This window comes from Tasmannia lanceolata, unplaced genomic scaffold, assembly GCF_043159265.1.
Source record: "Tasmannia lanceolata isolate RefF3 unplaced genomic scaffold, GAP_Taslan_0.1 ptg000008l, whole genome shotgun sequence".
NCBI lineage: Eukaryota > Viridiplantae > Streptophyta > Magnoliopsida > Canellales > Winteraceae > Tasmannia > Tasmannia lanceolata.
The window spans coordinates 2,566,733-2,618,680 of NW_027518685.1; the positions used below are offsets into that span (position 1 = coordinate 2,566,733).

Sequence of the window (51,948 nt, forward strand, 5' to 3'; positions counted from 1 at the left end):
CAACGTTCCTCGCCTTCGTTGCCAACCTACCGTAACCTAAAACTAAGAACAACAACGTTATAAATTCGTGGACATCATCTCCACTTTTTTCAAGATTATACCGGGATATCTCGTAAGCTCAGTTAGCCTCTTAGTTCTACCAGCAACGTTCCTCGTCATCGTTGCCAGTCAGTAGAAACCCTAAAACTAAGAACGACAATGTTATTAGGTATATCGGTATTGTCTCTTCCACTTGATCCAAGTTGATTAAGATAGATAGTCAATCAGTAGATCAGAAACGACAACATTATTAAATATACCGATAGTGTTTTTCCCACACTCAAACTATTAGATCCACCGATCGAGCGATCATTGATTAATTGATCGCCCTAATCAGAAACGGCAACATTGTTAAATATACCGCCAACATTTTTCCTACGCGAACCGTTATATCCACTAATCGAACTATTGTTAATTAAGGTGGTCGATCAGTCCAATCAGAAACGACAATATTATTAAATATACCACTAGCATTTTTCCCACTCCAACTGGTGTATCCACTAATCGAGCCATTGTTGATTAAGGCGGTCGATCACCCCATTAAGAAACGACAACGTTATTAAGTATACCGCCAGTGTTTTTCTCACTCGGACCTTTATCTAATCGAACCATCGTTTATTGAGGTAGTCGAACCAACATTTTTCCCACTCTCATAGAGGCAAGTTATATGTTGTGGTGTACTATCGTGCAACAAATCCGAGTAAGCTATCTGGGCTCTGATGATGCCAGGAAGGGCAATAGGGTCTTTTTTCCTTCATCTTTTCAAAATAGGTGCATGTTTTAAAGTGAAGTCACCTGTATCGGGTAGTAGTTTGGAATGTATATCCGCCTGTGGTATTTTACTCGTTTTTTTATAATGCCACCAAATCAGATATTTCTCATTGGTTACCCGGAACTTTTTGAAAAGGGAGATGATTTTTTCACCCAAGTGTAGGATTATGCGCCCCTTTTAACTTGATTTGACATAAAAATGTGTTAAAAGTCTGCAACAATTGACGTTACATGAGGGCGCATAATCCTAAAAATCATCTCCCTTTTGAAAACTGTAACATGCTTTGACATCTGGCTTAAAAAAACATTCCGGTAGGGTCTACTAATAAAGAAATTGCTTATAAATAAATATACATATAGGCCAAAGAAACACAATAATCTCAGATTCATTTAGATGAGGAAACACTTATTTGTTTTCTTTATGTGCTGCTTCTCCATACTACCTTGCAGCAACTCGGCTGCGGCACATACCCTCACTACAAATCAATCCATAACATATGGGGATATCCTTGTCTCTGCAGGCTACGTCTTTCAGTTGGGATTCTTCAGTCCGCACCAGTCCGGTGTTTGGTATGTGGGAATACGGCAGTACAATGATCCTTTAGATGGTGAGATTGATTTGTCTATCTATTGGATTGCCAATAGAGAAAAGTTAATGGGTTATAACGGAACTTTCTCCCTCCAAAGTGACGGAAATCTTGTGGTTTTGGATGAAACCAATGCCAAGATTTGGTCTACAAATGTGTCAGTTGCATCAAGTAGATACAGGAATGCACTACTATTGGATTCTGGAAATCTAGTCATAAGAGAAGGAAACTCAAGTGGGTCTGAAAGAATTGTATGGCAGAGCTTCGATCATCCATCCCATGCAATGCTCCCTGGTATGAAAATTGGGAAGAACCTACGAACTGGAGAAATAAAAAAGCTTATATCGTGAAGAACTGACTATGATCCGGCTCCCGGAAGATTTGAATTTGGCGTGGATCCTCAAGAATCGAACCAGTTTTTCATCTGGCGGGGGTCAATTCCAATCTTGAAAGCCGAAATATCGAACAGGACTATATTTGAAGTCAATCTTACCACAGACTCTATCCCGATGATATACAATGGCAGCGTTGTCAGCAACAGCGATGGGATTTATTTCACTTACTCCACCAATACGACTGTCCCGGTGATCCTATTGTCAAATACAGGATACATTTATTATCGTGACAACGAGATGTACATCGAAGACTTGGCAGTAGAGATGGACCCATGCAAAAACAATATTTGCGGTGAGTTTGGGAGCTGTAACGAGAATAACTCGCCGGTGTGCAAGTGCTTGCCGGGGTATGAGCCGGCACGGCCTAAGTTTTGGGATTCGGGTGATTGGAGTGGCGGGTGCACCATAAAGACACCGTTCCAGTGCAACGAGGGAGATGGCTTCTTGGCTTTGAGGAGGGTGAACGGTCTCAATCTGAATCAATTTGTATACACTGGTGAAGATGATCTTTGCAGAAAACAATGTCTCAAAACTTGCGGTTGTACGGCGTTTGCTCTTGATGCGACGAATGCCTGTACAACTATCACGGAGGAGTTGAAAGGTCTTAGGGAGGAGGCTGAGCTAAAAGAGGCGTATGACCTCTACATACGGGTTGCTAGATCCGAAATACTACGACGTAACTTCTACCTTTTATTGCTTTTTTATATGGGCGATTAGGGCTGCAACAGGGTCAGGTTCAGGTTGGGTCGGGTTTTTCAAAACCCTAGCCCAGCCCTGGATCCCATTATCTCAGCCCTGACCCACGCTGACCTTGAGTCAGGGCTGAAAAATCTCAAGCCATTGCCCACCCTACAAGCTCAGCACAGCCCAGGCCAGCCCTAATTGGGCCGGGCTGGCCCTGGTTGACCCAAATGAAAATAGCTATTAAGAGTGCCAAAAAATAAAGCAACCACATATCATATAGAACAAAATGATCAATAAATAGAGAAAGGGAACAAAATAAGACAATATGAATTCAACAACATGACTGGCAGCAGAGACGATAAATAATAATAATCTAAAAAAACATCAATACAAGATAATAGAAAACATTAGCAAAAGACACAAGCACAGATGATTCAATTATATAATAGAAAAAACTTAGGGTCGGACTGAAGGTATTAACCCTGAACCCGAACGGACCCTGAGTCAGGGCCTAAAATATGAACCCTGACCCGCCCCTAGGGTTGGAAAATCCAGCCCAGACCCTGTTTCAGGCTCAGGGCCAAACTTGCACCACTATGAGCGATGATATATTCAACACCCCCTTACACCCCCCCCCCCCCCCCCCCCCCACCCACACACAAACACAACATGCTTTGACGTCAAAAACCGTTAAAGTTGCCACTGTTCACGTTATCATGGGGGCAAATGAGTACGGCAGAGGGGGTGAAAATAAAATATCATCCCCCTTTTTATATTTGCAACTGTCTTTCCAACATATTTATGAACAGAAGTTAACTCGTCGAATTTAAAACGTCAAAGGAAAATAAGACGAGTTTTTATACAGTGAGCGTCAAGTCCCTTGTAGGCAGTACCACCAACAAGGGACTAAACAGTCGGGCACCATATAATTTCTCAAATGAAACGATTCCCGAAAAGAAAAAAGTACTTTTTGAGAAAACTATGAAAGGGAAAAATGTGATAATGAATTTATAAAAACAAAAAAAAAAAAAAAAACATATCAATTTGGTTACAAGAACCAATGGAGAACAAAATATGGAAGGAAAAGAAACAAAAAGTACCAGTAAATTATCTATATTCTCCAATTGGTGTTTTACTCTGTTGTAACTAAACAATTACAATTCGCCCAAACCAAAACATCAGTTTACACATCAAGGATCTGTTTGGGTACATGGATTTTATAAGTTAAAAACCTGGATTTCAAAAGCTAAGAAAACCTAGATTTTAGCTTATGAAATTGGAGTTTTAACTTATAAAATCCAGGTTTCAATTTAAAAAAGTCCAGGATTTAGCTTGTAAAATCTTTAAAACCTAAATTTTAGCTTATGAAATCCAGGTTTTAATTTATAAAATCCATGTTTTAGCTTGTAAAATCCAAGATTTTACAACCCTGGATTATAAATCCATGTAAAAAAAAAACGGCCAATGAAACCAACAAAATTGGCCTTACTTACAAATAAATCTTAAGTTAAAACATAATTACGTAGGTGACATTAAGGCGTCTTTCTAAGTCATTGAAAAAATGGGCAGATCTGTGGAGAAACAATATTTGTCCATTTTCCCTCCACTTTTGGACGGGTGAGGATGATACTATGGACCTGATTTTTTGTAGGCAACCTATCCATGTAATGGCCTTTCAAATAAATGCTTTGGATCACCCCCAAAATGTGGGCCCACATGAGGTTTTGACGCTCAAACTCAGATAAGCTATTTGAGCTCGAGCTCAGAAACACTTTACTCTAATTTGCAAATCCCATATAGATGTCATGTGCACACAATGAAAAGAATCAGTTGTATAATTTGTGGGTTTAATTCAAACTATTCTTCTCTGTGTAGAACTATAGTTTTCTAATAAACCAAAAGAATAAATTTTAATCACATAATTCCCTTTAGATCAATTCTGAAAAATTCTATTTCTCTAATATCCTTAAAATTAACCACTCTTGCAGAGAATGCAACAAGGCAATGCCAAAATTGTGCCAAAATTGTGGAACCAATATCATCCGTTATCCTTTAAGCACAGGACCTAATTGTGGGGATCCTACCTACCGCAGCTTCCAATGTGATATCAACACTGGCAAGCTTCGCTTCAATGAGCTCGATGGTTCTTCTTATGCAGTTACCGGCATCAACCCAGAAACCCGGAGATTCGTTATCCAACTGAATAACACAAGTATTTGCTGGAAACCAGGTTTCCAACGTAGCGATGTAAATTTGAATGATAGCCTACCATTTAACCTGACCAATAGTAACACTGTTTTGTTGCTCAATTGTTCCACATCACCATCCTCTACAACATTCAATTGCTCTTCCTCTATTGTGTGCCAGAAGTACATAGAGAAAGCAATTTGTTTTGATTTGGGAAGGTGTTGCAGTTATGTCGCTGGAGGTTCATCGACAACATCACATGTATTGGGAATTTCAAGTAATAACTGCATTACTTACACAAGCATCGTTAAAGTGAATTTATCCCAACCTGTAAGAAGTTGGCAGGTAGGGGTCGAGATCGAATGGGTGCCTCCACCAGAGCCACTATGTAATACTTCAAAGGACTGCATAGATTGGCCACATTCATATTGTTCGCATGATAAGGCTGGAAGGAGAATGTGCATATGCAATCCAAACTTTCAGTGGGATCCATTTGCTGTAAATTGTAGACCAGGTAAGTACATACCAATATGAAAAATAATCATTCAATGATTAGCCAGTTTTACCCTTTGTGAAAAACCTAGATGGCCCACTGTACACATGTCACTTTATAGTGATCCTAAGCCTTCAATGAACATATCGAGTTTACCCAAAAAGGTTAACCCGGGAAGTTCTTCCTACCATAACTTTAATATTAATGTAGGGAGAGTCATATCCTATATTAATCTTGATCCCCTTATCATGAGCTAACCTTTTACACCAACGAAACAAATAAATAGCTCCATGTATGCCCCAATAAGCCCCATATGATCTCGATTAGATGGTACAACTATTGGGCATGATTCAGAATCATATATTTCTGATAGTGATTAGAATTTGGAAACCATCATTTACACCCATCATCGGATCATCTTCTTTTAAACGATAACTTGATGAAACATGTTTTTTTTGCTGTGCAGAAGGTAGTGATAATATGAAGACACCATTGGCAAAAGGTAGTGCTAATAAGAAGACACCATTGGCAATGATAATAGCAACACCGGTTGTTATAGGTATTCTTCTCTTGATGATATTCGCCTATTGTTTGTGGAGGATGATCAATAGAAAAGGTATTCGATAAAATTATGAGATGAGTAAACACTTCAGACATGTATACCTCAAGACTTCTAACATCATGTTCTTAAACAGGAGACAGGGGAACATTTTTTGAAACGCCATTATTTCCACGTGACGAAGACAACTTACATCAGAAGAACGGTATAGAAATACCATCCTTTGACTTTGAAAGCATAGCAGCTGCTACAGATAACTTCTCATGTGAAAATAAGCTTGGACAAGGAGGGTTTGGTCCTGTATACAAGGTAACCATGCATTTCTTGAACCACATGATTTCCATAAACCCCTCTCCTTTAGGGCTTGACTGGATTGCAGGAATTTTCATGAAAAGTTTGGAAAGGAAAAAAATTTCAAAACTTTTCAACTTAATCTTACGGAAAGATGACTTGAACCAACGCAACGCAATTTTTTTAGCGGGACCTTAGTTATGTTTATCTTCATGAAAATTTTCTGAAGGATTCATCAGCCGACCACAACTAGTTTGGGACAAAATTGAGTTGACTTGACTTGAATGTTTTTCTTGTAATACAAACAGGGCCTTAGGAACTGATCCAAACCTTGTTAACTAGCATAGACATATGGTAACGGGTGAAAATTCAGCCGGTGGTTAGGCTTATGACCATGATTTTTCCTTGGACAACTTTGGGTTTTTCCCTGATTCTTTTTTTATTTTGGCCAAAAAATGGCTTGGACAGACTCAACAACTTCAGCCCTTGTGTATTTTTATTGGATTTGTGGAGCCTGGTTTACAACCGTTTCCAACATGATCAGATAGTCAAAACACCTTAATCTATTTTCCTACACTTGATGAAATGATTTATACCTTTACAGGGTAAGCTTCCCGGAGGACAAGAAATAGCTGTGAAAAGACTTTCTAGGAGTTCTGGACAAGGCCTAGAGGAGTTCAAGAATGAGGTTACATTAATTGCCAAACTTCAGCACAAAAATCTCGTTAAGCTTATAGGCTATTGCGTTGCAGAAGATGAAAAGATGCTACTATATGAATACTTGCCTAACAAAAGCTTGAATTACTTTCTCTTTGGTGTGTTCCTTTACCTGGAAAAGTTTGCATTATTACTAGATGCTTATATATATATATATATATATATTTAATAAGACTCCTGACTTTCTGAATTTCAATGGGAATATTTGGCAGATACAAATAGACGTGGATTGTTGGATTGGGACAAACGATTCATCATCATTATGGGAATTGCTCGAGGAATTCTTTATCTTCATCAAGATTCCAGGTTGAGAGTTATTCATAGAGATCTGAAAACCAGCAACATTCTTCTAGATGAGGAGATGAACCCCAAAATTTCAGACTTCGGGATGGCAAGGATCTTTGGAACAAATCAGACTGAAGAAAATACGAATAGAGTGGTCGGAACATAGTAAGCATCAGTTACATAATCTTGCCTTCCATCATATAAGATATCTAGGATACATTGATTGCATAACACTCGCAGCTAATCCAATATCCAAGTGCTTAAGTTTTTATCGCATGTTGGAATGCAGTGGTTATATGTCTCCCGAATACGCCTCGCATGGGCTTTTCTCAGTGAAATCCGATGTCTTTAGCTTCGGGGTGATTTTACTTGAGATTATCAGCGGAATGAAGAACACTAGTTTTTGTCATTCCGAGAACATGTTGACCCTTCTTGGGCATGTAAGTATCAAACTAGTATATACAACTTCTCTTGTGATTTTATCATCTCTCTTGTTATATATCAACAAAGTTGAAGATGATTTCAGGCATGGCAACTCTGGAAGGAAGACAAGCTTTTGGATATGGTGGATACATCATTAAGAGAAGCATGCAATATAAGTGAGGTGATGAAGTGCATTCATGTCGGTCTTTTGTGTGTGCAAGAAGACGCAGGAGATAGGCCAATCATGTCTTCGGCTGTTCACTGGCTTACTAGTGAATATGCAAATTTTCCAATACCCAAAAAACCAGCTTTCTTCATAAGAAGTGTCTCTGATGCAACTTCTACGAAGCAAGAAGCATGTTCTCAAAACGTGGTAACAATGTCTGCATTAGAAGGTCGGTAGTGATTAGGTGTTCAATAGCATCAGACCTCCAATGTTAATCTTCCTCCTTCCCCACAATATCAAGGAAAATGAAACTAGGGGTGGGGAAGATATGAAACTACCACTTAGACCCAACTACTAGAATTCTGATACACTAGACATCTTTGATGGTTTCAAACATTGTGAATTATATGACAAAAGACCCAGGTTTCAATTTTGGGTTCAATTTGGGCCCTTTCAGATGGCATGTGATCTTGATCATTCTATTCTTGAAATATTTGTATATGAGTTTGATGTATTGTGTCTTATTAGTAGTCAAGTTATATTATTGGATGAATGTGATATGCTATTAACCTCTTCACTAAAATGAAACAGTTACATAAAATCTGCAAAAACAACTTTCATCGAGAGAAAGAGAAAAAAACCTCTTGATGTCGGTCTGACCATAGTTTCTAGAACTTCATTTTAAACCTTTTCTAGAACTTTCATCAAGGTTTTCTGTTTAAACCTTTTACGGCAAAAAAATTCCTTTTTTAGAAAAACGTTTAAGACACACATTCTAAATATCTATAAAAAAAATTTCCACGGCTTCATAAAAAGAACACTTTTTTTATTTTTCAAGAAACACTTACTTTGAATAAGGGTGTGTTGATATCATTTCCTTAGATATCTATACAAATAACAGTTGGAAGCAAAGAAACAAGCCAAAGGGCAGGAGAGGACTATTCCTTTCATTCACTCACCCATAAACTTGAATCTTTGTATGATCTTCATGAACTGCTTACAACCTTGATGTACAGCCAGAAATTGGATTTTCACGCATAGTACAAACAGGAAAATCATACTGGGATAAATCCTTTGAAGATTCATGTTTGATTGGATCAAGGGTATCTCTCTTATGGACTTTCAGAAGATTGGAACAGAAGGTGCTTTGGTCAATTTCCAAATAAGAGAATTTTATTAATAATAAAAAAAAAACTAAGAGAAATTTGCTTTTCTTCTTTTGGCAACAATGGTGGTTGCTTGTGGAGGATCCCTCTGCCACTTCTCCATGCTTGGTGGGGAACTGAGACTTTTTCCAACTGCAATGGGGTATGGCTGCCCAAAAAATTGATGCCGGCAGAAGGTGAAATAAGAACAGCGGCAGAAAACCTCGAATAGCTAGCCTGCGGTACTGGTTGAGGTAATTTGTCGGTTACAGCTCCTACTTGGTGAAATAAAAACATCGACTGTTTTTTTTTTTTTTTTCTGGAACTGCCAGTTCCAAAAATAGTAAAGTTTCATCCCAGTCTTCCTGAGGCTTCTCCTATAAATTGGAGGAAAAGCACACTATATGTGTATCTATGAGAGGTTCTATAAAAAATAGTATTGATCCAATGTATTAAATCCTTTTACCTTTGCAAGACACATGGCACATATACAAAAGTGTATAAATAATTAAAAACATTTGCCATGCTATATGCATTAATGCATGCCAAGAAAGCAAGAACATAGCTAAGCTAGATACCCATGCAAAAAAAGCCTTTTACCCTTACACCCCTACATACCCATGCAACATATCAAATATCCAAGATAATTTCCTCTAATGCATTCAACCATACTCATTCATGCATCATTCTTTTATGATCTTAAAATGTTATTAAACCTAAAAGGAAATATATCCAATGACAAACCAGTAGTTCCATAATGAAAGGGATGTACAAATGTTTACACAACTTGGGAATGCATTTGAGTCATAATTGCAGACAACGTGGTAAGATGAGGAATGTTTGTACAGAAATATATAAACGCCAGCCTCTAAAGGAAATAATTGGAACACAAAATTAGTATACTTATCTTTGTTTTATATCCTTTGAAGAAGCTGGCAACTGCCACTAATTAGATCTACAGTTTTAAGCATGGGCATTAGATAAGACAGACAGATTAATTCAGACAAGATGACTGACCTCTATCCACGCAGGTTAAACATTTTGCAATAAGTGTTTCTTCATCCAACTCCAGATTAAAATCTTGACTTGGTTCCCTAGACAAACCTTGGAAAATCATGTAACAGAACTATTTAATGGAAAAAGAAAAATGAAAAAGCAACAAAAAAAAAGGAAGAAAACAAAAGGTTCTTCTTTCTAATAACAGAGAAAGGCATTAACTTCAAATGGGTAGCTTGGGAATCCTCAGAAACATTATCAGAGGAGTGACCCATTTCTCAAGAAATAGGCAAAAGGAAGACAACCCAGAACGTTTCAATTTCCTCGTCGAAACCAAAATAGATTGTGGAAATGAAGTTGGAATATGGAAGAGTTAGAATACTGAAGGAAAGAAAATGGAAAAGGGACCAAATACAACTCAGGTTTACCGATGTCAAAAAATAATACAAAACTTTGTTTGAGTGATGCAAATTATAAAAACTTCCACTTACAATAGGTTTTAAAAGTATACAATTTAAAATGTTGAAGAACAAAAGAAGCAAGAAATCAATTAAATGGAAATGGAGAAACAAATTACCCTAAAATGTTCTTCGCAAATTGTTGCCAAGGATGACAAATTGGGTGTTAGGGTTTTGGAGCGTGGATAAATGAGGGGTATCCAAGGGGCGGAGAGAGTGAGGAGCGGGGTTACATTTAGGGCTGGCAACGGGGCGGGTCGGGGCCGGATGTTAGGGTCCCCTACCCCTTCCCCTCTGCGGGGAATTTCCCCCCTCCCCTTCCCCTCCCCTCTGCGGGGATGGTGGGGAATCCCCCTCCCCTCCCCGCGGGGAATATCTAATCCCCTTCCCCTCCCCGCATCCTTCGGGGACAAAATCCCCGCCCCGCCCCATCATCACCCCCTCTTTAGTCATTGATACACTAATGCTGCGTGTCCCTAATCAACTTGATGCAATTTCAATATATAAAAATGTTATAAACTAACAATCGATAGGCTAGCTGTTAATTAAATTAGCAAGAGATTGGTATAAGGAGTTTGTCTTCTCTTCTTTATATATTGATTGAAATACTGGGCAGCAACGAACGTCCAGATTTCACTTGTTTGCAGTGTTTTTTTACTTGAAGATTTAATAAGAGAGGGCAGATCCATATTCGATATTTGTGTGTGGACGATGGATGGATGGACCCATTGGACCTACAGTAGCTGTTGTTGGATGATGGGATTTCCGCACATTGCTAATTGGATTCGATCCAACTTCAATTTTAGATCAAGTGGTATCATAGCCTGCCACTTAGAGTACCCAACATCCAAACCCCATTTTGGATCATTAATTTTGGGAAATGTTATGAGCACTACTGTATTCTGATGATCGCACTCCTAACTTTATTAAAAGTAAGGTATGGCCCGCACCATAGGATGATCCAAACCGTCCATTAGATGGTGCACACCCTAAATAGGTTGCGCCCAAAAAATCATTTCCTTAGGTTGATCCTAACCCTCCGATCTGTAGAGGTACTGAATGATCCTATTCCTCTATAGATCGGAGGGTTAGGATCAACCTATGGAAATGATTTTTGGGGCACAACCTATTTAGGGTGTGCCCCATCTAATGGATGGTTTGGATCATCGTATGGTGCGGGTCATACCATACTTTTAATAATAAAATGCAATTTATTTTGGCTACCGATGTTGGCACTACGATTTTTTGATAATTGCATACACTCACTCACTCAGCTTGTCTTTATTATTTCAACATTTGTCAAAAGGTTATTATAGTTCCCAAAATGCTCTCAGAAGCTAATTAAAAGGAAAAGACAAGCTAAGTCTATGTTTGGGGGAATCTTGTAGCCGATCCACAGAGTTTCTAGTAGTTTTCCTAAAAAAAAAACACTTAAAAATATACAAAAAAATGGCATTGATTAACAGGGCGAGGCGGGGCGGGGAGGGGACAACTCCATCCCCTTCCCCTCCCCGCACCGGGGAATTTTTAAAATCCCCTTCCCCTTACCTTTCCCCTCTCAAATCGGAGAATCCCCGCCCCAAACGGGGCAGGGCGGGACGGATCCCAGCTTTTTCGGGTGAAATTGCCAGCCCTAGTTACATTTTCTATTGAAAGTAATTGAGAATAGGAGTTTTTGCAAAAGAAGTCTCCTACTTTGCCTTATTAGCTAAAGCAGACTAAGCAGTCTTATTAGTTTGGCAATTGACCAATCGAGTAGTCACATTCGAGTGACCTATTAAAATTTCGTACGATTTTCGGTATGTACCTATCTATCTACGAATAACTGAACAAGAGGAGTATAATGGCACTTTACAAATCGAGAAGTCATATATGCAGTTAAATCCATGGAAATTCCATTCCATTCATCAATGGAAGTAGACCTGGCAAACTCGACCGGTGCCCGCGGGTCGACCCAACCCACCACAAATTTGCGGGCACGAGTCGGGTTTTTGGTGACCCATCAAAACCAATCTGCAACCCAACCCGCAAAAACACTGGTCGGGTCGGGTCAACCCGCAGGCACCTACGGTTTTTTGGATTTTTTTTTAATATTTTTTATTTTGAAATAGAAAATGAGATCAAGGGCTAAGATCAGAGCTAGGGTTTTAAAACTTAAAAGAGAGGCCATTTCTCATTTTCTCTCTTTCGTTTACACTGTTTAGATAGGGTTTGAGTTAAAGAGTTTCAAGGGACAAAGAATGAAGAAGACTCTCTCTCTCTTTATTATTTCACCGTGTCTGTATACATTGACTGCACGTATATTTATATGCAGTTCAGATATTACACAATCTTCAATCAAAGATTACAAAGATTACACAATATACAATAAAAGGCAATGTATCAAGACAAAAACAGTAAGTTGCAAGTCAATGGGAATTGATTGCAGCCATGTCTTGAGAAATCAATGGTAATTGAATGAAAGGATTAGGCATGTCTCCAAATGTAGTAATAATGGTCAGCAGTTGTCTGGAAGTTTCTGTAAATAGATTGTAACGGCTGTTGGGCAATCAATGATGGTAGAATGGAAAGATTATTCATCTGTGCAAGATTGTATGCTATGATGAGGCATCACTTTCCATTCTATTTTGACCATGTGTTAAGCTTGGTCTTGCCATGTGGTGGATGGAGGTTTCTCCACCCTTTCCATCAGTTGGGCTTTCTTCTATACTCCCCCTCAAACTGGGCCGTGGAGATGGCCATAGGCCTAGTTTGACACGTAAAGCTTCAAATTTATTCCGAGTGAGCGGTTTGGTTAGCGTATCAGCAACTTGACGATCCGAAGCCACAAATTTGGTGATAAGAGATCCAAGAGCAACTTTCTCTCGCACAAAGTGATAATCAATTTCAATATGCTTTGTGCGAGCATGAAATACAGGATTAATTGTGAGGTGGAGAGCTGAGATATTATCACAGAATAGGATGGGCGGTCGAGAGAGGTAAAGCCCAATGTCACGTAATATGAATGATAACCACGTCAGTTCGGCAGCGGTAGATGCTAGGGCCCGGTATTCCGCTTCGGCACTAGAGCGAGCCACGGTGCATTGTTTCTTTGCACTCCAAGAAATACAATTAGCACCCAAAAAGGTGCAATAACCGGTGGTAGAACGCCGTGTAAGAGTGCAGCCTCCCCAATCTGCATCCGAGTAGGCATAAAGGTCAAGAGTACTATGAGAAAGAATCCGAAGTCCAAAGTCGCGCGTGCCACTGACATATCGGAGAATTCTCTTGACCAACTGGAAGTGATGTACCGAGGGATTGTGCATATATTGGCAAACATAGTTCACGCTAAAGCAAATGTCCGGCCGAGTGAATGTGAGATATTGGAGGCCACCAACAATGCTTCGATAGAATTGAGGATCAGAGAAGGGGATAGTGCTACCCGCATGTTCCCGAGGTTTGGCCACCATTGGCGTAGATATAGGTTTACAACCTTTCATTTGAGCTCGATCCAAAAGCTCAGTGGCATACTTCAATTGGTTAAGAAATAATCCACCAGAGAAGCGATGAACTTCGATGCCTAAGAAGTAGTGAAGGTAACCCAGGTCCTTCATGGCAAATTCACGACTTAACACAGAAATCATATAATGTACAAAGTCAGAGGAGTCGCCAGTGAGAATAATGTCGTCGACATACAAGAGAAGTAGCATCGTACCACGAGAACCATGGTAAGTAAATAAAGAGGAGTCTGCGGTACTGCAACGAAACCCAGAGGCGAGGAGAAAGTTGCTGAACCGATCAAACCAGGCTCGCGGTGCTTGTCGAAGCCCATAGAGGGCCCGATTGAGTTTACATACATAATCGGGCTTTGTAACATCGTGGAACCCAGGTGGCTGATCCATGAACACAGGTTCAGAGAGGTGTCCATGTAAGAAGGCATTTGTGACATCCAATTGGCGGATATCCCAATGTCGGGTAAGAGCAATAGTGAGAACAATCCGAATAGTAGCAGGCTTAACAACAGGAGAGAATGTTTCAAGAAAATCAACACCGGGAATTTGAGTAAACCCTTTTGCGACTAAGCGTGCTTTTAAGCGCTCAAGGGAGCCATCAGAGCGGAGCTTTGTCTTGTAGATCCATTTACAACCCACAACATTCATGGTGGGACAGCGAGGAACAAGGTCCCATGTGGAATTTGCATGGAGGGCAGCGATTTCTTCTTTCATGGCCGCATACCAACCCGGATGACGAAGTGCCGTCTTTGTACTCCTTGGTTCAGATGGAATATCATGGGTAAGAAGGGCAAAAGAAGGAGAACGGTATTTTGGGTTAGGTTTGAAGATACCAGACTTAGATCGGGTGGTCATTGAGTGGGTAGTAGGATTAGGAGAACCAAGTGGGCCCATGTGGTGTAATGATGAGGTAGGCTCAGCAAACGATAGACCTGAGCCAGGATGGTCTTCTAACGGTGTTGGATGAGAAGATGACCCTGAATCATGTGGGCTAGACAATGGTGGGGGGGCCTGTTGGACTCATGGGCTCAACGGTGGGTTCAAATTGAGTTGGAGTTGAGTTGGGAGTACGTGGCTCATCTGAAGGAGTGGTTGGATACAATTGGGGGCAGGCCGATGATTGGACACTATCATTCCGATCCATAGTGCTAGGATTGGATGTCTCACTGGTCCCTGAAAACCATTCATGAAAGGTGGTTAATTCATTATCAGCATCACAAGAAGAGAAGAGAGAACCTGGGTGTTTAAAGGGAAAGGTGGTTTCATCAAAGACCACATGTCGAGATAGATACACACGCCCGGTGGGAGGGTAAAAGCATCGATAGCCCTTGTAGAATTCACTATATCCTAAAAAGATGCATGGTAGAGATCTTGGATCAAACTTGTTTTTAGTATAGTCTCGTAAGTACGGAAAGCATCGGGAACCAAAAACTCGTAGTGACCCATAGTCAGGTTTTCGCTTCATTAGCTTCTCGAAAGGGCTCACCATATTAAGAACTCGTGTTGGTTGTCTATTAATTAGCCACGTAGCAGTCCCAAATGCTTCCACCCAAAATCTCTTAGGGGTCCCACTGTGAAACAACATAGTTAACCCCAATTCTGTAATATTTCTATGTTTGCGCTCAGCCATTCCGTTTTGCTCAGGTGTTCGTGGGGTAGAGATTTGGTGTTTAATACCATTATCTTCCAAGTAATGAAGGAAACTAGCGTTGGAAAATTCACCACCACCATCGGATTGAAAGGTCTTTATATTATTGTCAAACTGATTCCTTAAAAGCTTGTGAAATTTCACAAAGCAAATGAAGAATTCTGATTTTTTTCTCAATGGAAAATACCAGGTATAGCGGGTGCATTCATCCACAAAAATGACATAATACTTGAATTTTTGAAAAGATAAGACAGGAGATGGCCCCCACAAATCACAATGGATTTTAGAAAGTGGTTCATTAGAATGTTCAGTAACTGAAAGAAATGGTAACCGACAAGACTTAGCCAACTGGCAATGATCACAAATATGGCTAATGACCTTATTATTTTTACTAATAATAGACTTATTTTTCTTGAGAAACTCCACCACACGCTCATTTGGATGCCCAAGCCGTTGATGCCACACTTCGTCATTGACTGCTCGAAATCTATTGGAGAAGAAGGCTTTATTGTGCTTTGGTTCCAAGACGTATAGCCCTCCAGATCTACTGCCCGAGGCAATCACCCTCTGAGATTTCCTGTGCTTTATAACAAAACCATCGGAAGAAAATTCAAAAACACAAGGAAATTGTGAGGTTAGTTGGCTCACTGATATTAAATCCTTTTTAATTTCAGGCACAACTAAGACATCATGCAACTCAATCTCCTTTTTGGCATTTGTTTGCAAGGAAGTCTTTCCAATGTGAGTGATGTTCAAAATATCACCATTGCCAACCATTATTTTATCAGAACCAAGATAAGGTCTAAAGTGATCAAGCTTACCAGTGTCGGCTGTCATATGCTGAGATGCACCCGTATCTGGAAACCAGGAATGATCTTGAGCATCAGATAAAGACATGGCAGCAAGAGCTTGTGTCATATCTTCGGGCTGATAAGTCTGATTGAATCGCTGATAACAACGGATGGCTGTATGATTATTTTTGTTGCAAATTTGACAAACCACAGGAGCTTCTTTCTCCTTTTGAGGTGCTTGATCATGGAGTTTGTTCAGGGTGGGGTTACGCCTTGGAGGATCGTTTCCATGTTGCGGCTTGTAGTTAGCCGGAGAGAATCCACGCCCTTTGGAGTTGAAATTGTGTTGTCCACCTCTACCACGCCGATTATTTTTGGGTCCATTGTATCCTTGAGTACGTTGGACTGTAAAGGCCCCATGCTGATTTGCACCATAATGGGATTTCTCTGAGTGAATGCTTCTCATCATCTCATGGCTTTGGAGTAGAGGGACAAGTTCTTTGTATGAAGGGATAGGGGGTTTGAGCATAGTGGTCGTGAATGACTCATAACTCGAGCCCAGTCCTTTGAGAAGCCCAAAAACCTTTTGTCGATCGCCTAGTGGTTGTCCTATGGTAGCCAAATCATCGCAGATTTCCTTGAACCCACGAATGTATTCTGCCATTGTTTTCCCTTCCAAAGAGTGACATTGTAGGCAGTTAGTCAAGTACAGCTCTCTCTCTTGAGACTCTAGAGCAAACGAGTCGAGAAGAGTTCTCCATACCTCGATGGAGGTGTCAAGGCCCACTATTAGGCCTAGAACTTCTTCAGATAAAGTTCCAGCAATCCAACCACGGAGTAGTCGATCGGATCGTCTCCATAAGCTGTATTCTGGATTTTCAACAAATTGTTTCTCCCCTGCAACTTCAGCAGAGGAGATTGAGATCAATTTGTCGGGCATAGGATAGCTTCCATCAATGAAGCCATTCATTTCTTGGCTCTCGATTAGACCCATGAATTGGGTTTTCCAGAGAAGGAAGTTGTTTTGTGTAAGTCTAAGGGAAACAAAGTTTCCGATGTTTAGGGTGGAGGGATATGGGTACTTTGCAGCAGTAAGCAATGAGGATTGGGATGCCATTGAAGAGGATGAAGGAGAAATACAAAGAGCAGAGAATGGCTCTGATACCATAAAGAGTTTCAAGGGACAAAGAATGAAGAAGACTCTCTCTCTCTTTATTATTTCACCGTGTCTGTATACATTGACTGCACGTATATTTATATGCAGTTCAGATATTACACAATCTTCAATCAAAGATTACAAAGATTACACAATATACAATAAAAGGCAATGTATCAAGACAAAAACAGTAAGTTGCAAGTCAATGGGAATTGATTGCAGCCATGTCTTGAGAAATCAATGGTAATTGAATGAAAGGATTAGGCATGTCTCCAAATGTAGTAATAATGGTCAGCAGTTGTCTGGAAGTTTCTGTAAATAGATTGTAACGGCTGTTGGGCAATCAATGATGGTAGAATGGAAAGATTATTCATCTGTGCAAGATTGTATGCTATGATGAGGCATCACTTTCCATTCTATTTTGACCATGTGTTAAGCTTGGTCTTGCCATGTGGTGGATGGAGGTTTCTCCACCCTTTCCATCAGTTGGGCTTTCTTCTATATGAGTCTTTGACACGGGTAGACTTGAGAAGAAACGAACGGAACTGCTGAAGCTTGAAGAGGGCTTACTAACACAGGTAATTTCATTCATTTCTCTTTGATTAATGGTATGAAACTCTGAATAGAGATGTTATATATTCTGTGGATGATCCAAACCGTGCATTTTATGGGCCATATTGTAAATAGGTAGCATAGGATGATTCTAACCCTCCAATCTAAAGAGGGATATGGAAACTTCTATAGATCGAATGGTTGAGATCATCCTATGGCAATGATTTTTGGGGCACGATCTATTTACGTTGTGGCCCATCAAATGGACGGTTTGGATCATCCTATGGTGTAGGCTGTACCGTCCATTTTGAAAAGTAGGGAGTGAATTCATACATAGAAGGGGGTGAATTTGTCACCGCCCAATAAAACACTTTTTTGGAAAAAATTGTGGGTCATCCCACGGGTCGACCCGACCCACCCGCACTGGGTACGGGTCACCGGTTGCTGACCCGTCGTAGGAATGCAGGTCATTTTGACCCGCAACCCGCGTGACCCCCACCTGCGGGTCGACCCAACCCGACCCACCCGTTTGCCAGGTCCAGATGGAAGGGAAACTGAGCCACTCATTCCAATGCCCAATAGAGGGGAGGCTGGTACAACCTAGTTGCTCAATAACTGATGGAAGGTGAAAATACCATCGGACCCAAGCGAGTAAGCATAGGTGACTCTCCATCGAGTGGATCCAAAGCTCCAAAACCAGATCGAATGGCATTCCCTGTCCCTGCTGGCTCGAACCCATAGCAATGAGCAAAGTCTTGAAAATATTCGAAGGGAAGCTAGCGTCCACCGCAGAAGGCATTTCGTGGATGGTCTGTTGCATCTGACAGCAGCCACCTCATGAATGAAGACAAAATCTGCTGAAAAGTGAGCCTCTGTGGCTGCTGTCAGATGCAAGCAAAAGCACATGTAGCTCTTCAGGAATACTGGAATAAATATTAGCACCATTACCATGACAAGCAGCTTGAAGTAAAACAAAGAAAAGGAGGCTACAAAAATATGACTTTAAAAATTGACAAAAAAATATTCAATAAAACATTGACAAACATATAAGAAAAGGGTGAGTATTTGTTGAAAATAAGTGCATGGTAGCAGCAACATTTCCTTTGCAATCAATAGATGAAATTTAACGGCTAAAAAGAATAGGACGAAGGCAGGACACATAGATTGTTTTATGTCACCAGTGCTTGGATTTCATAATCCAGAGTTTAACAGACAATAGGACTCTAAAGTAAGAAACCTTTTGCAAAACACATAATATTGTTTTCTTTTTAACCAATGTTTTGATTTCATAATCCGAGTTTATCAGAGAAGTGGGACTCTGAAACCTTTTCTTCTTCTTCTTTTTTTAATTTTTGAGATTTTCACTTCTAAAATATTTCAACTAATTTGACAGTAGCTGGAAACCAGTTGTGACAGTGGTGGCAACAAATTGTGAGCTTGGTTCGCCACTTGTTTGGGTTGATTGTTCACACCATCCGTACGTTCTATCAAATTGGTAACTTCATCTCCTTTTTCTGCCAATCACCTCTGTAGTTGTGCCAACTCTTTCTCTATAGTGTTATTAGCAAGCGGAGTAACGAAGCTTGGTGTGGAGGCAGCATCAGTTGGTGTGACCATAACTAACATCGTTTTATGAAGAAAATTGTCAGATAGTTCTCGGAGATGGAAGTGGAGTGATCAATGTTAAAGTGATCAATGTTAGAGTTAGTGCCCTAGAAGCCAGTACATTTTGCTTATCTTTTCACATTAATATTAATAAAGAAAATATTTCATGTACATCTATTGGGTATTATCATATTGAATATGTGATTCACTTGTTATCTGACACATATTCATCCTTAGATAGCAAAGTAGGAATACCTTGCTCAAGGATTCATAGATCTTAGAGAGTAAGGAGATATGGTATCCCGGTGTTTTGCAGACTTTAAAGGTTCCTGGTTGGAGTCGAGATTGGATATCTCCTCCTGTACACAACCAGCACTAGTCTTGTCTATATGCACGTGTCATGAAGGGCCTTATCTTAGTCACTTGGAGAGTGGACCCTAAGCAAGAAGAGTAAATGCGACAATGGGATCGCAAACTAAATAGGATCACACTAGAATAGCTTATAGACAAGAGTAAGTAAGACTATTCTACCAGATAGGACCCTTTACATGTCCTTAGACCTGATGGATCATATTGCTCTGTGGGCTCGGCCTAGATTCTTGGTCTATCTAACCATGATCCTTCTATAGGTCACCAGAGGGTAGTATTGGAGTCTTGGACAAACCCATGAGGCTGATAGGGATGCCCGACATGGAATTCTTTGCCCCAATTATGGGGATGCCATCTACAGTTCGGTAATAGTGGTAGGCCTATAAAATAGCTTGGCCAAGCAGATTTGATAAATGATTTATCAAATGTTTTGCTAAAACACTTGCATGCTTTTAAATGATTTTGCAAATACATTTGCAGGCCCTAACTGCTTGATTGGAAGGTATACCATGAGTGGGCCCAGGGGCAGTAGTTGTTCACCCCCCATAGGACCCAACTCGGTAGATGTGGAATGGAGAAAGGACTTGCGCATATTAGATGTGAATAGGGGTACAATGATTTGACGCAACGATCCCACTCACAATTTGAATGAACCATTTATATCCTTTGAATAAGAATCCCTCATTTATTAGATTGCGCAGACGGACTAGTTTAGTCGCATTTAATGCTAGGGAAAAGATTTACATAGTTCTTTTGGTGTATACACATCATAGGATCCATTTGGAATACCCAAATAATTAATTTTTAACTAAAGGGTATTTGGGGAATTATGAAAAATATAGATGGAGCTTTTATCTCATTGCATGAGAGGCATCAAGTTTATTTAATTGGACGATTAAATAACAAGTGCTTATTTAATTACATGGCACAACTTGTCAGCTAAAATGGTTCTGTCATCGGAAAAGTCAGATGCTACGCCTAAGGCCTAATCTAAAACATTTGATTGACTGGATCAAAGGTTGGCTCAACCCAATAACATACTTTCAAATGGACTGGCATTGACACAAGGAACAAGAGATCTCCAAACATATGCATCAAATAAAGAGTTAGGGAAATTGCATCCCCATGCCCTTATTTTAATAATGGCACTCCAACTTTCTTAACCCACTTTTTTAATTGGCCTAGGACTTGGAAATATATGCTGGAAAAAGCCTCACGATGCTAAATTCAGAATGTCTAAAGCAGAGGGTGGAGTGCCATTAAAAAAGGGAGTGCCTACATCAATTCCCTTCTTAAAATATATGAGAAGAAAATTAAGTTGTTAAGTTATTAGGATAAGATAAAGAAAGGGGGCTGATATCCAACACCCACCAATCACGTTGGAATATACTTTGACTGCTGGCTTAAGAAAGCGTTTCATTATGAAAAACAGTGTGTGTGAAATTGCTTATTAATAAATATGCATATATAGCAAAAGAAAGGCAATAATCTCATATCCTTTTTAGAGATGAGCAAACAGTTACTTCTTTTCTTGATATCCTGCTTTGCCATACTAACCAGCAACAACGCCGCAGCACCAGACACCCTCGCTCCAAATCAATCGATAAGGGATGGCAACACACTTATCTCTGCAAACAAGGTCTTTGAGTTGGGATTCTTCAATCCGGGCCAGCCCACTTATCGGTATGTCGGAATATGGTTTCACATGGAAGCCAATTTTGTTAGCCGTAACGGAGAATCTGGTGTCATTTGGATTGCCAACAGAGAAAAGCCAATTGTTTCTAAAGGTACTTTTGCCTTCAAACGTGATGGAAATCTTGTGGTTTTGGGTGAAAACAAAGCCACAATCTGGTCAACAAATGTATCATCGGTTGTATCAACTGGTAGTTCCATGAATGCAGTGCTATTGGATTCTGGAAATCTCGTCATAAGAGAAGGAAACTCAAGTGGATCTGGAAGAATTTTATGGCAGAGCTTCGATCATCCATCTCATATGATGCTCCCTGGTATGAAGATTGGGAAGAACCTACGAACTGGAGAAATCATAGAGCTCACATCATGGAGATCTCCTCGTGATCCAGCTCCTGGAAGAATTGAATTCGGTGTGGATCCTCAAGAATCGAAAGACTTCTTCATCTGGCGGGGGTCAATTCCAACCCGGAGAGTCGTAACTCGGAACGGGACTATTTTTTATAGGAGCATTCCCCGAGACCCAGAACACTCGGCATACAAAGGGAGCATTGTCAGCAACAACGATTGGATTTATTTCACTTACTCCTATTCTGGTATTTATGGCACTTACCCCCTCTCGTGGGATAATTATCCGACCCTTAAGTTGGGAACAATTGGCTTACTCTTTGATAACCACATGTATGGAGTAACTGGACGGATAGAACAATGCAGTGAATACAATACCTGCGGTGTGTTTGGGAGCTGTAATCAGAATAACTCGCCGGTGTGCAAGTGCTTGCCAGGGTACGAGCCTATGTTGCCTAGGCTTTGGGATTCGGGGGATTGGAGCGGCGGGTGCACCATAAAGACACGGTTCCAGTGCAACCATGAAGATGGCTTCTTAGCTTTGGGGAGGGTGAAATTTGACGAGGGACAAGGAGGGTCTAACTATACGGAAGAAGGTGATTGCAGAAATAAATGCCTCACACATTGCGGTTGTAGGGGGTATGCTTTCAATAAGAGTAGCATAGCTTTCAATGCGACTAGGACTGGTAACTGCCTATTTATCGATGGAGAATTGAAGGGCGTTAAGGAGGAGGCTGAGCTAAACGAGGCATGGGACCTGTACGTACGGGTTGCCAAATCCCAACTACCACTACGTAACTTCTACTTCATCTTTTCCTACTATCTCTTTATTATAGCTTCTAACCATATTTACCCATAGAATTAACTTGTTGAATTGAAAACTTTAAAGTAAAACAGGGCAAATCCTGAAAAAAAAAAACTATTTTTAGAGGAAAATATGAAAGAAAAAATGTGATAACGAATGTATAAGAAAAATAAACATAGCAATTTGGTTAAAAGAACCAAAGGAGAGCAAAATACAGGCTGAAACATAACAAAAAATGCTAGTAAACTATCTATATTCTCCAATTGGTATTTTACTCTGTTTTAACTAAAACATGCAATTCACCCAAGCCAAAACATCAGACTTTTTTTAGACATCAAGGAGCCTTTTTGCGTACATGGATTTTATAATCCAGGATTGTAAAATTATGGATTTTCCTAGTTAAAACCTTGATTTCATAAGCTAAAATCTAGGTTTTCTTAGCTGATGAAATCCAGATTTTAACTTAAAAATATCCCTGATTGTAAGATTTTACAATTCTAAGTAAAACTTATTTGCACATGAGACATTAAGGTGTCTCTGGAAGTCATTAACATGGCTTTTCAGATGCTAATGCCATATTTAATTTAACTTCAGAAGTACTTGCATATAAGATAATATGCAAATTTATTTTAGAGGTATCCATAAGAGGAACTAAGGTATCAATTTCCCTCTAGCCCTGTTTGTGTCACTAGTGGGTAGTAAGGTAACTCAATCTTCTGTTTCATTAATTCTGCCAACACCGGTTTCTTTATCCCAACCCCAGAAAATCACATCACTTACAATGAAAATTCAGTACACATTTTATAACAATTATACAGGCGTGCGACCAGCTGACTCCACTATCATGCATTCCTCTATTTTTCCAGTTTTTATATCCAACCATATTTACCAAAACTACATTCTAGAATAGCTGAGTCTAGTATATGATGACTGGGAAATTTTGAAATTTGAACACACAAACAAACATAATCAATTGTATAAAAATAAACAAAGACATCAAATCGTTTCAAAACTCGAAGTCGACCCGAGCTAACTACTGTGTTTAAATTCAAACTATTCTTGTTTGTGTGGAATTGTAGTTTTCTAATAAACCAAAAGAATAAATTTCAATCACACATAATTCCCTCTAGATTAGTAATGGAATTTTATTTTTCTGATATTCTTAAAATTAACCTCTCACAGAGAATAGAGGTTGCCAAAATTGTGGAGCCAATATCATCCCCTATCCTTTAAGCACCGGACCTGATTGTGGGGATCCTAGCTACAGCAGCTTCCAATGCGACATCAACACTGGCAAGCTTAGCTTCAATGCGCTCAATGGTTCTTCTTATACAATCAGTAGCATCAACCAAGAAACCCGAAGATTCGTTATCCAACTGAATGACACAAGTATTTGTTGGAAACCGGGTTTCCAAAGTAATGATTTACATTTGAACGATAGCCTACCATTCCATCTGACCAATAGTAACACTGTTTTGCTGCTCAATTGTTCCACACCACCACCCTCACCGACTTTCAATTGCTCTTCTTCTAGTGTGTGCCGGAAGTACACAGAGGAAGCAACTTGTTTTGATTTGAGGAAGTGTTGCAGTTATGTCGTTGGAGGTTTTCATCGACAACATCACATGTATTGGGAATTTCAAGCAATAACTGCTTTACTTACACAAGCATCGTTAAAGTGAATCTATCCCAACCTGTATCCCAACCATTACGCAGTTGGCTGGAAGGGGTTGAGATTGAATGGGCGCCTCCAACAGAGCCACTATGTAATACTTCAAAGGACTGCGCAGCATGGCCACATTCAAATTGTTCAGAGGATAAGGCCGGAAGGAGAATGTGCATCTGCAATCAAAACTTTCGGTCGGACCCATTGGCTGTAAATTGCACATCAAGTAAGCGAATAATCATTCAATGATTAGCCCGTTTTACACTTTCTGAAAAACTTATATGGCCCACAATACACATGGTAATTTATAGTCACCCTAAGTCATTGAGGAACCAAGGTTTTAAATTTCGGTTTCGGGGGTAGTTTCGGTCCTCACCGAAACCGAAATCCCTAAATTTTGGGCGAAATCCACGAAACCAGATAAAATATTATTTTATTCCAGAGGAAATTTCGGTAATTTCGGCTGAAATTTCGGGAAAGCTTTATTTAACGGAAAAAAATATACTTTTTGAATGAAATCCCTTAAATTTCGGCTGAGGGGAAACGAAATTTCGGATTTCGGTCGAAATTTAAAACCTTGTGAGGAACATATGGAGTTTACCCAAAAAGGTTAAATCAGGATGTTCTTCCTGGCATGACTTCAATATTAATGTAGGGATAATCATATTCTGCAGGTATTAAACTTGATTGCCTCATCATGAACCAACCTTTTACACCAATGAAACAAATAAATAGCTCCATGTATGCCCCATAAGCCCCATCTGATCTCAATTAGAGGGTACAACTATAGGGCATGATTCATAATCATCCATTTTGATAGTGATTAGAATGTGAAAATTTACAGGCATTTACACCCATCATCGGATCAATCTTCTTTTAAATGATGAATTGATGAAACATGTTTTTTTATTATGCAGAAGGTAGAAATAATAAGACACCATTGGCGATAATAACAACAACGGTTGTTATAGGTATTATTTTCTTAATAATATTCGCCTATTGTTTGTGGAGGATGGCCAAGAGAAAAGGTATTGATAAAGTTATGAAATGAATAAACATCTTAGACATGCATAATTGAAGGCTTCTAATATCTTGTAATGGAACAGGAAAAATTGAAAATATTTTGGAAATGGCATCACTTCTAGATTCAGAAGACATCTTTGATCAAGACAGAGATATAGAAATATCATCTTTTAAATTTGAAAGCATAGTAGCTGCTACAGAGAACTTCTCGGATCAAAATAAACTTGGACAAGGGGGGTTTGGACCTGTATACAAGGTAACATTGTATTTATTGAACCTTATTATTTTCATAAACACCTCTCCTGTAGGGACTAATGCAATCCTTGGTATCAAGGATACACATGGTTACAGGTGAAAATTGGCCCATAATCATGCTTATAACCAAGCATTTTCCTTCTAATTGGACCAACTTCGAGTTTCTTTTATTATTTATTTGGCCAAATCTTAGCCTAGACCATCCCAACAACTTCAACCAACACATTTACCTGGTAAGCAACCATTCTCAACATGATCAGATCATCCTAGCCGCTTAATCTATTTTCCTGCACTTCATGAATTTACAGGGTAAGCTAGAAGGAGGACGAGAAATAGCTGTCAAAAGACTTTCTAGAAGTTCTGGACAGGGACTAGAGGAGTTCAAGAATGAGGTTACATTAATTGCCAAACTTCAGCACCAAAATCTCGTTAGGCTTATAGGCTATTGCGTTGCAGGAGATGAAAAGCTACTACTGTATGAGTACATGCCTAACAAAAGCTTGAATTACTTTCTCTTTGGTGTGTTTCTTTACCTAGAGAATCTACCATTAAACTCGGATTCATATCTTAATTTGCATCAGTACTAGATGCTTGTATCTACCGAGACAGCTGACATCTTGAATTTCAATGGGAATTATTACTCACCAGAAACAAATCGACATGGGTTGTTGGACTGGGATAAACGATTCATCATCATTATGGGAATCGCTCGAGGAGTTCTTTACCTTCATCAAGATTCTAGGTTGAGAATTATTCATAGAGATCTGAAAACCAGCAACATTCTTCTTGACGAGGAGATGAACCCCAAAATTTCGGACTTTGGGATGGCAAGGATCTTTGAAAGAAATCAGACTCAAGAAAATACTAAAAGAGTGGTCGGAACATAGTAAGCTTCACATACTCAATCTACCCAGGGAAACATATAATTGTTTCAACCATATAAGATACCTAGAATACATAGATTGGGTAACACTTGCATCTAATCCATTGTCAAAGGGACTAATATTGTTTCACATGTTGGAATGCAGTGGTTATATGTCTCCCGAATACGCCTCACATGGGCTTTTCTCAGTGAAATCCGATGTCTTTAGCTTCGGGGTGATTTTACTTGAGATTATCAGTGGAATGAAGAACACTAGTTTTTATCATTCCGAGAACACTTTGACCCTTCTTGGACATGTAAGTATCAAACTACTATATATTCAACTACTCTTGTAATTTTATGATCTCTCTTATTCTATATCAACACAATTGAAGATTATCTCAGGCATGGCAACTCTGGAGAGAAGGAAAGGGGCTGGATATGGTGGATTCATCATTAAGGCAGGCATGGAATACAAGTGAGGTGATGAAGTGCATTCACGTTGGACTTTTGTGTGTGCAGGACGATGCAGGAGATAGACCAACTATGTCTTCGGTTGTTCTTATGCTGGCTAGTGAATATGTAAATCTTCCAATACCTAAAAAACCTGCTTTTATTACAAAAAACATCTCTGATGCAACTTCTTCTAAGAAGCCAGAAGCATGTTCTCAAAATGTTGTAACAATTACTACATTAGAAGGTCGGTAGTGATTAGGCTTTTTAACACCATCATATCCCCGGTGTTTATCATACTTCTTCCCCTCAATAGCAAAGAAAATGAAACTAGGGATGGCGAAGATCTAGAATTACTATTGTAGCGTCGACTACTATAATTATGATACAATGGACTTCTTTGATGGTTTTACTCATTAGGAATTATATGAAATAAGATTCAAGTTTCAATTTTGGGTTCAATATCGGCCCTTTTAATATTGTAGTAACAATTTGCAAACACACCAAAATTGCATGTGATCTTTATCTTTCTTTCTTTCTTTCTTTTTTGGAATGGATGCAAATTACATTAATGAAAACAGGGGGCCGACTAAGACAGTCAACCCAATACAGGAGAGGAGAACAATACGAAATACAATGAAAAATCGACAAAGAAAATACTACAAACACTCCCAATCATGGCGGCACAAAATCAAAAAATTCCAAGCTCTGTTTGTCAACACCTTCCCTTGCCAGGCGGTCCGCCAAGCAATTAGCCGACCTTCTAACGTGCATAAAAATCAATGAGGATCCAAAGACTCTGTCATGAATTTCATCAAAGAACTCTGAAAACCTCCAAGGGAGGACTGACATCCCTCTCAACCATCGGATCACATTGTGGGAATTTCCCTCTACAATGACACAATCCAATGAATCTCTATCCAAATGTATAATCCCTTGAGGAGCAGCTCGAACCTCAGTCCCACTAGCATCCGTGCACCCGATCGGACCAGAGGACACCCAAATCACCTCACCCCAAGAATCCCTACTACTCCACCGATTCCGGCCGGTCGAGGGATGCCCAAGGTAGAACCATCGATATTTAATTTGATAAAACCAGGAGAAGGAGGCTGCCATGGTTGCAAAACACAAGGGCGACTATCCACACCATAACACACTTCCTTCCAACCCTCCCACAAATCAAAAGATGAAACAAATCTAAAAGATGAAACACATTTTACCCACGCTATTGTCAAGGCTAAAACTCTCATGAATAAGAAGGGGGGAGATTTGGCCTTCCCACCAAAGATTTTGGAGTTTCTTTTTTTATTTTTTTGAAAATTGACAATTTTATTGATACTATGAAGATTACATTGGGGACCAGGGGTCCCTACTTGCATTACATAGAATCAATTAAGGGTGGCTAGGAGCATGCTCCTAGACCAGTAAAAAGCCAAAAAAAGATCTTCTAGGTCAACCACTACAACGAGTTCTATACTTCCATGCGCTACCACCCTGCCGAATACCTATTTCACTTCCCTTTCGAATTCTTCATCTACTACCGCAGCTGAAAATGCCTTCACCATTTTCCCTTCCTTTCCTTTACATTGCACAATGGTCTCATTTAAAAGTGCCATATTTGTGGACCCCATCAAATCATAGTTATGACCTGCCACGTTACTCAGACTGCTCCACCACTTTCTAGCTGGCTAATTCAAATTTTAAAAATCCCGCTCAAACGCCTAAAGCTATTGTGCGCCTCTAACCGTACACGATAGCCAATCCATCGAATCCGATCATCGGCGGCCTCCACCTTGCGCCACCGCCAGTTCCGGGGGATCCCCATTAAACCTCCAAGCCAAAAACCCTAATCTAACCCTAGAGACCACCATTTTTTATGCTAATTTCTCCCCCTTCAGCTTCACCAGAACCTAAAATCCTAATCCTACCCTTATTTTTACCTAATCCTAGAGCCCACCATTGTTCACCCTAATCCTACTCTTCTAGCCGCAACCTTGCACCTCGATCAAACCCCATCTTTACCCTTCACATCAAGCCTCTTCATTCCCCCCTCCCCTCGAATCCGGCCACCCTTTTTCACACTCCTGCCGTGTCCACCACTTCCGACAACTCATAAGCCCACTTTCTCCATCCACCCAACCCAGATCCGATCCTTTCCCCAATAAATCCGGCCCACTCGGACCTAGATCCGGCCATGTCGCACCTCCAGCCACCATTGCTACATCCCCTGCGAGATCTGCCCAACTCCGGGCATCATCCAGCCACTAATACCTCCCTTGCCCATCAAGGGAGAGAAAAGGAAAGATCAAAAAATAGGAAAGATAGATTTAAGAGAAAGAGAGGAAGAAAGAGGGGGGAGGAGAAAAAGCAGAAAGAGAGAGAACAGGAAGAGATCAGAAAAGTAAAAGAAAAAAGATATATCAGGAAAGAAGAGAGGGAGATTGTTCGAAGAGAGAAAGATCGGCGAGAAATGGGGGAGAAAATGAAGAGAGAGAGTGAGAGACGAGAGAGAGAGAGAGAGAGAGAGAGAGAGAGACGAAATAGGGGAGAGAGAGAGAGAGAGAGACGAAATAGGGAGAGAGAGAGAGAGAGAGAGACGAAATAGAGAGAGAGAGAGAGTAGGGAAGAAAATGTTTCCCTCCCTAGGGTTTCCATCGACCTAGGGAGGGAGCTCCAAAATCACCTAAAAATCGCCTTTTGTCTCTTCGTGAGGGAGGGAGCCCGTGTAGTATTATGATAAGCTTGATTTCTAGGAATTAGGAAAACCTTGAAAAATTAGGCAATGTTTGACAACCTTGACCCACAAAATCGCAAGAAGAGAAACATCCCACAAAATTTTACCTCTTTTCTTCCAAGGGACTAATCGCCAGCCTTCCAGTAACTCTGGGAGGGCTGTAGGGAATACCCACTCTATACCAAACCTCGCCAAAATACGACTCCACACCTCCTTGGCAACTCTGCAATGGATAAAATATGATCCACCGATTCTCCCGCCTCTATGCACAAGGCGCAATGATCTACTATAAGCATCCCACGGTTCGTAAGCAAATCCACCGTTTGAATCCACCTGCAGGTGGCCATCCATGCAAAAGTACATACCCTTGGAGGCGCTTGAATTTTCCACACTTTTGCTTCAATTAGGAACGCAAGGCAAGGCATCAAGAAGTTGTAGAAGGATTTGACAGTAAAAACCCCAGTAGAGTCAAATTCAAACCCTCTTATCCTCCCCATGAGAACTGATGTAGCAACTTTCTAACACCTCAAACAATCTAACAATTGAAGGAAGATCCCTTTCAAAAAAATTTCTTATGAACGCTGGGCTCCACACCACTTTATCTTCTCTCTTCTCAAAACATTCATTCACCATGGCTTCCTTTCTGGCTGCCACAACGAATAAAACAGGAAACAAAAGTTTTAAAGAAGTATAAGAATTAAGAACACTAGATATCATTCCAAAAACTCCAAAAACTGATCTTGTCCCCTACATAAGCTCTGTATCGAATGCCCTCTTTGAATTGATGGGACAACCACAAAATGACCTTCCAAATTGTAACCCTTGGTTTTCTAAAGCATTCTTTTGATTCCCAGTGTCCAGGCTTTGCGCCATATTTATCCTCTATAACTTTCACCCACAATTGAGACTGCTCCTCCCCAAATCTCCATAACCACTTCTCTAGTAGTGTATGATTAACTTGCTTGATTCTCCTAATACCCAAACCCCCACCTTTGATAGGTTTACACACATGCTCCCAACTTACTAAAGGAATACCCCGTTTCTTAGCTGACCCTCCCCAAAGGAATCTTTTTTTGGATATGTTCAATGCAATTCACAACAGTTGCAGGGCATTTAAAAAGAGACAGCTGTTAGATAGTTGGAATATTTGTGTATGAATTGGATGTATTCTGTCTCACTCCCTCTTTCATGATATCGCCATTCCTTGGAGGAGCTCCTCCTCCCACGCCTCCAATGTCGCCTCCTCAATCTTCATCTATTGCCAATCTCTCCTACTTTCCACTATTGCCACTGTTGGTATTCAACACACCCGTCAACACCCAACATGACAGGAGGAGAACCGAAACTTTGATCCTCACTAGAGCGATCACGACCAAGGTTTTAAATTTCGGTTTCGGTTTCGGTGGAAATATTGTAAAATCATAAAAACATATGGAAAGTTGGAAACATATGCAAATGATGAAATTTTGAGATGAAACTTCAAAAAATGCTAGAATACACATAAATACATACCAAAAAACCATCGCATAAGCAAGAAAGCCATCTATAATGGTTTAATCATATTGAACACCAAGTGACATGCGTTGTCACACATGTTTGGAATGGTGAGGTCAATAAAGAAGTACACTGTAAACAAGCTAGGAATGTATGATATCTACATTCAAGCATACTCATTCATGTATCATTCTTTTACGATCTTAAAATCTTATTAAACATGTTCGCAGACAACGTGCTAACATGAGGAATGCTTGCACAGAAATATATAAAGCCAACCACTAAAGGAAATAATTGGAACACGAAATTCGTATTTATATTTGTTTATATCCTTTGAAGAAGCTGGTAACTGCCAGCCCATACCCAAACACAGCATCAGTCAAAATCGCTTGCTTTCATACAAAACGTGCCATTAATTAGATCTAATTGGCATTAGATAAAGCAAATCTAGAAATTCAAACAAGATGACTGACCTCTATCCAAGCAGATTAAACATTCTAGCAATAAGTGTTTCTTCATCCTCTGAGAACTCCAGCTTAGAATCTTGACTTGGTTCCCTAGTTGGAAAATCATTTTACAGAACCATTTGATGGAAAAAAGAAAAAAAAACGGAAGGAAACCAAAGGCTCTTCTTTCTAATAACAGAGAAGGCATTAAATTCAAATGGGTAGCTTGGGAGTAGTCAGAAACATCATTAGAGGAGTGATTCAAGTCAGCCATTTCTCAGGAAATATGCAGAAGGAAGAGAACCCAGAATAGCTTACGGAAATGAAGTTGGAATATGGAGGCACTTGAATACAGAACAAAAGAAAGGAAAAAGGAAAAGGAAAAGAAAACCAAATATGTCTGTTTTAACAAAAAGAACCCAAAGAGAAATATCCGACTCTGGTTTACTACCCAATTAAAAAATAATACAGAACTTCGTTTGAGTTATGCAAATTATAACAACTACCACCAACAATAGGCTTTAAAAGTATACAATTTAAAATGTTGAATAACTAAAAAAGCAAGAAAACAATTAACAGGAAATGCAGAGAGAAATGGGAAAAAAAAACTACCCTAAAATGTTGATCGCAAATTGTTGTAAAGGATGAGAAATCGAAATGTGGGGCAGCTGCCAATCCGAAGGCTTGAATCGGTGACAGATTTGTGCGACCCTCTGAGGTGAAATCTCTAATGAGAGTGGGGAATTACTTGGAGTGTTTGGCCTTGAGTAGATTCTTGCTGGGTTGGGGTTTTCTGGAGAGGTTAGGGTTTATTCTGGCAGCCACAGATTCCCGAGTGATGGAATTTGCAGGCCAGGGAGGGGGGAGGAGGAAAGGCAGGCGTAGGTATTTTGCAGAGAAGAAAATGGGCGTTAAGAGTTTTGGAGCGTGGATAAATGAGTATACTGGGGGCTGAGAGCCTGAGAGTCTCAGACTACAACCAAGGTTTTAAATTTCGGTCCTCACCGAAATCCCGAAATTTTGGCCGAAATTCAATAGAAACACTTGAAAATATGGTTTTAAATTTCGGACCGAAATTTCGGATTTCGGTGGAGACCGACACTGAAATCGGTGAAACCTGAAACGGAATTTTATTTCGGCCGGAATTTCGATTTCGGGGGGTCCAAAACCGGTACCGAAATGTTTTAAATTTCGGTTTTGGAATGCGTTTCGGTACTCACCGAAACTGAAAAATTTTTGTCGAAATTTCTCTCGAAATCGCACGAAATAAAAAAAAAGTATTATTTTATCCCCTCTGAAATTTCGGTAATTTCGGGAAGATATTAAATAACGAATATGTTCAAGATTTTTTGGCGAAATCCCTTAAATTTCAGACCCAAATTTCAGGAAAACGAAATTTCGATCAAAATAATGTAACGTTTCGATTATCATTGATTTCTACGTATTGGCCGAAATCAGAAATTTAAAACCTTGCTTGAAATATTGTTTTCTTGGGCCGAACTTAATTTCTATGTTAATCTAAATCATCCAAATTGCAGGTCAGTGATGGTACATTGATCCTAGCCAAATCACAGCAACAGATAATCCTAGCCATCTAATGAATGATCTTTTCTTTTTTTTTCACTTGACTACAATTTGGACATTTGACTCCTTGACATATAGGTGGATAATCGTAGGGTGGGACTGTGGGAGTGCTGTAATTCCACTTTCAAGAGAAACAAAGATATATAAAAAAATAAGATAGATAAATGGATAGATAAAAATAGCCTAAACACAAAAATTTAAAACAACAGAGCTTATTCGGACCATCTCCTCGAGCTTTCTAATAAACCAGGGCTTAATCTGAACATCAGAATGCAAAATTCCAGCTGATTCAAAGCCCCATCTCCGTCCAAATCTCCTTCTCTCAACATACCCAAAAGCTCATCATCTCTCAAGCCCTGCAATCCCAAACGAGCAGAATTTCTCTTCAAGCTCTCGAACGTAATTGCACCCTTTTGCCCATCCATCAGTAGACGAAACCCGTTAAAGAGCTCTCTCATAAATCCTGTTGTTCCCATTCTCTCTGCCATTGATGGCAAGAAGTCTTCGAATACCAGCTCTTTCTCGGCCATTGATGATTGAATTTCTACTTGAGAGAGCCTGAAAGGTTTTGGAATAAAAGGGATGGATAACCAGGGAGGAGGGCATAGTCTTAAATAAGGGAAAGAGGAGAAAGAAGAGGTTCGTGGAAAGAGATGCCAACGAGGATACAGATAGAAGAAAGGTTTTTTAACGTGGTTGCGAGACTTCTTACGAGCCTAAAATTCATGGTGTCGTGGCCCTTGCATTAAGGAAACTCTCTTTCGTAGAAGCTGCATGAGGCTTTCTACTTGTTGCATGAAATTAATAAAATAAAATAGGAATGCTAAACCCATTGGCCCCCTGCAAACATCAGTGCGCCCCCATTTCAATTGATTTTTGTAAGGGCGCTCTTGAGTTCAGCATAACTCAAAATGAAATTTTGAAGGGGCCTATTGGTACAAAAAGGGCAAGGGAAATGATATACTCGCTCTTTTTTTACTTGGTACAGCCCTCTACAGTGTAAAAGAGTAGTCATAAATACACTTAGAGGGGGTGTCTAATTAAAAAAGGGGCAAATATATCACTTCCCCAAGGGAAATGCTAGAAAGAAAGCCTGTTATGCTATTCCTAAAAGACATTTATGAGGTCTCATTTCTGCCGAGTGTATATGATGAGATCCATTTATCCTCACAACAACCATAAGCCCAAACAAAAATGCCTTCAAGAACACCTTGATGGGATGATCCTAACCCTTGATCTTCCAAGAGAACTTAATCCGTTGATCTTCTTAGGGAAAATGCTAAGAAGATGCTGTTGTTAGGCGTACACTCTTTGTAGTTTTTAATCTTACACATGGGATGCTTATTTGGGATGGGACCAAAACAATGTGGGTCACCTCATTATGTCTACAAGATCAATGGTCATGATTGCCTTTTATCATCCTTGTGAAATTAACTTTCCACCTAAATTTAATAAATTAAATCTCTATTTAAAGTCCTCGTCAAAGAATAAATTGACCTCTTTATTCGTTGTTTAAGGAATGCTTCAACGAGGCGTGTCATCTGAGCTGGGCTCAATTTGATGATTATGAAGTGGGCCCCATTTCTGTTGATCTGGACAGTGCAACTGCTGGGACCTAGTTCAGGCATTCCTGACCATCCAAGCTCTTGATTGGAGGGTTAGGATCATCTGAGCTGCAAACTTCTCAATCCATGGAAATCTAAGCAGGCCTAGCAATCCAACAGTCTATAATAACTACAGGTGGGGCCCAGTCGATTATTTTAAGATCTACCCGAAGCATGTTTGGTTGCCCTGTTTAGTTGTTTATTTTGGGAAGATCATCAAAAGATGATCATGCGAAGATCTACCCAAAGCATGTTTGGTTGCCATGGAGCACTTTGACCCGAGACAACTTCTAGACATCATTAATGTTTTTTGCTTTCTTCTTCTTTCCTTTTTTGAATTAGGAGAAGATTCCTGTCTTATTCTTTTTCTTCTTGTCTCTCTTCCATCCTGCATTTTGGTGACGACACCTTTCATCTTCCGCTAATCTTCTCGCGCAATCATACCCTACTCACAAATCTTCCTCCTATTCTTCTCCTCATCTCCCATATTTGTCTAATTCTCTTGAGCGGGGACTTCTTCTTCTCCTAATCTCCCAGCCATCTCCCAGCCTCTTTGATTATCATACCCAAACAGAACAAACATGCATCAATGGAAAGATTCTAAAGAAAGTTGCAAGGATGAAGGATGCCTTGTAAGGGGAAGTTGCAGAGGCTATTGGAATTAGGATTTTATAACATTCGTGAAATTAAAAGATCTAGAGAAATCACATGCTAGGGTTTCTGGGTATGGAGGTAGAGATAGAGAGGGACGATGAGAAATCGTAGGGTTTCATGAGTACATTGTTAATTCTCAGTTACAAAAGCAGAAGTCATATGAGTTCAAAATATTGAAGGAAAGTCATAGATTTCCTATAGGTGGCTTCTTCCTTAGCTGCAAAATATTGAAGGAAAGTCATAGATTTCCATTTTTTTTACTTTCTTTTCTTCTCTTGATTTGAGAGGAAAGTCAAAAACAACACAAAATGGCAGATAACAAAAACTGACATGTGAATGGTAAATGCCAACCAAAGAATTCTGTGAAATGGAAAATGTGTCCTCCAAAGTGGGCCATGAAGAGAGAATTGTCCACGCTGTTATTATTTTTCAAAGGCTACTGATATTGGCGCAAACATGTTTTGATAATTGTTGCGAACTCACCTGGTTGAAACATATAGGACTAGGTGAGTGGGCCCCTATTATCAAAACATATTCGTGCCAAAATCAGTCGCCTGTATTGTGATGTTCCAATTTGGCGGCCTTTTGAGCCTATATCACAAAAACACACCTTGTTGCTGCTTATTCATGTTTTTTTCTTTAAAGGGTGTGGACAATACCATTCAGCTTTTTGTAATTTATTCTTAAAATGGCACCACATAGCCTTTTTCTTCATCTTAACGGCTGCATCGGGACATTTCAACTCTATTATTGTCTTCATATATTTGTGTTATGGGATTTGCTAACGTCCATCGCATAAGGCTTTTCGCGGATAGTCTGTTGCATCTGACGGCAGCCACAGAGGCTCACTTTTCAGCAGATTTTGTTTTCATTCACGAGGTGGCTGCTGTCAGATGCAACAGAACATCTGCAAAATGCCTTCTGTGATGGATGCTTGTAAATCCCGTTATAGTCAGCTTGGAAGGTATGCGGAAGCTTGGGCGATAAATAAGGCCGAGAATTTTTAGTTTATTATCCTTCATTAATCTGACATAGCCAAGATGAAAAGGTGAGAGAGATGAAGAACCTTGTTCTTTTAATCTTTGAGAAAGACTCCTTCCTCCTCTTATTCTTCAACAAATTCACATCGACAACAGCTTCTATTGAGTAATGGAGATAAACAGCACAATAAATGTAAGAGCTTTTCTTTCTTATTTCTTCTTTCTTTACTTACTTAGCGTGCAATTCGGCATTGCGATCGATGTCATGACTCCCACCCAGTCACTCACAGATGGGAAGAACATAGTATCTGCCAGAGAGCGCTTCACGTTGGGCTTCTTCAGTCCTAGTAATTCAAGTCATCGCTATGTTGGAATATGGTACACCATGATCCCTCAGACTATCTTATGGATCGCCAACAGAGAAAATCCTGTTATGGATTTTTCCGGAGTTCTAATGATCAATGACAAAGGAAACCTTGTTGTCGTGGATGGAAAAGAAAACCTTCTTTGGTCAACAAATGCTTCAATTGTCACTGGTAATTCAAGTGCTAAGCTCCTTGACTCTGGAAATCTTGTCCTTAGAGAAGGAAATCCCGATATTAATATTGGAGATGTGTTTTGGGAGAGTTTTGACCATCCATCACATGTGTTTCTACCAGGCATGAAGCTCCGCTCGAATCGAAGGAACAGTGAGAACCAGCTGCTGAGGTCATGGAAAAGTTCTTCTGATCCTTCCATAGGCAGTTTTTCTTTCGGTGTCGATGCTGAGGAGCTTCCTCAGTTAATTACCAAGAATTGGTCCATTCGGTACTGGCGAACCGGGCCTTGGAATGGTCTCATCTTTATAGGGGTACCCGGCATGTTCTCATTTTACCTCAACGGATTCAATATTGTCAGAGATAGTGAAGGATCGGTAGAAATTAGTTATGCTTTTTCCAATGAATCTTTCATTTTGTTTTTTGTTTTGGATTCATCGGGGAAAATACAAGAATTGAGTTGGGATGAACAAAAGATGGAATTGCTTGTTGATTGGTCAGCACCTGATAACAAGTGCGATGTTTATGGAATTTGTGGACCTTTTGGAAGCTGTAATCCACGTAATTCACCAATTTGTAGTTGTTTGAGAGGGTTTGTGCCCAAGTTCATTGAAGAATGGGCTAATGGGAATTGGTCAGGTGGATGTGTAAGGAAAAGTCAGCTGAAATGCGAGAGAAATGACACTAGCAGTATTGAGGGTAAAGGAGATTGGTTTTTGAACTTGGTTAGAATGAAATTACCAGATTTTTCAGTTTGGTTGGAGGCTGAGGATGCAAAGCAGTGTGAAGAGAAATGCTTGGAGAACTGTTCTTGTGTAGCTTATGCGTATGATAATATCATGGATTGTATGTTTTGGAGCAGAGATTTGATGGATATTCAAGAGTTCAATTCTGGGGGGATGGATCTGCACATCCGTCTAGCAGATTCCGAACTTGGTATGGTTGATGTTTGTTCTTTATTACGTCTTTCTCTAGATAAAAACAAAACATTTACGGGCCCATTAAGCTTTCATTATTTCTTTGATCATTCTGTTGATTGTGAAATGGGAATTTATTTTATTTTTTCTTCTTTGAACTGGGTAAACAAGATTTTATTGGCAGAAAAAAAGTTTAAATTATTGAGGAGCAACCCTGTGAGAAAACAGAGAGCTGCCTCTAAAACTGCCATAATGAAGCAAAAACAGGGACTTACCATAGTCAAGAATTAACAGTAAATTCCATATTTCCATTTCAAAGAGCTAGGAGATTTTAAGTTGAATATGGTACTCAGTAAACTTCTTTGGTTGATTTTCAATAAATAGACTTAGGCATCTGATTTTGAATTCCTCAAATTGATTTGTTTTGTTGTACTAATTCAAAATCCACCTTGGTGGCAAAGAGGTATAAGAATTGACTAGTTACAAGTGTATTGTTTTCAAATCTAATTCTGCTAGCCTAGTTTTGGGCTTCCTCCATGCTCTCTTTGGGACCCATGCTGTCAATTCCCATGTTTTTCTTTCATTTCTTTTCCATGTAAGGTGACATATTTCATCATCAGTGTACTGTTTTTAAGTACTGTTTGTTCATCAATAAATCCATTGGCATGCAAGTGAATGTGGATGGCTCATAGTCTCTAGGTCTGAATTGTTTTTTTTTTAATGTTGCAGATAAAAGGAGAGAAATGAAGGTTATCACCATACCTACAGTCATTATAGGAATAATTACCATAAGTGTCTGTATGTACTTCTTTTGGAGGTGGCTTGTAAAATGCAGAGGTAACTGAGACAATTTGCCTCTGGGAAATGATAAATCCAACCCTTTTCTTTACATGGAACATCCAACTCCAGTGTACGTGGCAATCATGGCCATTGAGTCCTTCCCATGTGAAGTAAATCGGCCCCTCTGCAGTCATATATACACCAGAGTTGGCTGTCCCAAGTAAAAAAAGGGCGGATATATCACTTCCTTTTGCCTGTATATGCAAATTAGATAATATTGTTTATATTATAAACGTTGGACCTTCGTGTAATGCTTACTCTACAGAACCTGGTAAGGAGAAAGACAAGAAAGAAGACCATGAAGTATTATTATTTGATATGGGTGAGAGCATAGAGGCAGCCGACGACTCTTCATATGCAGATGTACCGAGAGAGCGTATGAAGCGAGCAAGAAGCCTGGGGCTTCCATTGTTTGATTTTGGAAGACTAGTAACTTCAACAAACAACTTTTCTGATGCAAATATGCTTGGTCAAGGGGGGTTTGGTCCAGTTTACAAGGTCTCTCTCTCTCTCTCTCTCTCTCTAGAGGAGAAAAATAAAAACAGTGGATTTGGTAGTGATACTTTCTTAGACTACATATTTAGTGTGAATTGGATAATCATTTTCCTGTATATTGATTGCATCCAGGGCAAACTAACTGAAGGACAGGAAATAGCCGTAAAGAGACTTTCAAAAAGCTCTGGGCAAGGCTTAGAGGAGTTTAAGAATGAAGTTGTGCTGATTTCAAAACTCCAACACCGGAATCTTGTTAGGCTCCTTGGCTACTGCATTGAAGGAGAAGAAAAGATGTTGGTTTATGAGTACATGCCTAACAAAAGCTTGGATGCTTTTCTCTTCGGTTAGATCTCTCTCTCTCTCTCTCTCTCTCTCTCTCTCTCTCTCTCTCTCTCTCTCTCTCTCTCTCTCTCTCTCAATTCTATACAGCTCCTTAATTTCTATGTTCAATACAGACAAAACAGAACAGTAAGGAACTTACTTGAATGAAGATTCTTCCATAAATTAGCAAAATTGGAGGATCCTTCAAGCTTAGATGATTCCTTAACCTGAGCATCTATTTTTTGTTAGTAGCATAAGTCTGTTGATTAGAAATATGTTGTTAACACAAATACTTTTTTTTTTTCGACAAACGTCATTTCAACTGCATGCTAAATAGATGTTTTGATAAACTTATATTTCCTCATTTACCTCAAAAGACTAATTGATTTACATGTTATAATTTGCATCCGCGTCAGATCCAACTAAACAAGCGCTACTAGAATGGCCTAAACGTTTTCACATTGTTGAGGGGATTGCTCGTGGACTTCTTTATCTACATCGAGATTCCAGATTGAGGATTATTCACCGAGATTTAAAGGCAAGTAACATTTTGCTTGATGGAGAACTAAACCCCAAAATTTCTGACTTCGGCTTGGCAAGGATATTCGGTGGAAATCAAATTCAAGCAGATACTAAAAGAGTTGTTGGGACATAGTAAGTTGTAGTGGCTCACGTAAAATAAAAGTTATTATTCTCTTGTTTCAATTCAGTGCTTTCGTTCTGAGTATTTTTGAGTTCTTGATCTGAAAATTAAATAACAATGATGTGCAGTGGCTATATGTCCCCAGAGTACGCTATGGAAGGGAGGTTTTCCGAAAAATCAGATGTCTTTAGTTTTGGCGTCCTGCTATTAGAGATTGTGAGCGGGAAGAAGAACACAAGTTTTTACCATCACGAGCTTACTCTAAATCTTTTGAGTTATGTAAGTACATATCAATCATTTTCTCTTTATATGTTTAAAAGCTCCATTTATCTCAAGCAATAGAGTTCAAATCTTCGAATTTCCTTGTAGATGAAATTGAGATTGTTTCAGGCATGGAAATTGTGGAATGAAGAGAAGCTATTAGAGTTGATTGATCCAGCACTGGGTGACTCATTCTCCCAAGCAGAAGCTTTGAGATGCATCCATGTAGGTCTTCTGTGCGTGCAAGAGTTTGCGGCAGATAGGCCAACCATGTCTTCAGTAGTTTTCATGCTCAGTTGTGAGACTGCATCTCTTCCTACTCCGAAACAGCCTGCGTTTACAGAGAGGAGATCATCCGAGCGCGGTACTGAAATCTGGTCTGTAAATAATGTAACTATTACAATGTTACAAGGCCGATAGCATACACAGCTATCTGTTCCAAATAACAAATGCTTTTTTTGAATTTCAGTTTCAAATTATGAGTTCTTCCATTGTTGGGGATCAATGATACCATGAGAAGCTTCACCTGGACTCACTGACTTGTAGATAACATATTTTACAATTGCTCTTTTTGGTCATTTTTATCCATTTGCTCACACAAATTTAATGGACATTGTGCTCATTTTTCTTATTCTTCTATTTCCATGCTGTTGATTGATGGTTTTTTTCAGCTGATAACTGTGATTTTCGGCTGATGTCTTCTCTGTGCTAAGGGTCCAGATCAGGCTAATGTTTGTTGATGGGCCTAGATCAGGCTTCTTATGGACTTCCCACTTGGTTAGACGAAGAGTTAGATTGAGTGCAATGAGGTAGATGGACAGACGGCCCTTGAGAGTGCAGGGAGAGTGAGGTTGCTTGACTTCATGCCATTGGGAGGTTCGGTACTAATTCCCCTTAATGCCAATGAGGATGGGAGAAGGATTCCCCTTAGTCATAAGATGAACTGTTAAAAAGGTTGAGAGTGCATCTCTATCTGGAATGTTCTGGGTTGAAAAAGGAGGAGTCTTCTCTTCTTACAATGCAGCCAAAGCCACTTCAACCCTGGCAAAATCTATTCACACTACGATTGAAAATTTCAATCGGTTCACCAGTTTTGATGCAGGGCAAGTGGTAAGAATGTGACACAGATGAGTGGAGGGACTGTTCTTGAGCAACGGCGCTGCTTTTGAAGACAAAGGCTTGGTGATAATCCACCAAGTCAGAATTTCTTAGTTAAAGTTATGGTCACTTGGTCAGTCACTGTGCATTTGCCAATTCAGAGCACCCTTGCAGACTTATGATAGCTCAGCGATTATGCTAGAATATATGGAGCTTATAATATCAGTTTCTAACTGAAGTATCCTTCAATAGTTAGCACAGCATCAAGTGTAAAATCCAAAGGGAGCCTTGACTGTGTTAAGAGCTGCTTTAATTCGTTTACAACTATATGTAAGCAGTTTGGTTTCAAGCAACTTTATAGCACTTCTGGAACTACATGCATAGCCTTCTCCTTTAGCTAGTAAGGGTCATTGTGGTGCTTAGGTGTAAATACCCAAAAATACCCCCACTTAAATTTTCGTCCCCCTCTTTAAAAGAGGGGCGTTTTTGTCCGTTCAAGTTTGACTCTGATTAGGGCTTTCTAATAAAGCCTATAAATAGATTATTGTGGCTAAACAAACCCTAAAAACGGTTGTGCGGCCCTAGAAAAAAAAATTGGAGAAAGAGAAGAAGAAGAGCAAGGAGATCGCGAATTCGGAGTAGAAGCCATGAATCCAGGTAAGATCTATGAACTATGAAAGCTTTGGATAATTAGAAAGTCTAAATCTAGGGTTTGAAAATATAAAAGAAATATGAACTTTGATCAATATGGATTAGGAATAAGAAACCCCCAGATATATCTTGAGTTTTCTTGGTTTCGATATTACTCTACGATTCCAGCAAACTCAAAACCATGACAATTGCAAGTATTTGTAAATTTGTAGAAATTTGTAAAAATTTGAAATTGAATTGTGCAGAAATGCACAAATTCAAGACTCAGGAACCATGGCACATTAAATGTTTCAGCCGATCAAACTCTTAGGAATTAGAGGGCCTAGTTCAGAGGCCTGAAGCCAATGGATTCAGAAAACTAGATCAAGCCTCTTTAAGAATCTTGCAAGATGACCTCGATCCCTTCATTTAGTGCAAGAATTCAAAAGTTTTAAACATTAGGAACAGTAGCTTCTTACTAGTGATAATCATAGAAGAATTCATAGCATAACTTCATGGAAGAAGAGAGGATTTATAAAAAAGTTCTCTGACAATGGCAAGTGGTGAATGTGTGCTATCTCATGGCATAAAAAATGTAAAGTTAAAATCGCATGTAAAGATGGGATTAGGCCTTAGGAGAAATCTGGATTTGCAGAGAATGAGAATTTCAAAGAAAAATATTAGGTGTAAAGAGAGAATAGAGGATCAAATGTTAGTTAAAAAAAAATAGCTGAAAAGCTATTTTTTTGTGATTAAACTTAATTCCAGATTATGATTTTTTTGCTTTCAAGAAACTCAAAGCGTAAATTTAAAGAAAGGTTTAGGCCTTGCCCTTTTGCAAAAACAAAATGGTGATTTGGGAAAGAGAGGAAAACTCGTTTTTAGGTTTTGATGGTCAATTGCAAGTATTTGTAAATTTGTAGAAATTTGGGGGTAAATAAGAAGGGAAAGAAAGGCTTTTTATTTTTTGACTTTTTAAATGACTGAAAACGGGAAAAAAATAAAAAGGCATGCTTACAGATTCAAAATTCACAACCCACTTTTGAAGGTGTCTTTGAAAAAAATTGGGATCTAAATTCCGTATCGTCCAAAATGTGATGCCCAAACTTAGGCCGTTACATGTTACGATCTCTTATCAAGGTGATATGAAATTTGGATCTCTCTTTATTGTACATTGATTTCGAGTTCATAAAAATGTAGAATCCCACCATGTGTTTCCCTCCTTTTTTATTGTTGGCATAAACTTTCAAGGCCCTTTAGATTTGGTTGCTACCCCAAGTCTTGATAAAGTTAATGACAATATTGAAGATGTTGTTGACAAGCCACGAGCATCGAAACAATGAATGCCAAAGTACAAAGATTGAGCTCGTAGACAATATTATGTGTGGGTTGCAGTGAATGAAGGAGATTTTATATGTTTTTTTTTTTTTTTTTGAAATGGTGAATTATCATAGAATGGAAAGGGAAATCTGGGACAACCCAAAAGAACAGAATGCAAGATAAGAGAACAGAAAATACATGACACCAAGACATGGCTGATCAAGGGGGGAGATAATCAAACCATTGTAAAGAGTCACAATTCATACCCCCCTTCTGGCTAACAGATCTGCCTTCTCATTGGTAACCCTCCTCGATGACCCTAATATGGTTTGATTATTAGGGGATTTTATATGTTTGTATTAGGGCTGCAAAAAAAAAAAAAAAAAAACCGGCCAAACCGATAAACCGAAATGAACCGAGCCTTTCGGTTTGGTTCAATTTTTCTAAGCATTGGTTCGGTCACGGTTAAGACTTTTACCGAATCGATGGGTTTGGTTGACAGTTTTTGAGTTTTAATCAAAAAATGAACCAAACTGATGGGAAATTGCACCTCCTTTCTTTTGTCTTCTTATTAGAGACCATTTTTGCCATTTTGGGTAGTTTAGGGGTAATTCTGTCATTGTAGTCACCCTAAGGGTATCAATACTAGATATAAATGCAACATAAAAGAATCATTTAAGGGAGGATTTTTTTTGGAGCTAGAGTTAGTGGTGGAAAGCTACTTGATTTAGATATGTTCTAAAGTTGATGGCTGGATCGATGGCTGATTTGGATAGATAAACCGGCCTTTTTTATATATATATAGATAAACTTATTTTACTACCTTATTTGGATCTGTATCAAAATCGGTTTGGTTTGTTTTGGTTATACCTCCATTGGTTCAGTTACGGTTTGGATTTTTTTCAAACCAATGGAATCGGTTCGGTTCAAAAAACCTCCTTAAACTGAACCGGACCGAACCATGTGCAGCCCTATTTTGTATTGCTAATTCTCATATATGTAGCTGGTGAATTACTTCTTCTGCTATCTCCTCACAACTTAAGCGCAAGAAATAAATTAACTTCCTCTGCTGCACCCGCCCACTAGAATGCTATCCAAATTGATAAGGATTATTCCGTATCGTACTGTTGCATATATTGTCCTCTGATCGATCTAAACCATCCACTTGATGGGGACTGCCCCAGTGGACTAAATTTTCACTGATCTAATTCGAAGCACCTAACGATCAGGTCAAATGTCTTGGCCTGTTGAATGTCGACTCACCATGTAAATTCTGATTGTTCCTATGTTGATCTAGATCATACAAATTGTGAGGCCAGTGATGGATCCTAGCTAAATCACACGAACCGATGATCCTAGCCATCTAATTGATGGACATTTTTCAGTTGATCAACGAGCGTGTACTATTTTCTATTTCCATTTCAGCTCTCTATTATCATAGTGAATCAATTGGATGGTTGTTAGGAATAGGATTTCGAGTGCCTTTTTAGGACCCCATCCACAACATGGGCCACAATTTGGACATTTGACTCCTCGACATACATGTGGATAATCCCTCTTTCAAGAGAAGCAATGAAATATGAATTAAAAAGATAGATGGATAGGTAAAAATAGCATTACACAAAATAATTTAAGCAAAAGAGTTAATCGGACCATCTCCTCGAGCCTTCTAATAAACCAGGGCTTAATCTGAACATGAGAATGCAAAACTCCACCTGATTCAAAGCCCCATCTCTGTCCAAATCCCCTTCTCTCAACATACCCAAAAGCTCATCGTCTCTCAAACCCTGCAACCCCAAACGAGCCGAATTTCTCTTTAAGCTCTCAAAGGTAATCACTCCCTTTTGGCCATCCATCAGTAGACGAAACCCGTTACAGAGCTCTCCCATAAATCCTTTTGCTCCCATTCTTTCCGCCATTGAGGGCAAGAAGTCCTCAAATACCAGCATATTATTCTCGGCCATTGATGCTTGAATTTCTACGTAAGGTTTGGAATAATAATAGGGAGGAGGGCTTAGTCTTAAATAAGGTAAAAAGGAGAAAGAAAGAGGTTCGTGGAAGGAGATGCCAACGAGGATACAGATAGAACAACGGTTTCTTAAGGTGATTGCGAGGCTTCTTACGCCCTTGCTTTCAAGGAAACTCTCTTTCGTAGAAGCTGCATGAGATTTTGCCACTGTTACGTTATGCTCTTCCAAAAAGAAATTTATATTAGGTCTCATTTCTGCCTAGTGTATGTGATCAGATCCATTGATCCCCATAAGCCCAAACAAATGCCTTTAAGAACACCTTGATTGGATGATCTAAGCCATTGACGTTGTCAGGCATGTTCCTAGACACTCTTAGGCCCCACCTATGCCACGTCTATGTCAACCAATTGTGGGCCTCAAACCGAGTCCAGTAGTCGGTTTAGGCCTACAAAAACTAAACCTTTGATTTTCGTGGTATTGTAATTTAGGCATGGGATGTCCGTTCAGTATAGGAACAATACCATATCGCCCGGTTGCCTTATGATGGTCTACAAGATCAACAGTTAAACGTACATGTCCTATGGGGGATCCTAGAATTGATTGTCCCATTGATCTCGACCCCAACGTATGTTTAGTCGTTCTTGTTTTGTAGTGTTTAATCTTACACATGGGATGCTCATCTAGGATGGGACCAAAATAATGTGGGTCGCCTCGTGATGTATATGAGATCAATGGTCACGATTTTATACAATGTCTCTCTGCCTGGCCCAAAATTGCTTATTATCATTACTCGTGAAAGTAACTTTCCGCATAGTCGTTGTTAAAAAAGAGAACTTATATGGTGCCCAACCGTCAAACCATAAAGGGCGGAGAGAGAGAACCATCTCTCCTTTGATTTTTAATCCAAGAGAAATCCCATGTTTTGACTTTTCTTTGGTTTGGAAATCAAGACAGCAGGTTTTGTCTATATCTGCCATTTATGTTTTGACAGTCGGGCATCATATAAATTCTAGTAAAAAAATAATGCCTAAATTAAATAAATAAAATCTCCATTTAAATTCGTTGTCCAAGAATAAATTAACCTCTTTATTCGGTGTTTAATGAATGCTTCAATCAGGTGTGTCATTATTGGAATTCAATGAGGCACTTTGACTGTTACGTAGTGGGCCCAGGCCCATTTCTGTTGACCCAAACAGCGAAACTGCTGGGACCTACATTGAATCTTGATCAGGCAGTCCTGACCATCCAAGCTCTTGATTGGAGGGTTAGGATCATCTGAGCAGCAAACTTCTCAATCCATTAAATTTAACCGGGCCTCGCAATCCAACAGTCTAGACTGACTAAAGCTGGGCCAGTGCAATAGTGGATTCGAGATCAAGCCAAAAACCGAACAAATATGTATCAATGGAGGAATGCTTCAGTAGGGAGCGACTGCAGTATAGCGGCCCCCACCTTTGATCGATCTAAGCTGTTCATTTAAGAACCCTTGATTTAGAACTCCAATGACCCCAAAATTAAAAACCACCCCAATCATGGGGCCGTAATTTTAAGGGAATAATATGCATCCAAAGTGAGGAGAAAGTCCATGTGAGAAGGCGTTCCCATGTTGGCTTTAGTTGAAGGAAGTTTCCCTTCGATTCTAAAGCCTGGAATAAGATGCAGTTTCAACTCGTACGTATAAAAAAGACATGCTCGGTGATCACACAATCCTTAGGAACGAAGACATAAGGTTGCGTTCTCATCAGCCATCGACATTGGCCATCGGTTGGTTGCCTATTTTCAAGGAGATTGAGGGGAGAACATCTTCTTGAGATCTTCAGATTGTTTGGTTGCCTTTTAAGGTCTTTGACCACTAGCGTTGTCGGGCGACGGTCGGGTGATGTGGCACGCTCAAGATCTTCTCTCCAAATTTCTTCAACTCGATGAAATTTTTGGAGAAGATCTTGGGGAGATCTTTTTGCCCTTACCCCAAATCCCCCCAATATTTGCAAGACAAACCAAACAATGTTTCTTTCTTCCACCCATAATCCCCCCGTTGACTGATCTGCTTTAGATCTTCCCTTTAATCCTCCCTTTGACCGCTGGGATATAGAACCCCCAACGAATTACCGGCATCCAAACAGAGCATGGCAAATAGCTAATGTCACTACATGGGAGTACATATATTATGCTTTAATACCAGGATGTGATGTCACAGTTGATTACTTGGCATGGACGTTTTTATGTGGACCCCGCATAGGTGACTGGCAAAACTCCGTTTTCTTTTTTTTTTTTCACAAAAATCATGTTTTATTGGTGTGCCGTTTAATACTCCTTTTAAAACTTTTACAATGAAAAAACTCCATTTTTTAGGCAAGGCAGACGTTTTAAACACATTTTAGATGCGTTTTCAACATTTTAATTATATATTTTTTGCCAACTTTCCAATTTTACCCCAACCATATTTTGTAAATTGCAAGATTTTAAACCCAGTTTCTTGTGTTTCCGTTTTTTGAAACTCGGATTTTTGCCGTCCTGATTTTTTGTCAAATCACGTTTTACTAACTATATATGATCTCACTACTGAAGGGCCTATACACTTGAGCCTCATTTGGCAACCATGAAAAGTTATTCCATGGAATATCCGTGGGTCAATGGGCTGAAGGAAGAAGACAGAGAATTGAGTTGAGGGAAGTACAGATGGCTTCAAAATATGTAAAATCTACTGAAAAGAAAATACAGATTTAAAATTGATTTTTTAGTTTCCCAGTTTTCCTGGGTTTAGGAGCTTTTCATGTTCCTCTCACTCCCACCAGCTCAATTCTCTCTATCTCCTATCCATCTCACAATTGGCCCCACAAATATTTTGTGCTAACATTTTTTCATGGTGGCCAACACATGGCCTCCTTAGCATGCAAACACATATTTATCTTTCCCCTAACAATTGACGGGGAAGGTTGTCTAGTGTAATTTTCGCATATGTTTTGATTAAAAATAGAAGGGATCGATTTTATCCGTGAGAGAGAGAGAGAGAGAGAGAAGGGGGGGTATAATTCCCCTAAATAATTGCATAAGTAATTCTCAAATATAAGACGAGGAATTCTAAAACGAGGGGTGTACCCTTGCAAAAATGGAGTGAAAGGGCGCCCCATTGGCCAAAAACTTACCATATTGCATTTATTACATTTTGATTTTCAGGCTTCATAAATGGACGATGGGTGTTTGGCCGATGGGGGCGCCTTTTCACCCCATTTTTGCAAGGGCACCCTTTATTCTAGCATAGTCTAGCATACCTCAAATAAGATATTTTCTATACTATGATATTTCACAGATATTGCCACGACTCGACCTTACTGTGTAAATATTAATAATGTATGTTTCTAGGTCTCCTACCTGCCCCGATTTTGTTCTCCATCAGCACTACCGTGCCCGACCCATCCGCGGGACCCACTTCTTGGAGATGCTGAAAACACATCTGGGTGTAAAATGGCAGGACCACCTTGTCAAAACATGAGGTGAAAATGCAAGGCCCCACCATAATGCATGGGTTTGTGTAGATATGGTGGGCCCCACCCAACCACTAAATTAGTGGTAAAATGGTGGGCCCACCTAAAACATGGGTTTGGGTTGAGATGGTGACCCCACCCATCATAACCGGAGGTGCAAAATGGTAGGCCTCCTCCATGCATGAGTTTGGGTAGAGATGGTGTACCCCACCCCATCAAAACAGAAGGTGTAAAATGGTAGCTACCAACCCCTAAGAAACAGGAGGTGTAAGATGGTGGCCCAATCTCATCACCGGCCCAATCTCATCACCGATGTGAAATGTAAATTGGTTGGCTCGACCTATGCATGGGTTGGGGTGCAACTCGGGTCAATCGTTTGGAATTCGGGTTGAGCTTTTACCTTAAAAAGGGGTCTGGTTCGGGTTGATTCCAATTCATTTTTTAGCAAAAGCTATAAGAAATAGAGAGAACGGTTCGATAAGTTATCTACACACTAGCTTAAAATACAGTGGGGGCCACATTATTTGGGTGATCCAAACCATTCATTTTTAAGGCCCTCACATAGATAGGGTGTCCACAAAAAATCAGATCCATAGGATCATCCTAACCATTCGAACTGTGGAGGCAAAAAATGGACTAATTTGTGAAGGTTTAAAGACATCCATTTTACCTCCACAAATCGTAGGGTTGGGATGATCCTATGGATCTGATTTTTTGTAGACACCCTATCTATGTGAGGGCCTTTAAAATGGATGGCTTGGATCACCCAAACAATGTGGGCCCCCACTGTATTTTAAGCTAGTGTGTAGAGAACTCTCTACACATATGTGTAGGAACCGTTTTCTCATAAGAAATAAGAAATAAGCAACTGAGACCAAAAAAAAAAAAACAAATAAGCAACATTAGAACTTACCTAGAGCACACTTGAAACCTATAAGAAAGAAGTTCCAAATCAAATCCAAACCTAACAAAGCACTGAGAGCAACATACAAAAAAATCAATTATTCAAAAAAAAAAAAATGTAATCCAACAAAAAATATGCAATAAAGCATCAAGAACATTAATTCATCAACTAAAAAAATTAGAAACAACAATTAAAATTAAGCCCAAAATGCTTGTGTAGATATTAAAAAAAACTGTAGACTTTGAGGGAGGGTTGATTGTGTGAGAAAGGGTTTTGGAAGGTGTTGAAATTTGTGAGATATTAATGAATTCCGTGAGATTTTTTTAGGATTTTAAGAGTCATTTATGAGGAAGTCTAAACAAAAGGGAGCCCTTGAAAAAAAAAGAGGTGAAAGGGCTCTCCTATTGGCTACACATCACCATCATGCATTAATAATTGCTGAAAAGTCAAACATGATGGTGATGTGCAGCCAATGGGGGAGCTCTTTCACCTCTTTTTTGCAAGGGCTCCCTTCAGTCTAGAATTCCTCCTCATTTATAGTCGATTTTTGTGCAACAAGCTTTTGGAATGTAACTGATTTAGAAGCTGTATCTCTCCCAAATAGGGGTGCAAACGAGCCGAGCCGAGCCGAGCTTGGCCAGGCTCTCGGCTCGTTAAGCCCAAAAGCTCAGCTCGGGCTCAAACCGGGCTCGGCTCGGTCAGGCTTGGCCAGGCTCGCGAGCCTTACTGAGCTCGGGTTATATTATGTTCACACCCCTCATCTTCCTTGGACAGCCCTACTAGTGTAATTTGACTACTTTTTTTACACTATGGGGGGTGGTCCTAGTAACAAATGGGGTTCCAAAAATGAAGTGACATATTTTGCCCCCCCCCCCCCCTTCACTCCCTGGACAACCCTTTTAATGTATAAATTAATATATATATATATATATATATATATATATATATATATATTTAAATATATTAAATTCTTAACGAGCCGAGCTCGAGCGAGCCTCCGAGCCCGAGCCAAAATTGACACCCTTACTCCCAAAGGATTAGTGACCGAATTAGTAGGAGTTACTTAATGCTAGTAAATCACTTCCCTAAATCTCTCTCTCTCTCTCTCTCTCTCTCATAATGTCACACGCACAAAGAAGGGTATGAAATCTGGGAATAATAAGAAACAATCTCGTCCATATGTTTCATGATTTAATAACCTCCTTAAATCTCTCCTAAAACATCTCCCACGCACCCACAATCTGTCCTTTCGTGGGAAAAGGGGACGAATAAGGATTTGAAAAGGAAACAAATTCGTTTTCTCAAATCCAAATTCAATTTGATAGAGGGCGGCAAACACAAATAATAGCCAAATTCAATTTTGATTTTGTAGAGCGTAGTATATGGCAAAACCGACTTTCAAGGAGAAAATTGTTGGCAAGTGCCATGTTGTTGGGCGGCAAAATCAAATTTTAGGGCGGAAAATAATTTCTAAAAAATAGTTTTCCTATTTTCTTGGAAAAAGCGAATGACATTAGAACTTGACATTTTGGAATCCTACAGGCTTAGTATATATTATAGATAGATAGATAGATTTGGATTGTACAAGTGATGATGCTTTTAAATTACATTGAAAACTTTACATGATTGCGTTAATTAGGGTTTGGCCCTATCCTGAGCTGCTAGATTCCTAAGATTCACCCCTCACTGTGTGAGATGTTGGGAAGCAATGGATGCAAATCAAGGTTTAGGACTCTTGATTGTCGGTAATGGGTCTCATTGAGGTTTTGGAGCCACTTCTTAGCTCTTGGGTCTCATCAACTATTAACTGTGTACCCTCAATTCCACATTTTCCATCAAATTTTGTGTTTATTGGCTCTATCGCGATGTGTCTACATGAATCTTCCTTTTAGCAAAGTTCTACAAAATAAAGCTTGACACATTGGCCAAATGGGGGTATCTACATTCACTTAACCACGTATCAAGAAACCCTCACCATGTTCCCATCCTTTACACTAATCTAATCCCTTGAAAAAGTATTGAAAATGTGACTAATAGACTTCAAATCTCCCAAATTTCAACCTCTACTTAATCTATCATTGCCCTCCTATTAGTTGACTCCCATACACACTCTCTGCACCTAT

General features: G+C 39.6%; 2 protein-coding genes, 1 long non-coding RNA gene and 3 pseudogenes across 11 annotated transcripts; 3 read left to right on the forward strand and 3 right to left on the reverse strand.

The window, feature by feature from the left end:
* The first annotated feature begins 1,204 nt into the window (after positions 1-1,204).
* Positions 1,205-2,562, forward strand: LOC143883916 (G-type lectin S-receptor-like serine/threonine-protein kinase At4g27290; annotated as a pseudogene).
* LOC143885618 (uncharacterized) lies at positions 2,329-27,371 on the forward strand (annotated as a pseudogene). The gene is made up of 17 exons (XR_013253513.1): positions 2,329-2,468; positions 4,465-5,177; positions 5,623-5,772; positions 5,852-6,024; positions 6,611-6,821; positions 6,936-7,173; positions 7,298-7,448; positions 7,535-7,830; positions 17,391-17,472; positions 21,280-22,639; positions 23,833-24,542; positions 25,234-25,344; positions 25,423-25,595; positions 25,903-26,113; positions 26,243-26,480; positions 26,623-26,773; positions 26,862-27,371. The product of XR_013253513.1 is annotated as an uncharacterized LOC143885618 (transcript).
* On the reverse strand, positions 8,403-10,525 carry LOC143883921 (uncharacterized). Of its 3 annotated transcripts, none has more exons than XR_013252602.1 (3): positions 10,316-10,525; positions 9,760-9,836; positions 8,403-9,119 (listed from the first exon to the last, which is right to left on the reverse strand). It is a non-coding gene; the product is annotated as an uncharacterized LOC143883921 (long non-coding RNA). The 3 variants fall into 3 exon arrangements; XR_013252600.1 differs by having other exon boundaries at positions 9,760-9,846; XR_013252601.1 differs by having other exon boundaries at positions 8,403-9,142; positions 9,760-9,846.
* Positions 27,372-33,379: 6,008 nt separating the features above from the next.
* Positions 33,380-33,697, reverse strand: LOC143885619 (calcium-binding protein KRP1 pseudogene; annotated as a pseudogene).
* Positions 33,698-36,385: 2,688 nt separating this feature from the next.
* LOC143883926 (G-type lectin S-receptor-like serine/threonine-protein kinase At1g11330) lies at positions 36,386-41,869 on the forward strand. Of its 6 annotated transcripts, none has more exons than XM_077387245.1 (8): positions 36,388-37,877; positions 38,588-38,695; positions 38,964-39,196; positions 39,326-39,536; positions 39,931-40,168; positions 40,286-40,436; positions 40,548-40,795; positions 41,090-41,869. In XM_077387245.1, exons 1-8 carry the CDS (start codon positions 36,575-36,577, stop codon positions 41,091-41,093), a joined length of 2,496 nt encoding a protein of 831 aa, XP_077243360.1. In that variant the 5' UTR covers positions 36,388-36,574; the 3' UTR covers positions 41,094-41,869. The 6 variants fall into 6 exon arrangements, with proteins under 6 accessions (XP_077243363.1, XP_077243360.1, XP_077243364.1 ...); XM_077387249.1 differs by lacking the exon at positions 41,090-41,869 and having other exon boundaries at positions 36,388-36,941; positions 37,065-37,877; positions 40,548-40,949; XM_077387246.1 differs by lacking the exon at positions 41,090-41,869 and having other exon boundaries at positions 36,389-36,598; positions 36,686-37,877; positions 40,548-40,949.
* Positions 41,870-45,109: 3,240 nt separating this feature from the next.
* LOC143885620 (calcium-binding protein KRP1-like) lies at positions 45,110-45,430 on the reverse strand. The gene has a single exon (XM_077389815.1). The coding sequence runs from the start codon at positions 45,428-45,430 to the stop codon at positions 45,110-45,112; it is 321 nt and encodes a 106-aa protein (XP_077245930.1).
* Between the last annotated feature and the right edge of the window lie 6,518 nt (positions 45,431-51,948).

Coding starts and splice junctions, on each gene's coding strand:
- LOC143883926 (XM_077387244.1), top strand. CDS start 36,575: ATGGAGATAAACAGCACAATAAATGTAAGAGCTTTTCTTTCTTATTTC. Junction 38,696..38,963: donor GTGGCTTGTAAAATGCAGAG/GTAACTGAGACA, acceptor CTTACTCTACAG/AACCTGGTAAGGAGAAAGAC. Junction 39,197..39,325: donor GGTTTGGTCCAGTTTACAAG/GTCTCTCTCTCT, acceptor GATTGCATCCAG/GGCAAACTAACTGAAGGACA.
- LOC143885620 (XM_077389815.1), bottom strand. CDS start 45,430: ATGGCCGAGAATAATATGCTGGTATTTGAGGACTTCTTGCCCTCAATG.